The 72,089-nt window shown below is 36.1% G+C and overlaps 5 protein-coding genes and 4 pseudogenes across 5 annotated transcripts in view; 5 read left to right on the plus strand and 4 right to left on the minus strand.

The window, feature by feature from the left end:
- The first annotated feature begins 754 nt into the window (after positions 1-754).
- On the plus strand, positions 755-1,333 carry LOC139883506 (uncharacterized mitochondrial protein AtMg00810-like). The gene is made up of 2 exons (XM_071867677.1): positions 755-1,033; positions 1,133-1,333. The coding sequence occupies exons 1-2, from the start codon at positions 755-757 to the stop codon at positions 1,331-1,333; spliced, it is 480 nt and encodes a 159-aa protein (XP_071723778.1).
- Positions 1,334-10,219: 8,886 nt separating this feature from the next.
- LOC139883507 (ricin-like) lies at positions 10,220-11,874 on the plus strand (annotated as a pseudogene).
- A 256-nt stretch (positions 11,875-12,130) lies between these two features.
- LOC139883508 (G-type lectin S-receptor-like serine/threonine-protein kinase At1g67520) lies at positions 12,131-18,154 on the minus strand. The gene is made up of 14 exons (XM_071867678.1): positions 17,993-18,154; positions 17,700-17,910; positions 16,483-17,135; positions 15,907-16,336; positions 15,758-15,819; positions 15,520-15,657; positions 15,239-15,449; positions 14,905-15,142; positions 14,666-14,816; positions 14,519-14,567; positions 14,252-14,487; positions 12,611-12,757; positions 12,391-12,441; positions 12,131-12,271 (listed from the first exon to the last, which is right to left on the minus strand). Exons 1-14 carry the CDS (start codon positions 18,152-18,154, stop codon positions 12,131-12,133), a joined length of 2,880 nt encoding a protein of 959 aa, XP_071723779.1.
- Positions 18,155-18,644: 490 nt separating this feature from the next.
- Positions 18,645-19,584, minus strand: LOC139883509 (G-type lectin S-receptor-like serine/threonine-protein kinase CES101). The gene is made up of 2 exons (XM_071867679.1): positions 19,215-19,584; positions 18,645-19,168 (listed from the first exon to the last, which is right to left on the minus strand). The coding sequence occupies exons 1-2, from the start codon at positions 19,582-19,584 to the stop codon at positions 18,645-18,647; spliced, it is 894 nt and encodes a 297-aa protein (XP_071723780.1).
- An 11,449-nt stretch (positions 19,585-31,033) lies between these two features.
- Positions 31,034-32,552, plus strand: LOC139883511 (uncharacterized; annotated as a pseudogene).
- Positions 32,553-33,415: 863 nt separating this feature from the next.
- Positions 33,416-34,868, plus strand: LOC139883512 (deSI-like protein At4g17486; annotated as a pseudogene).
- A 1,051-nt stretch (positions 34,869-35,919) lies between these two features.
- LOC139883513 (uncharacterized) lies at positions 35,920-38,953 on the minus strand (annotated as a pseudogene).
- Positions 38,954-45,933: 6,980 nt separating this feature from the next.
- LOC139883514 (probable receptor-like protein kinase At5g20050) lies at positions 45,934-47,298 on the minus strand. The gene has a single exon (XM_071867680.1). It carries the CDS (start codon positions 47,296-47,298, stop codon positions 45,934-45,936), a length of 1,365 nt encoding a protein of 454 aa, XP_071723781.1.
- Positions 47,299-66,888: 19,590 nt separating this feature from the next.
- LOC139883515 (uncharacterized) overlaps positions 66,889-72,089 on the plus strand; it is a 7,791-nt gene continuing 2,590 nt past the window's right edge. Inside the window, exons 1-11 of the mRNA XM_071867681.1 lie at positions 66,889-66,980; positions 68,744-68,909; positions 69,016-69,223; positions 69,284-69,379; positions 69,463-69,559; positions 69,675-69,805; positions 69,908-69,962; positions 70,050-70,170; positions 70,272-70,396; positions 70,673-70,739; positions 70,877-71,020. Coding sequence (XP_071723782.1) covers positions 66,889-66,980; positions 68,744-68,909; positions 69,016-69,223; positions 69,284-69,379; positions 69,463-69,559; positions 69,675-69,805; positions 69,908-69,962; positions 70,050-70,170; positions 70,272-70,396; positions 70,673-70,739; positions 70,877-71,020 — 1,302 coding nt within the window. The remainder of the gene's footprint in view (positions 66,981-68,743; positions 68,910-69,015; positions 69,224-69,283; positions 69,380-69,462; positions 69,560-69,674; positions 69,806-69,907; positions 69,963-70,049; positions 70,171-70,271; positions 70,397-70,672; positions 70,740-70,876; positions 71,021-72,089) is intronic.

Below are 72,089 nucleotides of genomic sequence, written 5' to 3' on the forward strand. Positions count from 1 at the left end.
TACAATCAGTGTATGACAGGGCTCAGCCATCACCAGTTCCAGATTTGACAGAGTTTCTGGGAAATGCTGAAGAAGTCATGACAATAAGCATTGAACCTAGGACCTACAAGCAAGTTGAAAAGTCACTAGAATGGATTCAGGCAATGAAAGAAGAGTGGAAAGCAATCACAGACAATGAAACCTGGATTCTGATTGACAAGCCTGAAGATGTGAAGGTAATTGACACTAAATGGGTGTTTACAGTTAAACTAAATGCAGATGGTACTATCAACATGCATAAAGTAAGGCTGGTGGTGAGAGGATATAAGCAAGAATATGGAATTGACTATGAGGAGACATTTGCACCTGTAGCTAGATTGGATACAGTAAGAATATTGTTGGCATTGGCTGCAAACAATGGCTGGAGAGTCTATCAGATGGATGTCAAGTCTGTATTCTTAAATGGATACCTAGAGGAGGATGTTTATGTACAACAACCAGAGGGATTTATTGTGCTGGTGAAGAAAGAAAGGTGTATAAGCTAGTAAAGGCTCTATATGGGTTGAAACAGGCTCCTAGAACTTGGTATGCTAGGATCAATTCATATCTACTGCAGAACAGGTTTATGAAGAGTGAAAGTGAGCCAATACTCTACATCAGAAATCAAGGAGGAGCAAAGCTAATTCTGTCATTGTATGTTGATGATTTGTTGATTATTGGAACTGATACAGGTGTGGTAGACAGTTTCAAAGAGATGATGAAGGCAAAATTTTAAATGACAGACTTGGGAGAGATAAAATATTTCCTTAGTTTGGAGATTGAGCAAAGAAAAGCTGAGATTTTCATTCACCAAAGAAAGTATGCTGCAGATATGTTGAAGAAGTACAAAATGAAAGACTACAATGGAATTTCTACTCCCATGGAAAACCAACTGAAGCTGAAATCAACAAGGATTGGTGAAGAATTTGATTCATCACTCTACAGAAGCATGATTGGATCACTGATGTATCTCTGTGCTTCAAGACCAGACATTGTCTGCTCAGTCAACATAGTGGTAAGTTTTAGTGCCAATCCCTTCAAAACACATGTAGTGTACCTGAAAAGAATACTCAGGTATGTAAAATACAGTCTAAACTTTGGCATTTCGTTTAAGACTGGTGGAAATAGGGAATTGATTGTCTTTCGTAATGCTAGCTATGCAATGGGAGAAAACTGTAGAAGCAGAAGTGGGTATTGTTGTAGCTTTGGTAGTGGAATTTTCAGCTGGAACTCAAGAAATCAAGCTGTTGTTGCACAATCCATAGCAGAGGCAGAATTCATTTCAGTCAATCATGCAGCAAGACAGGCAGTTTGACTCAAGAAGATCTATTTGACATTGGAGATTTGCAATTGCCATGGCAGAAAATCCAGGTAACCACTCAAGGTCAAAGCATATCCTAGTGAAGTATAACTATGTCAGACAATTGGTGGAAAACAAAGAAGTGAAAATGGTATTTTATAGAACACAGTTTCAATTGGCAGACATTCTCACCAAGCCATTAAAGAAATGGAGGTTTGATGCTTTGACAGGATTGATTGGAATGACTCAAGCCCCTCTTGATGAAGGAGGAGCTGTTGGAATAGATCATCTCGAGGAGCTTGAGGTCATAGAAGCTCAACTAGCAGTTGAGAAGAAGGAAAAGAAGAAAATGAAGCTCACAGATAGCTTCTAGCAGAAGCAATGAAGCTTAAAGAAGAAGAAACCAATTGTAGACGAGTCTGTTTTTGACAATTCGATCGTGGAAGCATTCTACAAGATGTTAGTTGAGTTCTCGAAGAAGAATCAATCAAAACAGTGTCCTGGAAGGTCGAACAATTTTGAAGAGAAGAGTTTATGCAGAAAGGATGAAACTGCACAGCATCAAAAATTGGAGTACTAGGATGTACCTGTAGGAAAAGTTGAGGACTCAGTCAGCTTTTCAGAAAGTCTCTCGGCGGAACACAGTCCAGACGATCTGCGGAGCGGCCGGAGCATAGTCGGAAATCGAGCCATATACCAAAACACTCAGGAGGATGTCGTCTACAACACCTCTAAGAGCAATTAGCCTGCAAATCCCTAAATCAAAAAGCCCCAATTTGGTTACGTTTTTATCTTTAAATTTCAGTCTGAATCTTTTATTTCTGCATCATTCAATAAATTGATGATATGGGTAGCTTCGTTTAGATGATATGAAGTAGCTATTAAGCTCAATTTAGTCTGATATGGTCTGAGGCTCATAATGTATGTTTGAGTTGTTCACTGAAGAACGGAAATCAAGTATTGCTGATACAAGGCATGGTAGTTGAATTCATTGATTCAGAAATGATAAGAATACTCCATTGAAGGTGACTGAAGGTTTAGATTGAAGTTTTGAAGCTAAAACGAAATGGGTATGTAAGCTCAGTGTAGCTTGTTCGTCAGGTAAAATTCAAATTCTAATGTTGTTTTTTGCAAAGTTAAAGTTCAAAGAAGTTGTTAGTAGTATGTAGATGAAGTTAAGATGAAGTTGCAGTCTCGATCAAGCTCAAAACAAAAATCAAGCTAAAAGTCAACAAAAATGGCGTCTTTGTCGCGAGAAAGAAGATGAAGTTCAGTCAGTTATTTTTACCGTTTTATAGTGCTATCCTACTCGAATATACTCTATGATTGAGTCTAAAGTGAAAATATAGTTTGTAATTGAAAGGAAAAACGAAATCGTGTGTGAGAAAACCATTTTTAGTTTTGTTTTTTCCGTCTCTGGTTTTCTTGTTTTCCTTAAAATCCAAGTTGTAATTCAATTTAAAATTCCCAGTCAGCTAGGTCGAGTAAGTGAGCGACTATATAAACACTTATTTCTGTAATCTTTTCTTAGAGAATGGTAATGAATTACAAATTTGAAATCACCATTTTCGTCTTTATTTTCTCAGTTTAAAAGCTTGGTTGCATTGGTGAGTGAAATATTAGAATTCTGTTTACCCAAAATTAGATTTAGGTTCCAAACACCTTAGATACCAACGTTAAGCCATATAATAAGGATTAGAATCAAATCGATCATGAATGGATATGATTATAATTCTGTTTTATTGCATCAGTGTTTTTAATCCCTGTTTTCTGCAATTTCGATTTTATGTGTTTAGTTGTTGTGTTCTTCATTTCTGTTCTTCAAATTTTTGAGTTCGTCGACGATTGAGGGCTCAGGGATTATCCAATAGTGGCATCAAGAGCTTCGGGTGACGAGCTTGGACCTGCAAAATGAGTCAACTAGTAGTCGATCTCTCAAGTAACAATCTTGGGGTTTTTAAGTTTACAAGTGATGATTATGATGTATGGTCTGTGGTAGCTGGTGATGCTTTAGACAGAGCAGGGTGGACGGATGTAGTGATAAGAGGAATTGAAGACTTGCTAGTTGGGGTTAGAATGGAAGATTTAGGAGAAGATGATAGAAAGATTAGGATTCAACAGTTAGATAAGGATAAAAAACCAAAGGCATGGCTAATTAATTACACAGGGCTATACACAGGTTGAAGGAGTTGATTTCGAAGAAACTTTTGCTCCTGTAGCTAGGCTGGAATCAATCCGGCTATTGATTGTTATGGCTGCATACGGGAACATCACACTATATCAAATGGATGTCATGAGTGCCTTTCTTAATGGATACTTGAATGAAGAAGTGTATGTTGAGCAGCCAAAAGGGTTTACTGATCCAACCTATCCAGATCATGTGTACAAGCTGACTAAAGCACTGTATGGCCTGAAGCAAGCTCCACGGGCGTGGCATGAAAGGTTGTCGGTGTACCTGTGCCAACAGGGCTATAGAAGATTTGGAGTTGATAAAACTTTATTTCTCAAATCCACAGGGGGAGAATTAACCATAGTCCAGATTTATGTTGATGACATAATCTTTGGTTCAAGAAATGAGAAGGAAAGGAAGAAATTTGTTCACAGTATAGCCAGTGAATTCTAGATGAGCATGGTTGGTGAATTAAGCTATTTCTTGGGTTTCTAGATAAAGCAATGCAAGGATGGAACTTCAATCACTCAAGAAAAGTATGCCAAGAACCTGGTGAAGAAATTTGGGTTAGAATCTTCTAAACCCATGCGAACCCCGATGGGAACAAATGAGCATTTATCCAAAGATGTTGAAGGGGAAGATGCCGACCCTACAATATATAAAAGCATGATTGGAAGCTTATTGTATCTGTGTGCCAGCAGACCTAACTTGAGCTATAGTGTAGGAGTATGTGCTAGATACCAAGCAAACCCAAAACAGTCACATGTTAAGGCTGTGAAAAGAATCGTGCGCTATATTTCTGGAACCACAAGTTTAGGGCTTTGGTATACGAAAGACACAAATGGAGTGCTAGCTGGATATAGTGATGCTGACATGGCAGGCTGTGTCGATTATCGGAGGAGCACATCAGGGGGTTGTTTCTACCTTGGAAGCAATCTAGTATCGTGGTTTAACAAGAAGCAAAACTTAGTGTCATTATCTACCTCTGAAGCGGAGTACATTTCAGCCAGCAGTTGCTGTGCTCAGTTGCTCTGGATGAAACAAATGATAGAAGAATATGGCCTGGAGCAAGGTGTGTTGACCATCTACTGTGACAACACCAGTGCTATAAGCATATCGAAAAATCCTGTGCATCACTCTAAAACGAAGCACATCCAAGTTCGTCGCCACTTTATTAGAGAGCTTGTAGAAGAGAAGAAAGTGGCCTTGGAATATATCTCAACTGAAAAGCAAGTGGCGGATATCTTCACAAAAATTCTAGATGCAAGTCGCTTTGAGTTCTCGAGAGGAGCTCTCGGACTTTGCTCCATGACTTGAAAAATGAGATAAGTGCTTCTTGTGGCGCCTACCCTCCGACCCCTTGTCGAGACGGAAGACGTGGCCACTTGAGCATTAATCCTTTTAATAAAACATCCATTTTATTACAAATAAACACACCTTTTTAAGGTATTAGTTTTAGCGGAAACATAATTATACAATAATAGAAATAGAAATCACGCGATAGAGCCCTAATATGCCAAGATTTGCCAAGAGCCCGACCTTATTCTGAAAGCTGGAAAGCAGAAGGAAATAGCTGCCGAAGTAGACTTTGTACTAATAATCAACCTGGAGAAAATAATAGGTTTTGTAGAAATCCGTAAGCTATTTGCTTAGTGAGAGTTATTATAATCCATTACGTTTTCTTTAATAATAGAAATGAATCATTTTATAATACTTATCAATAGAGTATAGAACATGTTGTAAATGATTTGACTTATAGTAATTCTGAAAAACATCAGAAATTATTTATGAACCCTATCAGTGAAAAACGACAGATGAATTCCTACAGTAGTAGCTGGCTACCGTAGTGATCTACCTATCACGGTACGCAAACAAGTACCTAATTATGACGTACCATCTGCGCAGACTAAACACGGGCCATTCCTTCGAGGCCTAGTACTTACATACTGATCATTCCTTCGAGATCAGTTAAAACAGTGCATTTTGGGTTCTTATACATAAATACTTTACTTAATAACATTTCCTTATATATAAATTTAATGTATAATATTAGAATTTATATATAAAACCTTTATAAACATATTTATAATCATAAGTAAAAAATTTCTTCATTTGAAGGTCCCCAGGCCATCTACAGCTATTTAATTTTTAAAATAACTATGTCATACAAGAAAACGTAGAAATCATAAATCATGTATAAGTAATGAGTATGGCATAGTGGTCTTAAAGCAATCATCAAACATATACTTATAACATACTATAATGACATTATAATAAAACTCACAGTATACTTGTCGAATCGTCCTCGCCTCGATCCACGTAACTTATCAACCTATTGACATCGACAATACATTAACATACATTCTAAACTATTGACATCGAAATAAAATACTACAATTGAATTTCGTAAGTATCGCTCGATTAGATTTCTTATATGCGATTTAATCGATTAATTTGTTACTTAATGAGAAATGTTTATTTTAGCGAATAAATATTTTACTAAGATTTTACAGATTAACAAATCATAATTTAGTATTTAATAAATTTTCCAGAATCTAATTTTGTAAGTATTTGATTTATTCTCTAACGAAAACATTTATTAAATTCATTAATATTTATCTTTAAATCATTCTCTCAATTAAACTAAATACTTATATAACAGAAAAATATTTTTAAATTGTTACAGAATATTCCAAATAACAAATAATAATATTCTGTCATTTTGTAAAATTTTATTAATTAAAACGTAGCTTTAATTAATTTTAGAAACACTTAATTACATTTTTATTAATCTTATTAACACAAAAATGTAAATAAAATAAATCTGTTTCCCAAAAATTCCGAATTTTTGATATTTTGTTCAAAATAATATAATAAGCTTACTGTAAAAATTTCATAATTTTTTTGGATAAGTAAAAATGATTTTATTAGCTTCGGAAAATAAATATATTACTTTAATATATAAAATCAGGTTCGGATTAGTCAAATGACCAGAAAGGGCCTTTGACTTTATTTTGACGCGTTAGTAAATATGTAAATACTTTAAGAACAGAAGGTTATAACTGACATTTAACTAGGTTCGTCTATGCCCCTGGACTTTTTAGTTGACCGAATAGTCTGTTTGGTTATTTTGTAGATAGTTTGAACAGTTAAGGATATTATACTAATTTAGTCATGTTTAACATATATATACAGTTTTCTTCTTCTTACTTCATTCGATCGACGACGTCTTCCTCTCTCTCGTCCGGCTCCTCTATTCGTCGTCCGTCATGGACTATTCCGGCGGCGGCAGAGGTCGTGCCACCTACCAATCTCTTCGTCTCGATGCAAGGATCCGTTTCTCCGGTTAGTTTCCTCCAATTCCGTTTCGTTTGCTTTTAATTTCAATTTTTAAGTTTCGATGAAAAATCCTTAAAACATCGAATTAGCTTTCAATCTCTATATATGTTGTTCTATGATTGTTTGGGATGGTTTCTATGTTGATTTTGGACTTAAAAACGTACAGGAAAGTGAAGTTTCGTTACCTCACAGTGTTCTCCGGTGACTCGATTCACCGTGTCTCCTGCTAGGACAGGTTCGCCGGAGTCCCTGGGTGTCTCGGTATTCAATCCCGTTCAAAAGTTGCTCCACCAAATTTCAACTCAGTTGAAACTCGGTCCTGACTCGCCGTTCTCCGGTCATCCGATTGGTAAGCTCATTTAACGAAAAATGTTCCTCTCCGTCTCTAGTTTAACATAGTTCAATTTGAGAAAATTCTGGGTTGGTCGATATTTGGCAAAGTAATTAATTAGGAATTTTCTTCGTGTAATTATACTGTTAACTCCCGTAGCTTGTTACGGAGAGATTTTCATAGTGTTTAGAATTGGTTTCGTAATGAAATGGAACTGTAATATGGACTGTGTTTGAGGAAAAATTTGTTGGCTGTGTTGTTGTTGTGTTTGCTCTCTCTGTGTCTCTAATGAATGCCGAAGAGAATTATATATAGAATGTTAGTGATGGCGATGATCATTACTGTGAGTGTAGTGAGTAGAATGTAAATTTTTAGGGTGAAATAGCAGAAAATGCTAGGTTAGGCTCTCGTGTAAGTAACGATCGAGAGTGAAGGAAGGAAAAGTAAAGTCAAGAAAGAAGAAAAAATAAATAAAACAAAATAGACGTCGTAGTCGTCTCCCTAATTAAATACTTCCGTCTCTTTCACTTGTATAATACCAAACGTTTCGGGTATTATACCCGACATTCATCGTAGATAAAGTACCGAAAATTTTATTTATCGACATAAATTATTTAAACACTCATTACTCTCATTTACTTTTACGCGAAAATAAAATCAACGTCACTAATAGACGTTATTATTTATAAACAAAAGTCGATTTAGGTCGCGTACGTTACACTTCTTCCCTGTATATACCATTTTATGTCATTCTATTTATCAAAAATAACAAAAAAATACAAAAAGGAAAATACAAAAAGAGGTGTAAAGTGTAGAGTGTGGTTGGCTCTACAGGAAGAAGGAAACTTGGGCATGATGAGCTGAAGCCCAATATCTGCCGGATACAGCAAGCAGAAGATATGGGCTGTGTTGAAAAGAAGAAGATGGGCCGAGAAATTCTTGTGGCCCACTACAGTAACAGGCGGGCAAAGATTGATAAGAGATTTGGCAGAGTAATTTTGTTTGGCCCACTCGGTGGAGTATGATTGCTGAAGAGATATTGGGCCGAGCAAATCCATTTAGCCCACTACTATAAAGGCTGTGTATGTCAGATCCATTGAAGACAAAGCCTTGAATTTCGGCCCGTGATGTTTGGCGTGAAGCAAATAATCTTTCCTCGAAATTTCAAAATTAAAAAGGAAAGTTGCAGAGTTATTACAAAATCAGACCTCAAAACGGAATAATCCTTTTCTGCAAAACTTCCTCTCTCCGTGCTTCACTCTCAAACGACGCTACACTCCCAAACCCTAAGCAATTTTCTCAAAATTAGAAACTCTTCAATCCTCAATGGCGAGAACTAGAGGAGGAATTGTACGGCAACCCAGCGGCACTAGACGCTCATCAAGGTCAGTACGAAGATCATCGAGTGCTCACTCGAATCAGTCGGCACCTATCACGATTTCTTCGTCAAAATTATTGCCGTCACACAAACACTGTCAGCCAAAAGCTTGGACTTCTACTCTTCAAAGTCGGCACCAGAATTGGCTTTGACTTAGACGACATGGCCAATAATCGGACCGTCTTCTTTGCCGGGCAGCCCAGGAAGTATGGTAACTTTGTCTATCCTGTAGCCATTTTCACTCTTCTGATCAATCAGGGACTTATTGTTGAAGAAGATGAGGAGTTCACTCAGCCAGAGAGTTTTAGGCTGACTGCCAGGCTGACACAAGGGGATCGTGTCATGGATATCGCTGATGAAGAAGACGAAGAACGGGCAGTGGATCCTGTTTTAGCTGATCAAGGGGATGTTTACACTCCTGAAGCCTTGGCCGTCGCTAGAGAAACTGTGCAGTTTCTACGAAAATAAGAATACAGGCTGAGGAAGCAAAGGGTGCAGATGGAAGCTAAGATCGCTAGAAGCTGAATCTCAGGGGGAGTTGTTCTGGTTGATGGCTGGTTTATGAACAAAGTTTGTTATTTGTCAGATTATTCTGAATATTTCTTGGTCTGTAATAACTTTGAACTACTTTGTTTGACTTTGTCTATGATGATCTGACTTTTGCTGCTAGTTCGTTCTCTCCATTTGCTGCTTTGGCGATTTGTTGACAAAAAGGGGAAGATATGGCTAATCGTTCCAAAATTCTAGCGGTCAGATATGTGCAAATCAAACCTGTGTTATCTAGCGTCTGTGCACACAGTGTTTTCTCGAGTGTTACCTTGAATGTGTTAACACAGTTCAATGTTATTTGCACTTTACTAGTTTCCATTTGTTTCAATGGTGTAAAGACTTGTTGTTTCCGTTACTCTGTTGTCTATTGAAGATTTGAAGATTATCATGGAAGGTTTTGTCAAAAATGCTAAAGGGGGAATTGTTGAATCAAACTGTCTGTGACGCAAACCAGTGATACCGGATACAGTTTACACAATTCTGCGGCAGTTATATGTGAGTTGACTATTTTCGTCAAAACCATTAATACAGAGGAATTGATTCCTTCTTGCAATACAAGTCTTATGGAAACTAGTAACTGAAAAATCCTTGTATAATCCGAGTATGATTTCCGATTTGGTTTGGATTAAATATGGGTTTCCTATTCTAAAGAGAAGTCTTATTTAAATCCTATAAGGAAAGGATTATGAGAGCTGATGTGATTTCCGGTTTAACTGGATTTATTGTGGATTTCCTATTCTATGGAGGAGACTTAATGAAATCCTTAATGGAAGGGATTCCTATTAATTAAAGCATTCTTATGAGAATCAATTCCTATATGTTTGAAGGAGTATTATTTTTCACGGGTTGATTTCAATTCCTATTAATTAATTAATGAAGGAGTATTATTTTTCACGGGTTGATTTCAAGTATAAAAGGGAGAAGACACTACAACCCGAAGATAACCTTCTTTTCTACACCTTACAGTTCACTATCTGTTTGACCTGTGTGTCAGTGAACTTCTGAGAGGGTGTGCGAGATTACTGTGAGCACTTATCAAACTACTAAAGAGTTGTTCTTTAAAGTGCAAAGATTCTGTGGCACCTGTGATCTGTTTGGAGATTACAGGAAAGTCCTTGTCCGTTTGACAAGGCAATGGCGCTCGTGATCCGCGTGGTGGTTGCGAGAAAGTCCTTACCCGTCTTGGTGAGGCAACCGACACTTATAATCTGTGAGGAGATTGCAAGAAGTCCTTACCTGTTTGGTAAGGCAACTGTGTAAGTCCTAGTCCGTTTGATTAGGCAGTTAAGATAGAACGAAGAGTACACTTAGTGAAATAGGAAGTAGATTATATATGTGAATTGTAATCATTGTATTGTCCTATTGTTGCAAGAATAGTGGAATGCCGTTTACCACTGGGTGAGGCCCCGTAGAGTAGGGAAACCGAACTGTGTGAACATATCATGTGTTATTTATTTACTGCACTATTTTTTATTATACTGTGTTAACTTGCCACCGTTAGCACAACTGCACTAATCTATCAAATTAGGTCAGAATACACTTTCAATCACTCTTGGAATATAAGAACTTGATGTTGCTATCTATGTGCTCTATCATCACATCAATGTTTCTGACAAAAGGGGAATCGCCCGTGCTCTCATAGTTCTTTCCGGGATGATTCTAGAGGCAGCTCGCTTCAGACCGATAGAACAAATGGTCCGCAAAAGTATCAATGAAGACGGGACGTATACACAGTTTACTCCTAGTGTATACATGATCAGCCTTGAATTGGGTTGGAATGATCTCTCCGAAGCAGTCCAGGCTGCAACTAGCCAAATATTGAGTTTCGAACACTCATTGATATTACTGGACGATCATCATTCCATTATTCACGTGAATACCGTCCGTCAAATTCTTTTCACAATGGCAGTCATGAAATTCATTTGCATCCTTGCCCGACTTCAACAAGTAGCATCACTCGATTACAATATTCCTACAAGATCAATGATGGTGTTTAGAGAAGGCAACGAGACATGTCCGAGTACACCAGAGCGAGCAGTACGTATCCGTGGTTGGAATGGTCAATGTGTTGATGTGAGTAATGGACGGTACAAGGATGGAAACTCCATAATTATATAGCCATGTAAAAGTAATATTGGTTCAGTAAATCAATTGTGGACGTTTGGTGCTGATGGGACAATTCGATCCAAAGGCAAGTGCTTAACTACTAATGGTTATTCCCCAGGTCAATATGTAAATATTTATAATTGTAGCAATGTTGCTACTGATGCCACCAAGTGGGAACTCTTGAAAGATGGAACAATCATAAACCCCAACTCTGGATTAGTTTTGAGCACAACTTCTAGAAAGAATGGCACTAAGCTGACCGTCGAAACCAATGCTTACAGTTCCAGTCAAGGGTGGTTTGTCAGTCATGAGACGATGATGCTGAAATACCACCGGTAAGGTACATTGTCGGTTTGAATGATCTTTGTTTGCACACAGATGGAGGAGATGGAGCCTGGCTAACCAAGTGCAATAATATTACTACTAGCTTAGAACAAAGTCAGATCAGATGGGTTATATTTCCAGACAGTACAGTACGACCTCAACAAAACCTAGACAACTGCCTTGTGAGCCGTCAGAGTGCCGGGTTCTTAGTTCGAGTTGCCTCTTGCTCTGGATCGGACGAAGAACGTTGGATATTTAAAAATGATGGCACTATTAGGAATCTATACAATTGGAGCAGAGCTAGGTGGAGACATAATATAGGATCTGGCACCAAACTAGGACCAAAAGATCACACATAAATGGAGCAAATTGAGGCGACGAGAAGGCAGCAAGAACACCATTGCAGAATGCCAAATACCATGATCAAAGGAACAGTATAACCACTATCTATACTACTACATCTCCTCGGAACAATGATCTAAACAAAATCAAACCGAAAATACAAAGGAAACTATACTATAGCTATCTTTTTTATATTTTTAACAAGTATATATGATTTTGAATTTTTTTTTCTTGAAGTATAACCAAAACAGCTAATAGCAAAAAGGAAAACAATCAACTAGACCAATCCTCAGAAAGAGAGAGAGTTCCTGAAGCAGTACCATGATCATTGATGTGGCAAAAACTAACAATATGAACATTGGAAGAGGAAGCATCGGGCTGCTGCAACATGCTCATGGCACGATCATCCTGCTCCTAGCTCACGAAGAAACCAGAATCAGCAGTTGGGGAGGTAGTTGGATCAAAATCGGTATTGGGCATGACCTGAACCTGACTCACTATCTAATTTGGCGCGATGGAGGAAGAATTAGCACCTCTGGTTCTCCAACCAGGAGGATAGCCATACTTCTTATGGCATTTCTTGACTAAATATCCATACAAACCACAAAAGGAGCATTGAGACTTCTTATTCTTAGGATCGGGCTTCGATTTGGAAGAAGCGGCATGTGAAGGTTTAGCGGCAAAGGAAATCATGTTTGATTCGAGAGCAGGATTCTTCATGGAAGAGGATCGCTCGAGCTCCTAAGTAGATACTAGGCCAAAGATCTTCTTCACCGGTGGTAATGGACCAACGATGAGCAATTGAGAGCAAATAGCAGCGAAACTATCATTAATACCTTGGAGGAACTTGATCGTAAGATCATTCTCTCTGTAAGCACTGTGAACATGTGCTATATTCGACTATAGGCACATATGTTTCGGTTGTCACTTTTGACATATCATGTTGTATTTTTTAATAAAATCAAAGTCATGTAAGTTTTAAACAATAAGCCAACATGCGCTAAGACATTCATGCTTATCAAGCTTGAAGAAAGTCAAGGATGCAGTCGTGCGTATCAAACGTCAAGCCTCATCAAAACTCGGAGCAAGGAGAATTGTATAGTTATAGTGTTAGTCATTTGATCATAGAGGATACAAGTTACAACTATCTTGGTTCGTTTGTATTTCAATTCAACGATCACGATCGAATTATGAAAAGCTTTATCAAATGATCACAGTAGAAATATAAAGACTTAATCTAATGGTCACGATCGAATTATAAAGACTTAAATATTTACTGAATACTCCATTTGGATTTCCACGGTGTACTAAGCAATGGACGAGATCAAATTGTTGAAGTACATAGGATTGTCAAAGTGGTATAATCAATATTTGATTATTGGATTTAATTAAGGATCACGCAGAAGTCAAAGATCTGAAGGGGTTTCGAAGATCAGAGATGCAACACGAAAGGAACAAAACGCATAGCAGAAAAGGAAATAAAATCGGATCTTGTACCTTTTGGTGAAATTATTACACACTCGCAACTGAAAGGAATAACAAAATTGGATACTAAATATTCTGATAAGAAATGAAAACAATCAAGATCAAATCACCCAATGCAATTTACGCCTATAAATAGAGAAATCATCTCCGCCAATTTATTTCACACAAACCCCATTTTTCGAGAGAGAAAAATATAGAGAGAGAGATTCTCCACTCAAACCCCATTTGTTGTCGTAACTTCACCAAATTAAAAAAACTATAAGAGAGGTTTGAGAGCGTTAAGACTGAATAGAATAGGAGCCCTAGTATAGATAGTTCGATACTAGTACTAGTTTAGGATTGGGGATTTCTTAATTGCTATCTGTTTTGTTCAATTCGATGCTTTAAGATAATTAAAGCCCAATTTTGATGCTTTAAGATAATTAAAGCCCAATTTTGATGTCACTTATCCTACATTGTTTGTGATCTGGACATTGAAGTTGCCTCCAGCTAGGAAAATGGTACCTGGAATTTTGATTTCCAGTTATTTGATCGATTTTTCTGTTTCAGCGTCTCAAACATGTACATTATCGTTGTCTAAGCTTTCCTACCAGGATCCTTAGGATTTACCTATAGCTCTTCCTATTCTGATCAGTCTTCTTTCCAGCTTCATCGTCTTCTGATCTTCTCTGTGAAACTATTTAATCGGAGGCAGAAACTCGGGGAACCTATATATTTAACACAGTAATCACTGGCAAACTTGTGATAAAAGGAAAAAAAAAGGTGGGAATTACTTCCTTTTCTTTGATCATTCTCAATTATTTGTATTAATGTACGGTTGGTTTCATAAAAAATGATGTTTAAACTGGACAAGTTTAATTCCTATTAGTAGAGGATCGGAATTATAATAATGTACTGTACATCATTTACAAGCATGCACCGGGACTCAACATCTGAAATTGTTAATTGATTCTTAGTTGATGATCTCGGAAGGGTGTCATTTTTATCAGCATCATGACTGCCTGAAACATTGTAGAAAGCAGGCTGCTTTGGATTGGGCAAGGTCATCGACTCATTGCTGAGCATGGACGTGACATCCAACATTGTTGGTCTATCGGCTGCACTTTCTTGCACGCATAACAGACCAATTTGAATATATCGTAATGCTGCATCAGGTTTTGTCCATCTCATTCAAACCCGGATCAACAAAATTCAAGCCTTCATCTTCCTTCCATAACTCCCATGCCTATAATTTAACAGAAATGTTTTTTTTTTTTCCTATTTTCAGTCAGCAAGAGTTAAAAAAAGGACGATGACAGAATAAAAGGTGTAGGTTTTACTTACATATCCTAGTATGTTCACAAATTTATTAGAATGATAGAATCCAATGTTTTTCCTGCCGCTTAGAATTTCTAGTAACATGACTCCGTAGCTAAAAACGTCAGATTTCTCCGAGAATAGACCATCCATGGCATATTCTGGAGACATATATCCACTGTAGCAACCGTGCAAGAAAATTAGATTAAAAAACAGATGGTTTACCATCATTAGACGTAGATTACTGAAATTTGTACTTCACTTACTAAGTCCCAACGATTCTATTTGTGTTTGCTTCAAATTCATTCTCCCCGAAAATCCTTGCGGTGCCAAAATCAGAAATCTTGGGATTCATGTGGACATCCAACAGAACATTACTTGCTTTTAAATCTCTATGAATGATTTTCAACCTAGAGTATTTGTGGAGGTAAAGAAGGCCTTGAGCAATCCCTTCTATGATGCACAATCTTATATTCCAGTGTAATTGTGGTCTCTTTGTTTCATCTATCAAGAAAACATAGTTTGACAATACTAGTAGATTGTTAGTATGAAGTAAACTTTGATATAGGAAGAATGTTTTGGAAACCTATATAAACATACCGAAAAGGAAATCATCCAAACTTTTGTTCTGCAGGTACTCATAAATCAAAATCCTCTCTTCTCCATGAATGCAGCAACCCAAAAGTCGTACAAGATTTTTGTGTTGCAACTTGGAAATCAATATTACTTCATTCTTGAATTCTTTCAATCCTTGATTAGATTTTTGACTGAGTCTCTTTACCGCAAATGCAACCCCATTTTCAAATGTCCCCTGCGAAATTTACCCCTTACATCAAGTATGGGAACACTTATAAACAAAAAGAGTAGTTATTTGCCGTTACCTTATACACTGGCCCGAAACCACCTTGGCCAAGAAAATTCTCGTGGGAAAAATTTCCGGTTGCAGATATTATGCTAGAAAAGCTGAACAGGGGTAGCTCGTGATTCTTCTTTCTGCCTGATTCCAGTATGGGATTCATCTGTCGATGCAATGCCTAATTCAGAGATTAAAATCTCATCTGGAGAATCTCCAGTATTTTTACAGAAACATTTTCTCCACAGAAAGCAGCTTAAGCAAACAATCAAAAAGGCAATCGAACCCCCAACACCCAAGCCCAGCTGCATCATATTTTTTGAAGTTTCTGCTATCAGCATATTCTAAAATTGTCAGTCGAGGTATGCAAAATAGCTAGGTTTGACAGCTCTAGGAATACTGTTGAAGAAATTACCTTTCTTTTGTACTTGGAGAATGCTATTCCTGATATAACTTTCTGTTCCATTCAGCCGTCCTTCATTTATTTTTTGTTGAAGCATAGACGTTTCATTTTTACCAAGAAATTGGCAACCTGTCTCATCAATATCGTTGTAGTTTTTGTAGGCAACACATGAACAGTTTTTCCTACACATATCTTGGCAATCACTGAGGCCAATGCTAGCGGAGTATTTATAGTATGAGTCGCAGTTCCAATACTCATCGGAAATAATACCGACACGAGAAGTACTAAACTCTTCTCCACTCGTGCAATTAGATGGCTTAGATGGTACGCAGCCTTCTGAAATATTATCATCGTTGCTGTCGCATGGATGCAGATTGTCTATAAATGAAACGGAATGATCACTTTCTGCATGGTTCACACCAATCTCTCCAGTTGAGGTCAACTGAATACAAGAAGAACCCCCATAACTACCCCCATAATTGCTTTCGATGCCCAAGAAAGTGGAGTAGCTCTCGTTTTCATTGGAAGTGTAACTGAACTCGAGTTCTATAAAATCTTCCTGTCCAAAGTCCCACTACGCCAATAAACTTCATCTCTCCTCCAAATCACGAGCTTGTCCAGGTCATCTTGATCGATGCCAAGAGTGAATACTCCAGAAGACGCCGCCCCAGGGCATAACCATGAATTCAGAAACTTCTTATCTTGTTTCTTCGCCTTTAAGCCAAATGGGCCAACTTTCATGCCTCGTAGAAATGCATCAGTTGGTTGATCAAAGCTCTGCCACATGATCTGCTCTCCGGAACCTTTCAAGACCAAATTTCCATGATTGCTTCGTGTTAGACTTATATTTCCACTTTCTTCAGAGGATGGCTTTACTGTGTTTATGGTGATATTCAACCCACTGCTTTCACTAAGAATCATGTACCCTTCGTTTGTGAGATTGAATATTCCGGATGAGTCAGAGAAAGGATTCTCTCGGTTGGCTAGCCAAACAGACTTGGGCTTGAGATCTCTAGCGAATTGAATCCCAAAGTAGCGGACATTGGTGGATGAATAATCTGTGTAGAAGAAAGAGAGAGTATAGATCTTGTTCGGAGACATCAAGGAATCAAAGTCTCTCAGCTGTTGCCCTGCCTTAAGAATTTTGAAATCTGTGCTTCTGAACCTACACAAAAGAGGATGAGCCAAAAGAGAGCCAGCCATGAAATCCTCATCATCGTCATCATTAGCCAACGAATGAACTTTCATAAGAAAAGAGAAAAAAACGTGAAGAGTAATCAGTAATGAACAAAGGAATTTGTTCAAGAAATTAGTAAGGGTTAAAGTCAAATACCTATCGACTAAGCCAAAAAAATATATAAAATACAGTATTGTTTGATTTGTTCCTCAGTCAACGTGTGTTGAGACAGCAATACGATGCGTAGAGAGAAACTAAAAACTGCAATTTCCTCGGCCTTGCTTTAATTACGAAGGTCAAGAAATGAGATGATACAGCCAAACCGCCAACAACCATCGTTATTCAATTAACGAAAATATATTTGAACCCTGAATTCCTCAGTTATATGAATATATTCTATGAACAAATAATCTGAAAATGAAAAATCTAGCTAAACTTAGTTACATTACTTTCTGTATTCACTTTGCTTCTGACTCTGAATTCCGCATAATGTCAAACAATAGCTGGAAGGTTTATATTTTTACATCCTCTATTCTAAATGAGCCAAGCACGGAAATGACAACCTTGTATAAATATGCTTTGACTCATTCAATAATTACATACTTTTTTTTTATACTTTGACACATACCAAAAAGGAAATCATCCAAACTTTTGTTCTGCAAGTACTCGTAAATCAGAATCCTCTCTTCCCCATGAATGCAACAACCCAAAAGTCGTACAAGATTTTTGTGTTGCAACTTGGAAATCAATTTTACTTCATTCTTGAATTCCTTCAATCCTTGGCTAGAGTTTTGACTCTGTCTCTTCACCGCAACTGCAACCCCATTTTCAGATGTCCCCTGCAAAAAATTTATCCTTACCTCAAATATCCTTAGGGAGAAATATAAAACACAATCTCAAAGAATTGTTACATGGAGTTACCTTATACACTGGTCCGAAACCACCGTGGCCTAGAAAATTCTCATTGGAAAAGTTTGTTGTTGCAGATATTATTCTAGAAAAGATGAAGAGAGGCAGCTCGTGATTCTTCTTTCTGTCTGATTCCGGTAGACGTGAGTCATGGGATTCATCAGTTGATGCCATGCCTAATTCAGATAGTAGTATCTCATCTGGAGAATCTCCAGTATGTTCACGGAAACATTTTCTCCACAGAAAATAGCAGCTTAAGCAAACAATCAAAACTGCGATGATACCCCAATACCAAAGCCCAGCTGCACCATCTTTTTAGAATTTTTCTGCTTTCAGCATATATATTAAAATCGTTAGACGAGGTATGCAAAATTGCAAAGTTTTAGGCCCTTAGGATCATGGAACACGTTACCTTTCCGCAGGATGCTATTTCTGACATAAATCTCTGTTCTATTCAGCAGTCCTTCCTTTATTTTTTGTTGAAGCCAAGAAGTTAAATTTTCATAAAGAAATTGGCAACCTCTCCCAGAACTGAGGTAGGTTGTGTAGACAATGCATGAACAATTTTTTCAACACACATCTTGGCGATCACTGAGGCCAATGCTTGCAAGTATGAGAAGTTCCAATTTTTATCATCAATGGTATTGACACGACGAGTACTTAACTAGTCTCCGCCTGTGCATTTAGATGGCTGAGCCGGTATGCAGCCTTCTGAAATATTGTCATCCTCATCGTCGCAAAGCTGCAAATTGTCTATTAATTGATAGGAGTCGATTTCTGCATTGTTCACACAAATCTCCCCAGATGAGTTCAACTGAATAAAAGAAGAATTTCCATAATAGCTTTGGGAGTCGATGCCCAAGAAAGTGAAGTAGCTCTCGTTGTCATTTGAAGAGTATTTGAACTCGAGGTGAGGATATGGAAAAGATTGGAGATTCTTTAGATTCTTTCCGTCCAAACTCCCACTATGCCAATAAACTTCAACTCTCTTCCAAATCACGAGCTGATACAGGTCATCATCATCAATACCAAGGGCGAATGCTCCAGAAGACGCCACCTCAGGGCTTAACCATGAATTCAGAAACTTCTTACTTGGTTCCTTGGTCTTCAAGCCAAACAGGCCTACTTTCATGCCTCGTAGAAATGCATCAGTTGGTTCATCAAAACTCTGCCACACAATCTGCTCTCCTTTCAAAACCAAATTTCCGTGATTACAGTGTTTGACTTATATTACCACTTTGAGAGGATAGGGGCTTTACAGTGTTTAAGGTGATATTCAATCCACTACTATTGTCACTAAGAACCATGTCACCTTCGTCGGTGATATAAAATATTCCGGATGAGTCTGAGAAAGGATTCACTCGGTTGGCTATCCATACGGACTTGGTAAGTCTAGGTTTAGAAAATTGAATCCCAAAGTAGCGGGTGGTGGTGGAGGAATCTGGGTAGAAGAAAGAGAGAGTATAGATTTGGTTTGGAGACACCAAGGAATGGAAGTTTCTCAATTCTTGTCCTGCCTTGAGAACTTTGAATTCTGTCGCTTCAGAACTAAGACCAAATAGGAGAAGCAACCAAGAGAGAGTCAACCATGAAATCTTCATCATATATAAGCCAATCTTTCATTTGAATTAGAATCATACAGTAACAAGAGAGAAAGGGTAATGAAGATAGGAATTGGTTCAAAACTTATTGACAGCAAACATCTGACTGCAACATCAGTTTCCAAAGTCAACTACAGAAATGCCTTGGCCCAAAGAAAAAAAAAAAAGATAAGTATTCCTAGTTATGTATTTTATTGGAATCATTGAATTCAAACATTAGCTTAAGGTTTAAATATTAATATCATCAATTCTAAATTAGCCAAGCACACAATTACAACCTGGCATGCCTGACTTGTTCAATAACTACTAACACTTGTTATGTAGTGATTATAATTAAAACCTAGGTTCGCAAGTTTCTCTATTATGTTATGTGATCGGATTCTCTCAGGAATTTGACTAGAGTATTCAAAAGCCTACCGAATTCTTGAGGCAAATAACTTTTCGTGACATATATAGTTTTCCTTGAGTACATATTAAAATCAAAGTTGTGAGGAACTAACGAGACATATTCCAATGTCGAGCTTCTCCAGGCGCGGATTCACTCTAGGGCTGCCCCGAATGACTTTAAAAAAAAAAAAAAAGAACAACAAGTTTTAGTGAGGCCAACATAAATTAAAATTGCATCTATTGTTGCATTGTTTTGAATCCTTTACACCTAATTTTTTATAATACAAAAAAAGAAATAAACACTAAATAAGACGCGGTGAATCATTGACACAAGCCCATCAAACATCATTAATAAATAATTTATTTTTTTTAAGCTAAACAAACCAATTTCATTAAGAAGAGAGGTCATCATGGACCAAAACATGAATCTCTCTCGGAAGAGAGTTGTTGAGGCAAACTGCCAGATGTGTTAATCTGTGTTAACTAGATCAAGTTTTCACGACAGTTACTGTGAGTTGGCTATTTTCGTCAAAACTAGTTATACAGAAGATTTGATTCTTTCTTGCAATACAAGTCTTATTTGAAAAATTAGTAATTGAAGAATCCTTACTGTGATCTGATTTGATTTGGTTTAGTTATGGATTTCCTATTTTTTAAAGGAGTCTTAATTAAATCCTAAAAAGAAAAGGTATTGTTTTAATTAAAGGATTCTTATGGAGATACTATTCCTACACCAAAAAGGGATTAGTTTTCCTATTCTGTGAAGAAGTCTTATTCTCCAAGATTCAAGAGTTTCAAGTATAAAAGGATGAAGACACTACAACCCTAAGTAGACGTCGAGTTGAGCATATACTGGTTATCAATTCTGTCGACTTGTTTGGAGAAGAAGACGTTTCTTTTTCTACACCATACTGTTCACGATCTATTTGACCTTAGTTGTCCGTGAACTTTTAGAGGGTGATTGATCTTATTCGAGCACTAATCCAACTGCATCAGAGTTTGTCAGTACAGTGCAAAGAACCTGTGGCACTTGTAATCTGTTTGGAGATTGCAAGGAAGTCCTTGTCCGTTTGACAAGGCATTAGCACTCGTAATCTGTGTGGAGGTTGCGAGAAAACCCTTACCCGTTTGGTAAGGCAACCGACGCTTGTAATCTGTGAGGAGGTTACAAGAAAGTCCTTACCCGTTTGGTAAGGCTGTTGTGTAAGTCCTAGTCCGTTTGATTAGACTGTTAGTATAAACGAAGGATCCGCTTAGTGAAATAGGAAGTAGATTATATATTTGCGAATTGTAATCCGTGTACTGTCATATTGTTGCAAGAATAGTGGAATGTCGTTTATCACTGGGCTAGGACCCGCAGAGTAGGTGTATCCGAACTGCGTAAACATATCCTGTGTTATTTACTTTCTGCACTATGTTTTTATTATTCTGTGTTAACTTGCCACCGTTAGCACAGCTGCGATAATCCGCCAATTTAGTCAAAATACACTTTCAAGTGGTATCAGAGCGGACTTAAGAAATCTTCTTGAGAAAAGATCTTGCGTATTCTGACCATGGAAGACAGGATCGAAGAAGGCGGTTCAACCACTCATCCTCCTTTACTTATAGAATCCAATTATGATTATTGGAAGAATAGAATGAAGTGGTACCTGAAAAGCCAGGATGAAGCTATCTGACATGCTACACAGGTCCTGTAGACACCTCCTATTGCCACTGTTGATGGTGTTGAAGCAGTCAAGAGTGAAGACCAATGGACAGCATTTGAATCAACTACCTGTGCAGCAAACAGCAAAGCTGTCAGCATCATTCAATGTGCCGTACGTCCCAGTATTTTCAAGATCATCCAAAATTTCGAGACTGCCAAGGAATCGTGGGATGTTCTTCAACTCACGTATGAAGGAACAAAATCAGTTAGACAATCAAAGCTACACCTCATCTCCATCAGGTTTGAAGCTTTAACCATGAAAGATGATGAAACTATTACTGATTTTGAAAAGAATCTTCGTTACATTGCTAATAAATCTGCTGCTCTTGGCGAGGTAATTCCGGAATCCAAACTGGTGAGGAAAGTGATGATATCGCTACCAGATAAATTTAGCTCAAATATGGATGCTATCAGTGAATCTACTAATTTTGAGACCCTGTAGTTTGACGATCTTATGGGAAAGCTTAGAACTCATGAGATGACCTTGGCTATGAGAAATAGAGAAGTCTCAATCTAAATCTGTTGCTGGAGTGGAAGATATATCTACAAGCACAGGTGAACAACTCTCATTCCATGAGTAGCTGGCACTATTGACAAAGAATATGGAAAAGATGTACAAAAAGTTCAACAGGGCAAAGTTCGTCGATTACTCTTCAACCAATCCTCAGAAGAGTAATCGAAATTCCCAAAAAAAGCATGCGTTAGGAGGAGGTAGTCAAAGATTTAAAAAAGGAGAATCCAGTGAAGGAAGGACCAGGTTTAAGAAAGAAATGATACAATGCCATGAATGTCAAGGTTTTGGTCACATTGCTGCCAAGTGTGCCAACACTCTCGAAAAACGGAAGAAATATTTCATATCCACATGGAGTGATGAGGAGACATCCGAAGATAAGTCTGAATTCAGTGATAGTGGAAGTGAGATTGAGTTTCCTGGTTATAATGCATTTACTACTCGTGTATCTGTGCACACAGGAACTACTAGCACGGGTAAAACAGAGGATGACTCAAGTTCTGATGAAAGCTCAGATAGTGATATTGAAGGCATACACCTTGCTTTCAAATATCTAGCTGGAAAAATGGCTGAATCTCTCAGAATCAACCCATACTTTCTGATGAAGTAAAACAACTGTCAGCCGAAAGGAAGGATTTCGACAAGGTGATTGAAAAATACGAAACAGAGATTGCGTAGTTGAAGTCTGAATTATCAAAGTCTGAGAAGAAGCTAGAGCAAGCTAACCGTGCAATTGAGAAATTCAACAAAGGAAAGGGAAATCTTGATGAGATCCTAAATAAAATATCTCCGAAGAATAATCTATTTGGGGTTGGCCACAAACCATCAAGAACAGAAAGAGGAAGCAGTTCAAGGTACAAAAACAGAGTGACTAGAAACAGAATTATATGTCACTATTCTGGACATATAAGACCTAGGTGTTTTGTACGACAAGACGATATTCGAAGACTTATTACTTATCTTTCAAGAAAGCATCCAAAGAAGAAGGTTGATAGTGTCAATCACTCCCAACGACAGATTTAGGTGAAGAAGAGAGAATTGAAGGGCCTTATGTGCAAACATTCATCCAAAAGAGTAGCCGGTTGGTATTTCGATAGTGGTTGCTCTCAGCACATGACTGGAGAAAAAAGAATTTTGAAGAATATTGTCTACAAGAAACAGGGGTCTGTGACATATGATGATGGTAATTCTAATGCTATAGTTGGAGAAGGAAGCCTACCAGTTTCTTCAGACTTGAAGATAAAGCATGTCCTAATGAAGATTGTGAAATCAGGTTCAACAAGCATGGGTGCAAGGTGTTCAATATTGAAGGGGCAGTTGTCATGACTGGAACGAGACAAGTTGACAACACTTATACACTGGATGGAGACATAAAGTCTTTGTAGACCACACACAAAGGAAACTCCTTATGAAATATGGAGAAAGAAGAAGCCATCAGTGGGATACTTTCATGAATTCGGTAGCCCCTGCTACATGTTAAGGACAGAGAACCTAGAAAAAACTCGACTCCAAAAGTAAAAGGGGAGTATTTGTTGGCTATTCAGTTAATAGTAGAGGTTATAGAATTTTTATTGAGAAATCAAATACTATCATTGAATCAATCAATGTTGTGTTTGATGACATGCAGGTTGAAATGGGAAAATCAAGAGGATGGTGAGTCTGGATTCGGTCAACTTCTGTCTAATGATAACACACCTAGTGTGGGGGCATTAGGGTCGGAAGATGTTAACAGGAATGAAAACACACCTAGTGTGGAGCATCGGCCTCTTAGCACATATACCAGGAACACTCAGGAACCCATACCTGCTGTCACAAACCAGAATGTGTACCCATCAATACGAGTTCAAAAGAATCATTCAACTAAAAACATAATTGGAGACATCACTGAAAGAAGAACAAGAGGAGTTCCAAAAAAGAACTATAGAGATGTGATGAATTATGTTGCATATACTTCGAAATTGAACCAAAGAAAAGTTGACGAGGCTTTGACAGATGAACACTGGATACTTGCTATGCAAGAGGAACTAGATCAATTCAAAAAGAACAAAGTGTGGGAGTTGGTTCCTAGAGCTAAGCATTGCAATATCATTGGTACAAAGTGGATATTCAAGAATAAAACCGATGAGCAGGGAAATATCACAAGAAATAAGGCAAGACTGGTTGCACATGGATATACACAGGTTGAAGGAGTTGATTTCGATGAGACTTTTGCTCCTGTTGCTAGGCTTGAATCAATCAGGCTATTGATTGATGTGGCTGCATATGGGAACATCACTCTATATCAAATGGATGTCAAGAGTGCCTTTCTTAATGGGTACTTAAATGAAGAAGTGTATGTTGAGCAGCCTAAAGGTTTTATTGATCTAGCTCATCCGGATCATGTGTACAAGTTGACAAAAACCCTATATGGTCTTAAGCAAGCTCCACGGACTTGGTATGAAAGGCTATCGATGTACCTGTGTCAATAGGACTATAGAAGAGGTGGAGTTGATAAAACCTGTTTCTCAAATCCACATGGAGAGAATTAACTATAGCCCAGATTTATATTGATGATATTATCTTTGGTTCAACAAGCGAAAAGGAGAGAAAGAAGTTTGTTCACAGCATGGCCAGCGAATTTGAAATGAGTATGGTAGGTGAATGAAGCTATTTCTTAGGCTTTCAGATCAAGCAGTGCAAGGATGGAACGTCTATCACTCAGAAAAAAGTATGCCAAGAATCTGATAAAGAAGTTTGGGTTAGAATCTGCCAAACCTATGAGAACTCCGAAGGGAACAAATGAGCATTTGTCCAAAGACATTGACGGGGAAGATGCTAATCCTACACTTTATAGAAGTATGATTGGAAGCTTATTATACTTATGTGCTAGCAGACCTGATTTAAGCTACAGTATAGGAGTATGTGCAAGATACCAAGCATATCCAAAACAGTCACATGTTAAGGCTGTGAAAAGAATCGTGCGTTACGTTTGTGGAATAACAGGTTTAGGATTGTGGTATACAAAAGACACAAATAGAGTGCTAGCTGGATATAGTGATGCTGACATGGTAGGCTGTGTAGATAACCGGAGAAGTACATCAAGAGGTTGTTTCTATCTTGGGAGCAATCTAGTGTCTTTGTTTAGCAAGAAGCAAAATTCAGTGTCATTATCCACTACTGAAGGCAGAATATATTTCAGCCAGCATTTGTTGTGCTCAGTTGCTTTGGATGAAACAAATGATGGAAGAATATGGCCTGGAGCAAGGTGTGTTGACAATCTACTGTGACAATACCAGTGGGATAAGCATATTGAAAAATCCTGTGCAGCACTCCAAAACGAAGCACATCCAAGTTCGTCACCACTTTATTAGAGAGCTTGTAGAAGAGAAGAAGGTGGCCTTAGAATATATCTCAACTGAAAAACAATTGGCAGACATCTTTACAAAGAGTCTAGATGCAAGTCGCTTGAGTTCTTAAGAGGAGCTCTTGGACTTTGCTCCATTACGTGAAACATGAGATAAGTGCTTCCATCCCCTGTAAATACCATTTTTATTATTGTGTCTATTCTATTTAACAAAGAAAATATAAAAATACAAAAAGAAGAGTAGAGTGTGGTTTTGCTCTACATGAAGAAGAAGACTTAAGCTTAATGAGCTGAAGCCCAAAGACAGCCGGATGCAGTAAAAAGAAAAAATGCGATGAGTTGTGCAAGAGCCCAAAGTCAGCCAGATGAAGTAAAGTTGAGAAGGTGGGTCGGGCAAATTTAGTTGGCCCACTGCAACACAGAAGTGTATGTTTGACCCATTGGAAACGAGGCCTTGTTATTGGCCCGTGATTTTAGGCGTAAAGCAGATGATCTTCCCACAAAATTTTAAAAACTAAAAAGGAAAGTTGCAGAGCTGAAGCAAAAAGCAAACTCATTAACTGTATTGTTTCTACATTTTTCTTCTATGATACTTGAATCCTCAAACCCTAAGCGTCGACATTCTTCAAACCCTAACCTGAAATCTCTCAATCTGCTAAAATGGCGAGAACCAGAGGAGGTGGTTAAAGGAGACCCACTGGAACAAAGCGTTCCACAAAGATTGTGCCGAGATCATCAAGTACTCGCTCAACCCCGTCATCGCCGATTACAATTTCGTCTCCCGAATCCTCGCCGTCACCACCAAGGAGGGTTTTCTCACAACAGATTGCTGAAGATATCTTAAAGTACTATTCTAACGACGAAAGAGAAGAAGATATGGTGGTTGAAAATCCAGAAACAGCTATGGTGGTCTATCGACTTATTCCAGTAAGTAATTTTACTTCTCCTAATACTGAGTCAGATTCGCTTAGAATGGGTAGGAGGAGTATGAATGCTGGTAATTTTGAGGATATGACTAAAATCTGGGATCTGAGAAGTCGGTTAGCCGTGAAAGGATTGCGAGTCTGTTGAAGAAGATTCTATTGAGAAAGAAGGCACTGGTGTGCCTACAGTTGCTGAAGATCCCACTTCCACAGAGGATTAGGAAAATGTTAATGTTGATGTCTGTGGTAACCCTCAAGTTAAGGGGGAGACTCCAGCCGAGGGGATGCTCGGACTGAGGGAGAGTCTGATGGTGCTAATGCAACAGTTGAGGGGGAGCAACAAAGTATCTCCCAATCTGAGCAGGTGAACGCTGAAAGGCCAGATGAAGAAACTATTGCTGAGGAACCTGTGAACACTAGGGGAAGGAAGAATTTGAAGAGGAAGAGGACTGCTTTAAAATCCTCAAAATCTGCTCCAGCTTCCACGTCACAAACCTAGAAAGAGCAGCCAATTGTGGTAGGCACCTTTGTTAATGCAGCTGCTAGGAATTTTTGGCCATATGCCTCAGAAAAGAAGATCATAGCTAAGAAAGTACTAGAAAGAGATCAGGCTGACGAGTTCAACCTGAAAGAGCTTCTGATTGAAGAGAATTTATGGATCAGCTCTACTAGGAACATCCAGTACGTTGAAAAGGTTGTCAGAGAATTCTATTGCAACATGCCTACTGATGTTGATCAATTCGACTCTTCGAATTATCAAAGAGTGTATGTCCGAGGCAAATTCTACGAAAACTCTCCCATACTGTTGTCCGAAGTCTTTGAGTGTTGGAACCCAGAAGAGAGATGCGAAGAAGATTACGATGTAATAGCCTCTGAACTAACTGGTGGCCGAAAGCAAACCTGGTATGGTGGTAGGTCTGCTTTAAAACCTACTGAACTGACAGCTTTCTATTCAACTCTTCACAAGGTAGATGTGGCCAACTGGATGCCCTGTAGACACACCAACACAGTAAACCAGAAGCTGGATTTATTGCTATTCAAAGTCGGAACCAAGATTGGCTTCGCTCTAGGTGACTTGGCCTATGACAGGATAGTATCTTTTGCTGGATAGTCAAGGAAATATGGCAACTATACTTATCCAGCCGCTATCTTCACTCTGCTAGTCAACCAGGACCTGATAATTGAAGAAACTGAGGAATTCACCCAGCTAGAGACTTTTAAGCTCACCGCCAGACTCACGCACGGGGAGCATGTAATGGACATCAACGATGATGAGGATGAAGCAAGAGCAGTTGATCCTGCTGCAGATGAAGATGATGTTCTGACCCCCGAAGCTTTGGTCCTGGACAAGAGAAATGGTGCAGTTTCTGAAGAAGCAGGAGTATAGGCTGAGGAGAAAGAGGCTGGTTTTGGAAGCTCAAATTGCTCGAAGCTAATTCACAAGGAGCTTTCATTTTGCTGAAAGTTTTTTTTTTTTTTAAAGTTTGACAATTTGAAACTTTCGTTCTATTGGCAGTATGTGTTGTAACTCTTTGAAATCTAGCGGTCAGTTGTGTGAAAATCGAACCTGTGTTACTTGGAGTCTGTTAACACAGTCTTGGAAATGTTTGCACTTTACTAGTTTTCGTTATATCACTGGGCTAGGACCCGCAAAGTAGGTGTATCCGAACTGCGTAAACATATTCTGTGTTATTTACTTTCTGCACTGTGTTTTTATTATTTCGTGTTAACTTGTCACCGTTAGCATAGCTGCGATAATCCGCCAATTTAGTCAGAATACACTTTCAAGAGTTACAAGAGTACGAAGTAGAATCAACATTTAAAAGACAAATGCGCCAAACAATCGACTACTTTATTTCCTGAATGTTTAACAAAATTAAAACGCACAAATGACAAAATTTCTTGCAACTGCTTTGATGTCTTTGATTAGCAAACCACAACTAATATACTTCAGATCAGGTTTCTGCAATTCACGTACAAGGAGTTGACGATCTCCTTCAATTACAAACTTGTGGTCAGTCAGCCTTCTCGCCAAGTTCAAAGCTTTGCTTACAGCGCACTTTTCCGCATGGTAAGCATCATCAACCTCTCAGCTCACTTTTTGAGGTGGTTGATTTGGTCCATTCAGACATTTTAAATGAATGAAGCTCTGTTGATTATAAAAAAAAATGTATTGGATAAAAAAAAATTATGCTGTCAGTTGTGACCATAGTTTAAAAAATTTATTAGACGGTCCTAATAATTAGATCCCAGATCCATCCATGACTATGTCCCAATGATCAAATTTGCTAGCAATTTCTGGCACTGCCACTAAGCTTCTCTCTCAATATAATTTTCTATTTCCAGTCTCTCCTTCTTTTTCATTATATAATCAAAGAAAGTCATAAGGGAAGTCCATTTCAGCTTAAGTTAGAAGGAATGAGCGCATGATTCTGGCAGGAGATTAAAAATCAGAACATTTTTCAGCAAGTGCCTAGCTATGCTGATATAGTTATTAAAAGAGTGAAAGAAGCAATTTTGTATTCACTACGTACTTAGTAGACAAATATATATATAGTGCTTCAAGTAGTCTGTATATGTACTTCGTAGATATATATTTAGAATTTACTCTTTCCGTCTCAAATTAGGTGCTAATTTAAGGGATTTTACACAAATCAATAAAACATGTTTTTTAGTTCATTTTCCAACATAATTGTGATTGTATAGACTAAAATACCCTCATGTGGGATATGTAGGTGAAGTTGGTGAAGTTGGTGAAGGAGAGTACATTGAGGACATGAGGGTGAAGGTGGTGGAGGTGGTGAGGGTATAATCGAAAAAACATAATTAATGTTCGTTAAACTTGTCAAAATTTACATATAATTTGAATAAAAATTTATGTTTATATTAACATATAATTTGAAATGAAGAGAGTAGAATAGTTGAGATAGGCAAGTTCTTGTTTGTGCAAGTCCAAATGTGAAGGTTGTTGGCACTAAACTGTTTTCGTTTGGTCCATCAGCGAAATGGTTCATGGTGGGAGAGATAGAGGTTCCCCGTCCCACAACCATCGCGTATAATAGTAGTAGTTATTTGTTACAAATTAATCAATAGATATAACTGAAAATATGTGTTCTTTGTATTAACAACCGCCACGTCATCACGGTGAATGAATATAACGAAGTTATATATATATATATACGAATTTCATCTCATATGAATCGAATCATGACCTCACATAAAAGAAAATACATTAATTATTGAGCCATGACTTAACACTTTACGTCACAACCCGCATATCATATATTCTTAACGGTGGTTGTAACGTGTATTAGGGACGTTAAGTTCAAGTAGTGAAACGTAAGAAATGAAAGTTCAGGTAAAAAGTGAAATTTTGGAAAGGTTTAGTAGCAGTTTTGTAATAATCCCATAGTATAATCAGTGTTTCGCGGTGAAGAGCGCGTAGTGCAACACAGAGCGTACCCGCAAAAATCACAAACGGCGCCGACCGTAGAGAAAATCAATTTAAATTTTAAAAAAATTATTTCGAAATGATACATGCCACGTCATCAACCGACTCATATAAATGTTAACGCTGCCATTTCTATCTCCTCTCTCTCTCTAGACGGCTCTAATTTTTCTCTTTTGTTTCATTTCTTCGATTCAAGAAATCTCTCTTCCGAGATCAGTTAGGGTTCGATTGGATTTTAATTTAAAATCGAAACCGAGGACTCGCACCTTTGTACTCTTCCTCTCCCCCAGTAGGAGCCCAAGTCATAATATTGGGTAATAATCCGATCCGAAACCCTAACATTTACCCCTACTCTCACGTCTGCGTTTTTCCATTGTGATCGGGTTGTTCATGTGTGTATAATATTAATCTCTTGTTAATTTTATGTGGTCGTTGTTATTTTGGGTGATTTGTTTTCAAAAAGGAGGATTCTTTGAAGTGAGAAATTCGGGAAGCTTTCTTGAGCTGTCGTTATTTAGTTCTGTTGTTGTGTTAGCGCGTTTGGAAAAAAAAAATTATGCTTTTTGATTTTGTTCATGTTCTGGAAATTGAATATATATTTGTGTTATGGTATCTCTTTTGTTTGACTTCATTACCAGTTGATAGTCTGCACTGAGCATTTTCTGATGATTCAACTTTTTGTCCCAAATGTAGTATAATGTTTCTTATCGAATTACGCTCGCTGTTTAGAATGTTGAAGCTTATAGATTTCTAGCCTCCCTAATTGCCATAGATCAGGGACAATATATCCTTTACCCATTGTCAGTTGACTGAATGGCTGTTCATCTGGATTCTTCCATCTCATAATTTTCAGCTATCGTATCTCATTCGTGTTCTTCTTTAATGTTCTGTCAATTCTTATAGTTTACTTTGCACTTTAATATTTGTCAAGCATTAACCTAGAGCTTGTGTGAAAGGTGATGCAGTTGAGAATCTTAGATGGTTTTTTATGAGATTGTCTAATAAGTGATGCAAATTAAATTTTGTCGCAAAGGACTTGCACAAGGCAAGTTATGATAGCTTCACATTTCTGTGGCACGATTCTACCAAAGTTGGCACGATATAGTCCATTAATGGTTGCCTTTGGATATCAATGACGGTTATTGAGGAAATCATTAATGGACAGTATCGTGTCAACTTTGGTAGAATTGTGCAGTGGAAATGTGATGCAATCATTACTTGTCTGGGCCAAGTCCTTTCCGACACAATGTAGTGTGCATATATTGGACAACTCGTGTTCTTGTTTGTCGTTTACGTCACTTCTAAACTATCTCCTAAGTGAGAGTTGTGCCTCTTCTTCTGCCTTGTGGAAAAGCTATCAAAATAGACCTTTTGGAACTACTTCCACGCGACTCTTTTCGATGTGAAGTCTTATGTTGTTATTAGTTCTTATTGAATGCATCTTTTCTATGGATGTTTACATAAATTGTACCGCCTTTCATTTTATTTCTTGTGTTTGCCGTTACACCTTATTCAACTTTTTACTTTTAATAAATGTTGGTTGTTGAATAATTTCCTGCTCTGTTGTAGGAACATAGACTTTATATTTGACATGCCGAAGGAAAGAAGAGATAAATCTGTGTCCTTTGGTAGGTGCAAGGCATCTCCTTACTCATGCAGTTCTAGTCGTGTAACGAGATCCTCTTCAAAGATCCCTTTAGAAACAGATGATAACATTAAGGAATGGGAAGATTCTAGGTGTCCAGTCTGCATGGAGCATCCTCACAATGCTGTTCTCCTCATATGTTCTTCACATGATAAGGGTTGTCGCCCTTATTATGTGCGATACTAGCCATCGCCACTCCAACTGCCTGGATCAGTTCTGCAAATCATTTGTAGAACCTCGAAAACAGAAACAACACCTGAAGAAGGAGGAGCTGATCAGGTACCCATCTCGGAGACTTTAACATTAGACAATTCAGAATCTGGAGTTAATGATATGATGCAAGAAGATGACAGAAGTGAGGAAGACCCTGCTACTCCACGAACCAGCTTTTGTGAAAATCAGGAGAAGGCAAAGATGTTGTGTCCACTGTGTCGTGGGGATATTGTGAAATGGACTGTGGTGGATTCTGCTCGTCATTTTATGAACGCAAAGCAAGGAACTGTTCTTGTGAGACATGTAATTTCAGTGGTACATATAAAGATCTGAGAAGGCATGCAAGGATTGAGCACCCAACCGTACGTCCGTCGGATACCGATCCGGAGAGAGCACGAAACTGGAATAGATGGAGCGTCAGAGGGATCTCGGCGACTTGTTGAGCACGCTTGAATCTTCGTTTGGAGGAGAAGAAAGGGGAGCAGCAGCTGTAGAGAATGTATTGCCCATGAGTAATGGTAGCTGGCTTACTGTACTCCTCTTCATAAGAGTCGGTCCGCCTACTCGCTCTTCTAGTGGTAGTGGTGGTAGTAGTAATCCTGCGAGGAGAACCAGGGCACCGACACGTATCAGACGGAGATCGCCCAGACTTTGGGGGGAGAGCCATGATGTAGAAACAGCTGAAACTTCTGTCAGGGAAGATGATGGAAATAACGAGTCCTCTGATGATGATGAGCCACTTTCAGTTATTAGACGCCGAACCTACCGACCATCAACTCCAGATGAAGATTAGCCATGAATGGAATGATGATTTTGGTTTGTTTCTGGCAGTGGCGGAGAAGGACCTCACTCGCACCTTATTTTCTAGTAGATCAATGGATCGGCAATACAAAACTTTATTTAATGCATATGCTCTTGTTAATGAATGAATGGCAAAGTTATTTATCCGACTTCATAAAAAAAATATTTAACAGTTGAAAATTTTTCAATTTTAAATTTATGGTGCATGTTAAATTATTAATGCTTGTTTCATTATTTTTAAATTATTGTTATCGTGTTTGTATTTCATTTCTTAAGATTAAATTTTGAAATTTTTTTTTTTTAAATGTTACCACGAGATTCGGAACTTTCAATTTACGGGTCATATTAGATTATTAATGCTTATTTCATTATTTTCAAATTATTGTTATCTGCTAGTGTATTTCATTACTTAAGATTAAATTTTTTGAAAATTTTTAGGTGATGATGTTGTTTTGATTAATTTTTATATAAACAAATTAATACGATAAATTTCAGTTAGGACTTGGGAGTTAGGACTCTTTTTAGATAGTCAGAGTTGGACTTGAAGACGCTACCTATAATTAACTTATCATCCTTTCTCTAAATAATTTAAAAAAAAAAAAAAGGTCCATAAATAAATTGAATAAGAAATAAATCAATCATGTTTCATATTCAAATTAAAATCCATCTTCGCCTGACCACCTGCCTTGTCTTTCTTTCCCATGTTACATGCTTGCTGCCTCTCACCTCTCTTTCTTTCTCGCCGGAGATGGATCTGTAGAACCCAAGATCTCAATCCCCACTAATAGGTTCATTAGAATAAACGTACGAGAAAATTATATATATATTTTTTTTGAAAAGAGAGGAAGAAATCAAATGGGTCCAGCCGAAGCTAGCTCAAGTTCAAGCTTTGCCAGAGATGGAGACGAGAGCTTCGAAACCCAGGTCACTTTGCATGTATACGATCTCACTCCCATTAATGGCTATACAATTTGGTTCGGTGTTGGCATTTTTCACTCGGGTATTGAAGGTATAATAATCTCTAAGTTTATGTTATAAAGTTTGCTCTTTCCGATTTTGGAGCTAAAGTTCTTAACTTGATTATTATTCTATAATTTTTTATTGGAACTTTGGAAGGTATGCCTGTGAATATCATATTCTGTATTAGATTTAGGTGTGTAGGAAACTATAACCATCAAAGTGAAGAGTTTGAGATGTGAATTATTGTCTAATTGAATATATTTCAAACAGTTCATGGTAAAGAGTATGGATTGGAGCTCATGACTTCCCAGTTAGTGGAGTATTTGAAGTCGATCCAAGGACTTGCCCTGGTTTCGTTTACAGACGTTCTCTCCCTTTGGGCCGTATAAGAATGCCTCCATCAGAATTCCAAAATTTCATCGAGAATTTAGCTGCTGAGTACCATGGAGATACCTACCACCTTATCAACAAGAATTGCAACCATTTACAGATGATGTCTCATGGAGATTAACGGGCAAACGTATCCCCGGTTGGGTGAATCGCCTTGCACATCTAGGTACTCTATTCTGGACTATTCACAAGATTTAATCTGTTTCCTCTATATTTCTAGCTTGTTTTCTCCATTGGTAGATGCCATTGAAGTGTCCTGTGCTGTAAAAGAGTGATTTGAGTTCATTAGCTTGCCAGTATTGAAAAGGGATTACCTTTCTTATGTTCACAGTTGACTTTCATGTACACTTGAGAGTTCGGACTGTTAATTCTTGCACACAAAAATCAACCTTTTTTTCTCATTAGTGTTATTATAGTCATCTCTGTGCTTCGGCGAATCACACTTGTCCTAATGTACATATTTTTAAGTTGTGGAGAAGGAATTTTTATCACAAAAATGAAATTTTCCATCTCCTGTTTATCATTTAAAGCTGAGTTCGATTTCACAGATTCCGAATGCCAAGAGTGAATGTAAAAACTAAAATTTCCATCTTGTGTTCAGGTTCTGTTTGCAGTTGTCTGCTCCCGGAAAGCCTACAAGTAACTACCGTTAAGCAGCTTCCCGAATACCATGAATGTGTTGGTAGGGATCCCTTTTTTTTATTCCCTAGTTGATTCTGTGCGTCTGAAAAGGCCACACTCATCCAATGTTTTGTTAATGGAATTTTGGGTATGCAGAAGATGGAAGTGAGTCGGTTTCAAGCGCAACTCCTCGTGAGTCTACTTCAATATCAGACACTGATCAAGAGAGGCACTTACTGTCTTCCCAGCTGAAAATGGAGATGTGTCTTTTGTGAAAGAAATACAAAAGGAGAGTGAATTTTTTTCAGTGTCATTCGTAAATCGCGAGCTTGTTTGAGAATGTTTGTCCGACGAAGCACTTGTCCCCAGTGGCTGGTAACGAAAAGTTTCAAGCACGAATCATGGGTACATGTCTTCCATTTCATGTTGCAATTTTATTCAAAATGTTCGATTTTTCGACATTTTGTTTCTTTTTTCAGTTTTGATTTCATACCCCATTGTTTCATTGTTTGCGCTGAGAAGAATATAAGTAGGCTTTTGTGCTTTTGCTCACATTGGTTTATACTTTTTGTGGGATGATGTTAACCAGGTCCCCTCTTTCACTTCAAGAATTCGGTGAATTAGAAACAGGAGTTGAAACGAGTTAATTCTGTTTCTAATTAGAAATGGAATAGACACAAAACTGAAAGGAAAAATGTTGAGGTAGATTGAAAGAAACAAGAAACTGAATAGAACCGAAAATTGGAAAGGGAAGGAACTAAAATAGTCATCATATTCACTAATTGGATATGTGTATATTTTTAAAATTTTGCTCAATCATTAAAAAGGAGGATTTTTACATACACGCTTGACGATAGATGATTCGTGTAACTAAAGTTTCAACCCAAGAATTTTTCCAGAGACATGAAACAGAAACTAATAAATCCTTTTCGAATTTGAGACCGATAATCTATTTCTTTTAATGACCTCATGTAGGAGGTAATCCCTCAACCTTTGAGCCGAGCTCTAATCGGCAATAATTTATTTGTGTGGAACATTTTGAAACGGTTTTGATCTTGTGCTGAAACAGGAATTTCCGTTTGCTATATGTATTTTTCTCGAAGTGTTAGTTACCTTAACATGCACCATTCGAGTTTATAACTCTAGATTAGCAGATTAAATGCAGCAACAAAAACCAGCAAATTATGAGGATAATCATCTGTTTCTACCGGAAAATGAGTATTATTTGATGTAACATCCACACCACCTATGTTCGGTCCAAGGTTATTCACCAATAGGCAAATACAATAAATTCAAATACTTAATTATAGCGTATTCACCAACCAATGCATGTATATTTCAGCTACTTAAATTTTGTTCATCACTTTACTACTGAGAGAAACTAAAAGCTATTGGGAAGAGCTGCTGCCGTCGAGCCCCAACTTTGAAGTTAGCCAAGCACAGACCTCATCCATCTCTTCAGGGTTCGTGTAATGCCCAAGCCTACATTTTCAGAAAAGCATTATTCGTACTTAGTTTATAAAGTCTCGGAGTAAAAACTAATCATCCAAAAAGCATTAGTAAATTTCATGAAAATAATAGCTACTTTGGAGTTTCCATTTACATACCCATTATAGGATTTGAATGTGACATCCTGAAATCCATTTGCACTCAACTTCTGCGAAGATTTCTCGCCCCATTTATAAGGAACTACGTCATCAACTGCCACCAACAAGATTACCAAAAATCACTTCACGATAACCACTAACCACATTTTAAAACACTGGATAAGTGGATATTAAAGATATCGATACCTTTGCCGTGGCATAGCAAAACGGGTAAGTTTCCAGCACGGGATGTACTTTCATTTCCGATTTGCAAGGTTCTGCAAAAGAATATAATGTTTACCAAACAAAGGGCAAGAAATAACGGCATGTAGAAGAAGTAGAAATGATAACCACTAACTTGGAGCATGGGAGCCAGCCACTAAGTCCAACAACTGCAGCTAAATTGGTTGAGTAATTATTGTTATTCCCAAATTTTCCTTGAGCAAAGCAGATTGCTGAATATAAGGAGGTTGCTGCCCCCATACTGAAGCCTCCGACACCAAGTTTAACTGCAAACAGAAAATTATTAAATGGAAATATTACTCAAAAGCATATCTGATAGAGTTTGCAAGAATGGATATGAGGAAACTTACTTTCAGAAGGTTCGCTTGACATTAAATTGGCAACATTTCGCTTGACATTAAATTGGCAACATGTGTCGCGGCAGCGTCCAGACCTTCAATATCATCAGCAGCATCTTCGGAAAAGTTCTCCACATCAAACCCTGAATTAAATTGCCTTCATAAGTCAGATATTACAACATAAGCATCTCAACAGTCCATTACACTGATTATTGTCAAATGATTATAACGTGATAATCAGATAAGATTCGGTAAGACAACACTCACAAGCAGTGGAAGGAAAGCCACCAAACACAGTTATTGGTTGAGTGGGGGCAGTGGGGCAGATCCATTTAATCTACATTCAAAAAAATTAGAGACATTTAACAAATCACAAAATAAATGACGGAAAATTTAACTCTTGGACACAGTATTGCAACAGAAGCAAGTGGGGGAATTCAAAGTTCCTTACATTAGGAAGAGGGAGGGTCTCCAAGAGCTGGGACCAGCTGAAAGCACGAAGAAAGCATAAACAACATTAACTCAACCGTGCATTCTAATTAAATTTCAATATAAGGAAAGGAGTGGATAAATAAAGTTATTACCTCGAGCCATTGTCTCCAAGACCATGAAGCCAAACGACAGTGGCTAGGTGTTTACCTTTGGGCCTGACCACATGGGTCCTTCCAAACTCCAATGTTCTTCTAGCAGCTGCACCAGAAGAATATAATCAAGAGAAAGCGTATATCAATAAAGAATATGAGAGGCAGCGGAAGACATGATTAGAAATTATCATAGAATAAGAAGAAAAAGAAGAAGAAAAAGAAGAAAAGGCATGAACTTTGCAACGGAATCAATAGCCTTGATTCAATTAAATAAAATTCGGCAGATAAAGAAGGATGGAGAAAAGGAGATGTACCAACCCGAAGACATTAAAAGATGAGCAGGTGAAAAAAGAGGTCCTGAAAAGATGAAAGGACTATAATTTTAGTGTCTTCACTTGAGTTAACTATGAGAAAACGAACAATACTGAGTTCAACAGATATGAAAAGACAATTTCTTTCAGAAACTACATAGAAATATAATCGGGGAATCGCAACCACAACACTAAAAAGTCAAGAATTGATGGCTCTGTTGATAATTTGGTAACACAAGTTGAGATTTTTATATCTTAATAATGGTCTTTAGAAACTCGTAATATTGTTTTCTGGGTTCGATTGCAAAAGCCACAATTAAACATTGGAGCTTGATCAAGATCATAGCAGTTCAATGTCGAGTGTAAGAAACCATTTGGGAAATTAGAAGCAACCAACCATACATATTGCAACTACACCAATACTGAAAAGGGTAAATCAGGCTAACCTGGATGCGGAGAACCGGAGGAGGTCAACTAAACTTGACGATCTGACTCTCAAACACCAGCAGCCAGCGACGTTCTTTTTTGTATGTTGGGGGTTTTTGTCGTTTTTTTTTTTTCAGGCGGAAGGCATTGCATACTACGGTATTTTGTCGGGAAGTTCTGTTGTTAAAATCAAAATGTTTAAAGGCCGTCGATATTTTGTTTCGGACACGTGAAGCGTTGACACGTGTCAAGATAAGATGTGGCCATTATTATGTTCCAATCGGAGACCAGGTAAGCAGTACAGTAGGCTTAAGAGAACTTTAACATCATTTTTTATCATCTACCTAACTAGCATAGAGCCAAATATCATAAGATAAAAGGCCTCTTTAGTAACGAGTATTCTCGTTTTCTTTACGTTTTTTTAAAAATTATTGTTCTTTTTAATTTCTATTTTATTTTTTAATTTGTGTAAAATTTGTTGAGTGTACAAATTTTTCTTTTTTTAAAAGTTAAAATCCCTAATTTTGAAAGTCAAAATTGGATCTTCCATACCGGTCGTCGTCATCCTCGTCATTCTGGCTGTCGTCGTCGTCACTCTGATTGCCATCATCATCACTCTGGCCGTCGTCATCCTCGACTTCTTCTCCATCGTCTTCCTCCTCTTATCGTCGCTTGATTCTTCCAAATCGGCCGAAATCCAACGCAAAACGAGAAGAATAATGATGGCTAAGCCATTCGCATCGGAGGAGGAGCCGAACCACCACCCTTCGCCGCCGTAAAACCAAAGACCCGTAGAGCCAGCCAAGAACTGACCAAGTTCCAGCGAACCCAAAACCGAATGAAACAAACAACCAACGAGAAGAGAGGAGAAGGACGACTGACTTACAGTCGCTTGACCATTGCCGCTGCGAAGTAGATTTCCTGCAAAACCCATAGGCGTGAACCGAACGCTGCCGAACGAGAGCCAAGGAGAGAGACAAGCAGATCTGCAAATTTTTTTTTATTACACTTTGTCCCCTGACGTTTTCATTTCTTTCATTCCAGTCCCTTGAATATTTTGAAAATTTCAAATTTGACTCTCTCATTTTTCAAAAAAATTTGTGAAAATTCTCAAAGAAAACGAAAACAAAAATCGTCAACCGAATGAATTTCAAGAAAAAATGAGAATTTTGTGAAAAATGAAAAATTTTCAAAAATAATTCAAAAAATTGGCTCAACTGAACAGGCCCTAAGTTATTTCGCTAAGGTCCTGTTTGTTTTTACTTTTAGGGTTTTTAATTAAATTGAAAAACATGTCTGGCAAAAAAAAAACAACTCCTTTCGTAAAAAGCCCATCAAGGAAAAGTGGATTTTTAAAAGTTATTGTTATTTCTCAAATTTCATCGAAAGCTCACTTCTCAACGGGCGCGGTTTCATTCATAGAATATATTAAACGGACATTAATACCCTCATTCTTAAAGTATTTGGGTCATCTCTACCCTTTAACATTAAAATAATTACATGTCACTCTTTCAAAATACAAAACAAACTTCTTTTTGTTTCTCTCTGACATCACGATAACTTCTCATTTCAAAACCGATTGGGTACTTTTAGAAGACAATTTGAAACCACAATTCGATTTTGAGATATGCTAAATTAGTCTCTGCTTTTCTCGTTTTTGCTATTTGAAGTTGTTATTACATAATTAAAAGTAATGAAAATTAGGAATTTTGTGGTATTTTATCTCAATGTTTTGAATTTATTTGCCTAACGTGAAGGAATATTAATATATATGCATTGGGCATATGAATTGTTAGATTACAGCTGTTTTTTAGACTAGTTTCTCTTTGTCCGTTTTGTCCGGTGTTGAAGAGCTAATGATTTGGTTGAACATTCATGCTGCTATTTGTAACCTCGTGATTTTTTAGAGTTTTTAGTGTTAAGGATATATTACCTTGATTTTCTTTGATTGTAATCAGATACCTCCTCCAATTCTTTGTGTTAAATGGAATGTTTATAATAGAATTCTCAATAGGCGCTTTAGCTAAATTGAATGGAACTTTCAATGGTCTTGATTGTTCATAGTTTTGCTTTGGTTATCGATGGGTATTGTGCAAGAAAAAACATATGGGGTTTGTGTTGTCACGAAGGTTCTAGTAGTTGAATGTGATACGTGTTTGAAAGAATTTCTGGCATTTAAAATTGCATGCAAAATACGGCAAGTTCACAATCCTCTATCGGCACAGGTGATTGGAATCGATCTGCTATCCCAGTCGTTATTACCAGCAATTATAGAGCTTGCAAAGGATAACCACCAATTCAATCATTTTGAAAATATTTGTCATTGTCACTGCTTCCAAAGATAAGTAAAGTAACTCAACTACTTATTTGCCTTCTTGCTAACCAAACCATGATATTCCCTCGTCATATTCTTGAATGTTTTTTAGGGTACCGATATCAAGTTCAAGGTGGCCAAATTTTTGTAGCCACTTATTCCCATTGTTTACTAGTCTGTAAGTACTAAAATTTCTAGCTTTTTAAAAGAAAATGACTGTTTCGAATTATTCCGTTTTTAGTACTATTAGAAGTTGATACACTCTCAAATTCTCTTCACAAAATATTGCCTTGTTTACCATACTGCCATACTGGTAACATCAAGTAGATGAATAGTTTGAAACATTTTTATTTAAGTATTAATCTGTGTAAGGTATGTGGAATGATGCAGGTGGTGGAAAAAAGGATCCAACCATGTCTAGTGAGCTGAGTGAGGAACCTGATGTTGATGTGTGATTTTTCACCACCCAAGCACTTCATTCAAATGATCAAGCCATGATGTCTAGCTAGATTTGGTCATCCATGTAGAATCAATAAAATCTGTCCAAACTTTATGCGTTTCAATTTTTATCTTTTATTTTAACCTTCCAATGAGACATAATCAAGGATAGTTAGTATCATAATTTTGAGTGTAGCCTCATAATTTTAAGAGTTGCTAGTGTTGTAAGAATATAGTATTATCTTGATTTTTTGTTGTAATCTGATGTCCTCCAACAATTCTTGATGTAGCTAGGCATGATTATTTGTACAAAAATTGTCGAAGACAACTTCTTGTTTCTTCTTGATGGAGGATTTGATAGTAATACAAGGGCAGTATTAGAATTTATATTATTTTATAAGTTTTATACAATGTTTAAAAATTAATTTATCAAACGAAAAATCATATAAAAGTACTTTGATAAAATAGTTTACCAAACGCTATAACTAATATTTCATTCAAAATTAATTTTAACATTCTTTTAATGGAAGCTATTTTTTATTTTTCCAAAAGTACCAAAAGCAAAAGTGATTCTAAACTCACCCTAAAAATTCTCTTACAATATATATTAATATATTAATTAATGATGGATACAAAATAGAGAATATTTTATCATAAAAAAATAGAGAATATTTATATAATTGACATGTGGCATATTCACTATCTAGATAATAAGATCATTTTCAATATAAATTTTTTATGTGACATAGAAGTCAACAAAAAATTCTATTATGTATTGGAGTGAAATGATAAAAAAATTTATGTGACACATTAGTCAACAAAAAATTTTATTGTGCATTGAAGTGAAATGATAGAGTTTTTTATTTTGAAGAAAATTTCTTATATAAGAAACTCACATCTCTCCTCTTTCATTGGTCTCTACATTCTCTCCTATTATTATTTATTTATTTTTTATTTTTTTAAGGTTGACACATTTAATTTGTTATATAAAAATTACTCCCTCCATTCCACAATAAGTGTCCAAGAATCACATTTTACACAAATCAAGAAAATTATTGATCTTATGTTATTTGACTAAATTACCCTATATTTTTATAATTCCAAAGCAATTAAGACTTTTAATAAAATTTTATTACATCATTCAAAATTGTAAAGTATAGGGGCAGTTTGGTAAACAATTGGTTAACTTTCTCAAATGGACACTTATTTAGAAATATTTCAAAATTAAAATTTGGACACTTATTGTGGAATGGAGGGAGTGCATAAAAAACTCTATTGAGTTTTCATACATTGGAGCATTTGGGTTTCTTAATTAATAGATTTCTCAATTCTTTATCTTTTCGTTTAGTTGTTGTCAATATGGTGGAGAGAGAATCGTTAAGAAACTCTATTAAAAAACTTGCATCGATGGTGCTCTAAATATCTTGTATAATGCACGGGTCCCTAAAAAAACTAGTATATATAATGTATTTTTTTTATGGTTAAGGCAATTTATTTTTTTCATTTTTTGGTATATCAAATTGTATTAATTCGAATCGAAAAGTGTTACAATATATAGATGAATGGGAATGTCTTACCAAATAAGTACTTTTAAATTTATAGTACCATGAGCTAAGCAGCAAGGGATGAGGATAGGGATGGCTCAAGACGAGGATTGGAACGTCGAAACGAAAACTAAAAAATCATATCTGAATGGGGATGATTATTATTATTATTATTATTTTAAATTATTTTTAAATAAAATTATAATTTTTTTTGACAATTACTTAAATAATAAAGAAAATTACTCATACTTATTAAAATACTATTAATTAAATTAGAAGTGGACTAAAATCATTCAAAATATGGAAAGACATGTTTATCTCCAAAAAAATCTTACTCCACACCCGGAGAAAATTGGGCATTATAAATAGAATATTATTCGGGACGTTTCGCGATTTTCGAGACTTCATCGAAAAAATCGCAAACGAATTTTCCTTAAATTTCCATCATCGAGATGGGACGGAAAACATTCTACAAAATCCCGATACTTCATAGACTAAAGGTAAGTTTGTTCTCCTCTCTTCTAACAAAAAAAAATTACATTCTTTAAAAGTGCTTACTAGCCTTCTAATTTCTTTTATCACTTCTTTATCTTTATATAATGAAGTTATAAAACCTAATTAGAAATCGTAGTTGGACGTTAGTATCACTCGAGCTCAAATAAATTTTAAATTTTTGATTTCATGACGAAGATGTGACAAATCTTACTTCATATATAATTTAATGAAATTGGGAAAACTCAAATAAAAGAGTTTGTAGTTGGGAATAATAACGTGTGAGATGCCCATTTACAGTAAAAACTCTTTAAATTAATATTCGGTAAATAATAAACTCTCTAAAATAATAAATTTGTACAGTCCCGACTTGGGCTATATAAAAAATTGAAAAACTCGATAAAATAATAAGATAATAATTTTTCGGAAATTCCTTTATAATTTTTGGTCCCAAAAAAATCATAAATTAATAATTCATAGAAATTGAAAAAAATATATTCCACTCTATTGAAATATGATTCAATAGTTGTCGGTTTTCTTTAAAGTTCAAAGTCTATTTGGAGCCATTGCCACCAAATAAAAACACAGTACAACTATTGAGTCCCAAAATTCGCTGTAACCTAATTTGTCTTTTTGTTTGATATATATAATATAATTACTTAATTTATACGAAAATATAAATTACGTTGAATCGATTAAAAACTCTTTAAATTAATAACTCTCTCAAAATTAATAAATTTTTTCGATTCTAATATTATTAATTTATGGAATTTTATCTGCAGAAAAATCTTTAACCCGAAACTATCAATCGGTTGTATTATAATGATGCACGTATCTAACCCAAATTTTGTCGGGTATTGGATATCTGATGGGTATAAGTCTACTATTTTCAAAATCATCATGATGAATATCGGCAATCATCAAAGGATGTCCTGATATGGTTTATATTGTCTCCTGCTTTTTTTTTTCCTCCCTGTTTCGATTAATTATATACTAAGACAAAGGAAATTAATTAAGAATCATTTAAACTTTTCATTTTTTTCTCTATTAGTTTGTAGAATATTTTGTTTCCGCTTTTAGTTTTATAGAATATATGATCAATTTTTTTTCTTATTTTTATTATTAAGCACAAAAATATGTAAAAATTAAAATTGTAGGAAAATTTCTTCCATTAGAAATAAAAAAAAAAATTATTAACGAAGTTAGTTAACTAAATACATATGACAAAATTTCTTCAAATAAGGCTTTTTTTATAAACTTCCTAACACGTCATCACTTAGGCGTACATATTATTAATTGACATGTATGTATTTTTTAAAATTTATTTTATCAATTAAAGAAATAATTTTGACCATACATAACAAAATATAATTCGTATGTCTAAAATAGAAAATTTCCACACAAAAATTTTCGTATAAATAGATAGATAGATTGCATCACACCAAGAAAGGAAACAGATAGATAGATTGCATTATACCAAGAAAGGAACAAAAAGAGTGACTATTGACGGTTAACATTAGATGCAACGTAGACATCGTCACGGGCCAGTTCGTTTTAGATTAGGGTCGGACCCGGTCTGGTCCAATTCGAAAAAATTTAAACAGGTTTTTGCCCGATTTTTTTTGAATCCAGCGGGTTGGTCAGCGAACAGGTCCTGACCTGATCAACGGATACACGTGTCATTGGTTTGCCATGTGGCACTCCACGATTGGTCCACGTGTTATCTAGTCAGGTACACGTCATCAATTTTTACCAAGTGTCGTCCATGTCATGTCCACATAATCTTTTGTGCCACGTGTCAGTCGACTATTGGTCCACGTCATTGTGTTTGCAACGTAGGATAGGTCTGAGTCGAAAATTTTGAACCGATCCTGAACCGATTATTGAAGGGTCCGAGTTGATTTTTGGTCGGTTCGGGTTTGACCGGGTCCGGTTCAACCCTGAACCGTGACCATATCTAGATGCAGCAGATCTATACAAAAACGTTTAAATTTCCAAAAAAGAAGCCAACTCCAATCCTGCAAGAATAACTAGAGCTTCATTACCTTGAATATCCCCCTTTATAAATTGCTCTGGAACATAGAACTGTTGATCTTTGAATGCGACTCCAAATGTCCATCAAATTTCCAAAAAAGAAGCCAACTCCAATCCTACAAGAATACTAGAGCTTCATTACCTTGAATATCCCCCTTTATATAAATTGCTCTGGAACATAGAACTGTTGATCTTTGAGTGTGACTCCAATGTCCATCATTCCATCCTAGAAGAGTGCACCCTCTACATTCACCTTGATTGCGTTTGGTTTTTCATTGGTAGAATTTTGACTACATCTATTGAAAATTACAAAATAACGATAGAATTATTAGCATAAGATTTTTGCTCGATAACCTATAACAAAGAGTACAAATGTTGAGAAAGTCAATTATCTACGATTATAGGGCAATCGAGAAGCTTCCATGGTTTATCAACCATAAACTTTCATGATATTCCAATCATTATTGCAACGTCTATTTTGGTACTAATAATGCTAAAACTCAAATAATATACCACCAAATTCTTCTTACTTCTTCCTCAAATCCATACTATTGCTCGATATTAATTAGAGTCTATTTATGAATGATGCTACTGTCCAATGAAGAAGTGACTATCAACTTTAGGTCACATCAAATAGCATGAGACTAGTAAAATTTGATAAAACTTATCTTGATAACGCCAATCAGCAATACATAGTATCTTAGGACTTTCGATTAGTATCCGAGATACACTAACTAAACTAAGTACGTAAACATTTAAACTACTATCCCCACTACCCAATACATCAAACCACATCCCATAATATACCCAAACCTTTAACCATTTGAACTATTTTGTTGGTATTTTTTCATCATTTTCCTTTCGCTAATTCTTCTATTTGATTGTCTTAAAACACAAAGTTGCTACTTCCTAGTATCAGTTATTCTTTTCATTCATTTTCATATAAATTAAATCAAATTTATCGAATGACCAAACTGAAAAATCAAGTAGAATAGATAATTTTTACCATTAATGTTTTTTTTTTTTTGCTGTGGATGAGTAACTAACAAGTAAAAACATATAATTTCAAATTTCTCTCCCTGGTCTAAAATACTACCTTGGGGAAACAATTGACATAGTGTATGAACATATGGACGGAATAACATTTTCTCTCCGCGCTTGTGTAGCCCCCAATCCAACAATCCTATTCCTGTTCCGATTCAGATTCAGATTCAATCCTTCTGATGCACCATCATCATCAATCGACAAAAGATCTAGTACAATCATCTGTGTCTCTGGTGGCTGATCTACATTCACTCTTCCTTCAAGCATTTCAACGACAAGTGACATACTAGGCCTTAATCTCGCCTTCTCTTGTATACACCATAAAGCCACATAAGCCAATCTCTTTAGCTCCCTCTCATCGACAACAAGTCTCTTGTCGACTATCTCTATTAGCTTCCCTTCTCTCATCTTCTCGCTCACAATCTTCGGAAAATAGACCCATTTCTTCTTAGACTTGTCGTTGTCCCCGTTATCGACTAGCGTCACATTTCTCTGACCCCCAATTATTTCCATTAACATCATTCCGTAGCTATAAATATCGGATTTCTCCGAAACCCCTTGCTCTAACAGCCATTCCGGAGCTAAATACCCTTTTGTCCCCCTAATTGTGGTGATAATTCGACTCTCCTCTTTTCCCATGAGCTTCGACAAACCAAAATCTGCTACGACAGCACGATAATCCTCGTTGAGTAATATATTTTCCGGTTTCACATCTAAATGCAAAATCCTTGATCTACAATCATGGTGAAGATAAGAAAGACCCTTAGCTACATCTATCGCTACTCTATACCTTGCATCCCAAGAAAGACAGCCTCCGATTGGATTTGTCCCTTTCTTTCTTGGGAAAATCCAATTATCCAATGACCCTTTTGGGATAAATTCATAGACAAGGTACCTTGGACCAGAAGGAACAGAACAGTAACCGAGTAGACGCACAAGATTAGTATGCTGAACACTGGCAATCGCCGAAACTTCCGATCTGAATTCCTTATCTCCACGTTCTTCTCTGCTAATCATCTTCTTAACGGCGATCGAAGTTCCATCCGTTAGGATCCCTTTATAGACAGTAGCCGACGAGCCTTCTCCTAGTAAATATTTGAAATTCTCAGTAGCTTCTTCGATCTCCTTGCAAGTATATCTTGTAGGAAGTCCTGCAACTTTACGGAGAAAACTGTACTCTATACGCAATTCTTGGCCTTCCCTCGCGTACTTTGACTCCAAAACTTTGGTTCTGAGATTGTACCGTCTCCTAATGAACAGAAAGGCGAAAATCGCTAAGATTACGGTAATGTCTATGGCTAGAATGAGAAAGAATGGGGTTGAAAGCTTGAGCGTGACTCGAGCAACTATTAAGACTAAAATCAGGATTATGACTATTGAACCCGAAATTATGTTTGCCTTCTTGTCCTCCATTGTTACTAATATCTTCATTTTCTTTCGATCTCTCCGAATTTACAGATAAGATCTATGTGACTGTATAGACCTACTTTGAAAATGGAGGAGGCGAAGTATGAAATGGTCAAGTCAATGGGTTGACTTATAATTTATGTTGAATAAAAACTAGCAACTGGCGAGAAGCTCACCTAACAGTTCCAAAAATTATCTTCCAAAAAAAAACAGTTCCAAAAAATTATACTCATTATTAATTTGTTGGTTCAGACTTCAGAGTTTGGTCTGACTCGCTTTTGAGATGATTTTGTATTCTCTTTGAGTCGATTTTGATTGTGGTTCAAAATTACTGGGTTGTGCTCATTATAAGTACCATAATCACATGAATAATTAACGTACATATTATATATATGACTATATGAATGAATTAATAAAACATGTGGTAGATAAATTATTTCAAAATAACAAAACATTGTGAATGTATAGTATAGTAGTTAATTAAGATAAGAAATAGTCATAATTAAACACGCTAATAACTCCCCAACTAACCCTTTGAGAATTGAGACCACTCCCAAGACTTGTACGTATTGAACTTTTCTCCCCAATTGCTTTTGCTCATAAATGAGTTATCAATGCTTTGAACAAGCTGTGGGTCAATTTCATTTTGGAGAGGTATTAATGTTGATAGTATTCATTATTAATGAACCGACTAGCTAGGAAGAGGGACTGAGCTAAAACCCAAGTTGCACTATTGTATTGCAGCGAAAACCAACTTGGTAGGGTATCAAAGCCAGCTTTTCCAGCCTAACACAGACTGAAACAGAAATTAAGTTGAAAAGGCACGAAGGAGAGGATGACTAAAAGTCTACAAATGGAATGTCACTCTGGACCCGTGACATCATAATCCCTCTTTGCAGGTGTCTTCATATCCCAATCAAACCTTCTAACAGCTGATGCATCCAGCCCATCTCCAGGTGCAGCCCATTAGCTCTACTTAACACCAAATCATATCACTTGTAAATCATATAATCTTGTTGACATACTTAGCAGATATTCAGTTACATGTGGGAATCAAATCCCTAATAGTTAGGAACTGTAATACAACACTCTCATGTATATAATGCAATACAGAATATCAGTAAATTCATTCGATTCAAACTTAATCATTATATGGTACCAGAGCCATTAGACTAACGTCGAACAACTTCTGGTATTTTTTTCGTCGATCATGTTAAGCGCTCAGGCTTCCTCCAACTCCAATGAGTCCACACTCATTGCGCTCAATGCTGCGGCTCAGGCCCCATTAAAGCTCAACTCGACCAACTACATGTGTTGGAAACTTCAGTTTCAAAGCTTGTTCAATGCCTATAATCTCATGGGATACGTTGATGGTACCCGTCCGAGTCCTCCTACAACCATTACTACTGGTGACTCCAGCACTCCGAATCCAGCCTATGTTGCCTGGATGCGTCAGGACCAACTGATTTTGAACACTATTATTGGTGCACTTACACAATCTATCATACCATTCATTGCTACCGATACAACCTCCCAAGAAGCTTGGTCTACTCTTGCCAAAATTTATGCCAAACCTAGTCGTGCCGCGATAAAACAGGTGAAAGCTCAGTTGAAGAGAATTGTCAAGGGCCAAAATTCGATCACAGAGTATATGTAGCAGATTAAAGCAAAAACTGATCAACTCATCTCTCTAAACTCTCTTATGGATATTGAAGATATCATTGATAGAGTTTTTGAAGGACTTGATGATACTTACGATGAGGTGAAACGTCAAGTCAATGCCCGAGATGATCCTATTGCATTTGATGATCTTGTGGAAAGGCTCATCAATGCTGAAGCTGATGTTATTCTCAAGTCTACTGCTGCCTCCTTTCCTGCCACTGCGCATTACGCTGCTCGTCCTCAGGGTAGTCGCAACAACTACACCAATCAGCAACATGGTCAGTGGCGCCCGTACGGGAATCAATTCAGCAATCGTCCTCCCACTTCTCCTGCAGGTCAAAATCAGTCTTATCAGCATCATTCATTTGGCCAAAACATGCCCAACAACTGGCACAATCCTACTTCTACTTACCAGCCTCGCCCTTACTTAGGCAAGTGCCAAATCTGTCATGTTCAAGGACACTCTGCTAAAAGGTGTCCCAATTTTCGTATTGTTCCTACAACAGTATCTCAAGCACCATCACCTGCCTCTTACCAGCCTCGAGCCAATGTTGCCAATACCTCCACCAGTCAAGCTCCCTGAATTTTTGATTCTGGTGCGTCCCATCATATCACAAGTGATCTTAATAACTTGGCTCTTCACAGCCCTTATATAGGACCTGATGATGTCGTCATTAGAGATGGCTCAGGTTTGAATATCAGCCACACAGGTACAAGTATTCTGAAAGCACATGATAGGGATCTTACATTGGATAATGTTCTTTATGTTCCTCAAATAAAGAAAGATTTAATCTCAGTCTACCAGTTCTGTATTTCTAATGATGTCGTTGTTGAGTTCTCACCTTATTATTTCAGTGTGAAGGAATTGATGACAGGGAAGGAAATCTTGCGAGGCAAGCCTGAGGGTGGTGTTTATGAGTGGCCAGTAAAACCAGTCTCCAGCTTAGCTCTCTCCATGTCCACTGCTCCTACCGACTGGCACTCTAGATTAGGACATCCTGCTCAACCAATTGTCAAACACATTCTGTCACAATTAGGTTCCTTTTCAGCTCAATCTCAAACTCATTGTATTGCTTGTTTATCAAATAAAAGTCATAAACTCCCCTTTTCTCGTTTTACATTGATGTCTACAAAACCTTTGGATGTTGTATTTTCTGATGTCTGGACCTCACCTGTTCACTCCATTGACAATTATAAATATTATGTCCTCTTTGTCGATCACTTTACCCGGTACACCTGGCTATATCCATTAAAGAAAAAATCAGAAGTTAGAGACACATTCGTCAAATTTAAGGGTGTTGTCGAAAATTTCTTTGACACAAAAATCAAAATGTTGTATATATATAATGGTGGCGAATTCATAGCCCTTACTGAATTTTTATCTCACCATGGCATTTCTTTTCGGACAACCCCACCCCATACTCCTGAGCACAATGGCCTCTCAGAACGAAAACACCTCCACATAGTAGAAACCAGCCTCGCTCTTCTCACTCATGCCTCCGTTCCACTCACATATTGGCCATATGCATTCTGCACAGCGGTCTATCTCATAAATTGTATGCCAACTCCAACGCTAAACATGGACAGCCCCTACCATAGACTTTTCCAATTACAACCTAACTATGGAAAATTATGCATCTTCAGCTGTCTATGCTATCCATGGTTACGACCATACAATAATCACAAGCTTCAGTCAAATTCTAGAGCATGCATCTTTTTAGGATATTCTCTAAGTCAAAGTGCATACCTGTGTCTTGACTTACCTCATAATAGAATCAATGTCTCTCGTCATGTGCGCTTTGTGGAATCTGAATTCCCTTTTGCCGCTGCCCAATCTGCAGTAGATCACTCTGATAGCTAGACCAACAGCCTACGGGTCTTGGATTGGATGCCACCGACACGACCAGCTCCGTCTACTCCCACTGATCAGCCACTTACATCGACACCCTCTGTCTCTACCTCTGTTGAATTGCCTGCTCCTCGAGTCAGTCCTGACACATTTGCATTGCCTCAACCTGTGCAACAGTCAGCTTCTCATCCTATGATCACAAGGGGCAAGAACAACATTAGAAAACCACTTCAAAAATTGAGTCTTACTGCTCAAGTGACAGCATCTGATTCATATGAGCCTCACACCATAACTCAAGCATTGAAAGATCCCAATTGGAGAATGGCATGTTCTGCCGAGTTTAATGCACTAGTTCTGAATGGTACCTGGGAGCTGGTTCCTCCTTGTGACGCTCAGAATCTTGTTGGCTGTAAGTGGATCTTCCGGATTAAGAGAAACTCGGATGGCACCATTGACAAGTACAAGGCTCGGCTGGTTGCCAAGGGGTTCCACCAACGGCCTGGCATCGACTTTGCTGAAACTTTCAGTCCTGTTGTCAAAGCCACAACAATCCGAATTGTGTTAAGTCTTGCAATCACACATGGTTGGGAAATGCAACAGTTAGACGTTAATAATGCCTTTTTGTAAGGGCCACTCATTGAAAATGTGTTCATGGCACAACCACGGGGTTTTATCGACCAAGACAGACCCACATATGTATGCAAACTTCGGAAAGCAATCTATGGGTTAAAGCAGGCGCCGAGAGCATGGTACCAAGCTCTTCGGCATTTTCTAATCACCACAGGTTTCAAAAACTCATATTCTGATGCATCCTTGTTTCTTAAGCAGTCTAACACTGATACAACCATTATCATTGTCTATGTCTATGTCGATGATATAATTGTCACAGGGAGCAACTCACAGCTTATTGATGACTACGTTAAAGCACTAGCAAGGCAATTTTCTGTTAAAGATTTGGGACATCTAACGTATTTTTTAGGCATTGAGGTGATACAGAACACTGATGGCATACTACTTTCGCAAAAGAATTATGTTCTCGATCTTCTACATCAAAACAAATGCAAGATGCGAAACCCACAACAACTCATATGGTTACTACTCAGACCCTCACATTGAACTCAGGCACACACTATATTGATGCAAAGACATATCGCAAAGTCATTAAAAGTTTACAGTACCTGCTCCTTACTCGCCCAGACATTGCTTTTGCCGTGAACAAATTATCGCAATTCAGTCATCAGCCTTCGAATGAGCATTGGATGGCGGTGAAACATCTTCTTCGATATCTCGCAGGCACCATCAATGATGGAATTCAACTTCATCGACCCTCAGAGTCGTCTCTTCACGCTTTCGCTGACAAAAGCTCCCTCATGGATCTTCGAGCCTATTCTGATGCAGACTGGGCCGGCGACAAAGACCAGTACCATTCGACAGGCGGCTTCGTCGTTTTCCTTGGCAGAAATCCGATCTCTTGGAGCTCTAAAAAGCAGAGATCCGTCGCGAGATCAACCACTAAGGCGGAGTACAAAGCTGTCGCGAATACAGCAGCCGAATTGAATTGGATTCGTACCCTCCTCTCTAAGCTCGGCGTCGGACTTTCGCAAACTCCAGTCATCTTTTACGACAACGTTGGGGCGACCCAACTCAGCTCTAACCCTATTTTCCATTCGCGGATGAAGCATGTGACGATTGATTTCCATTTCATTCGAGATCAGGTCCAGACAGGCATCCTCCGCGTCGCACATATCGCCGCCGCTAACCAGAGGGCAGACACGTTGACGAAACCATTGTCGCGACCTTAGTATCTCCACCACAAGTTCAAGCTTGGGCTTCGTACTCGTGGCCCAACTTGAGGGGGCGTAACAGCTGATGCATCCGGCCCATCTCCAGGTGCAGCCCATGCACAGCCCATTAGCTCTACTTAACACCAAATCGTATCACTTGTAAATCATATAATCTTGTTGACATACTTAGCAGATATTCAATTACATGTGGGAATCAAATCCCTAATAGTTAGGAACTGTAATACAACACTCTCATGTATATAATGCAATACAGAATATCAGTAAATTCATTCGATTCAAACTTAATCATTATACCTTCTTCGTCTCATGTTCAGCAAATTGTATTAAAAGATACTTAGAAGATAAGATAAAATCAATCTGATGGAAGTTTTTCTATAAATGCAGGGAACTAGGAATTGGCATAGTTACATATATAAAGCTCTCTAGAGTCTAGGTCGCGATTTCTTTGGTGACAAGGCTTGTTTGAGGAAAATATTTCTTCAAATAGTTTTCTGGTAGCATATGATGATTTATGAAATTATGCATTAAGTTTTAACGGGCTGGTGTTTTTTTTTTTGGAAGCAATCACAATATCCAAGATTTCAAGGGGACAACTTTGAGGAGAACTCTGGTATTCAAAAGCATGGATGCTCTCTCATGGGTGCTTCATCAAGGGAGGGTGTTATAAGAAATTTTTAATCCTCCTTGTTTACTTCTTGCGAACAACAAGACCAAAAATCAGCTTACATGAAGCTGGCGAAAGCGGACATTGCATAGTTACCTATAATGAGGTGGCCGGAGGTAGAATAGAACAGCTGATATATTTGTGAGATATGCACCTGGAAGTTCGCTCATACGCCTACAAGAGTTAGCAAGATTACCTCTTAGGAAAAAGAATGAATTATTAGGAATCTGATGGGATCTTGTTTCGATTCATAATAACGAAAAAAGAATACAGAGAATATATGTATCTCAGCAAAACTAAAGAAATCTATGTGGGAAACCTATCATGTGATATTTTTCTTGTAACGTGCATTATCATGAAGAATTTTTTTTTTCTACACGAGTAGTAACTCGGAAAGAAGATTTTTTTTTTTTTTTTTTTTTTTTTTTCTCTACCCGATTTGTAACTTTGCTGGGAAAGAAGATTTCCTTTGTTCTACCCGATTGTAACTTTGTTGGGAAATATAAGAGTTATCCCGTGTTGTAGCTTTGTTGGGAAAGAGGAACCCGACTTGTAACGTTTTTGGGAAAGAGGATTCATCTGGTTCTACCCGACTTGTAACTTTGTTGGGAAAGAAGATTCATTTTGTTCTACCCGACTTTTAAGTTTGTTGGGAAAGAAGAATTTTCTTTTTTTACCCAACTTGTGACTTTGCTAGGAAAGAAGTTTCCTTTGTTCTACCGGATAATCTTGGCATGATCAACAAGTAGACCAATGATGGAATGTCATGTTAGTCCAGATAATGAAGAAAGACTTATTGAGATGTGGAGATCATTCAACAAGTAAACAAGAAACCACACTAGATTCTTCTGCGCGCATTCATTTCTTCTTGATTTTATCACGACACTTCATAAGTGTTTACAATTCACATGGCAAGATAATTAATCCGAAATTCATTTTCTTAATTATATTTCTATCTAATCTGCTCTCTTGGGAGGTGTTTCGGCAAATTTCCAAGTGTATTTCTTTTACGAGTCAGGCATTCTGCCTCCAGCCACCTCATCGATTGCTATCACTTCTGATGACTCTCAACATCCTCATTCCTCAGCTTCACATTAATGGATCCGATATTGCATTCAAGATTTTTGGTCTTTGTCGTTCCTTGGGAACCAAACAACCTGCAAAGATCATGAGTCCAGAGTGACCATTCCATTTGAACAGCGGTAATGGGATGAATGGCATGTGCTCTTCTAATGGTGCCGAGACTCTAGCTTCAGATAATCCAATGTACTTAATTTTTCTCTCTTAATTATCCAATTTTTTAAGTTCATCCATCTACTAAAGATACCAAATTTCATATCTAAGTCTCAATTTTATGAGCGGCTAAAAAATCGAAAACACTTAATTAATTACCGTGTTCTCTATAGGATCTGATGTGTCAATAAGATTCACATAATAGAGACCAATGTAGTCTACACCAAGACAGTCCAAGCTACCCTCACAGAAAGACCGGGCATTTTCAGGATTGTTGGAATAGATCATCTCAAGGAGCTTGAGGTCATAGAAGCTCAGTTAGCAGCAGAAAGGAAGGAGAAGAAGAAATTGAAACTTACAGATAGCTTCCAACAGAAACAATCAAGCTTGAAGAAGAAGAAGCCAATTGTACACGAGCCTGCTTTTGACAATTCGATTGTGAAAACCTTCTATAAGATGTTAGTTGAGTTTTCGAAGAAGAAGCAAGCAAAACATTGTTCTGAAAGGTCAAACAGTTTTGAAAAGAAGAAGTTCTGCAGAAAGGACGAAACTGCACATCGTGAAAAACTGGAGGACTGGGTTGTACCTGCTGGAGAAGTCGAGGACTCAGTCGGTTTTTCAGAAAGTCTCTCGGCGGAAATCAGTCTAGACGATCTGTGGACCGGTCGGAGCATAGTCGGAGCTCGAGCCATATACCAAAATGCTCAGGAGGATGTCGTCTACAACACCTCTAAGAGCTATTAGCCCGCAATTCTTTGAATCGAAAAGCCCCAATTTGGTTAGGGTTCTATCTTTAATTTCCAATCTAAGTCTTTAATTTCTGCAACAATCAATAAATTGGTGTTATGGGTAGTTTCGTCTAGATGTTATGAAGTAGTCAGTATGCTCAATTTAGTCTGATATGGTCTGAGACTCATAATGTATGTTCGAGTTGTTCACTGAAGAACGGAAATCAAGTACTGTTGATCTAAGGCATAGTTGTTGAATTCATTGACTGAAAAACGATGAGAATACTTCATTGAAGGTGACTGAAGGTTTAGTTTGAAGTTTTGAAGCATTTGTGAAATGGGTCTGTAGCTCAGTGATAGCTTGCTCGTCAAGTCAAAGGTGAAATTCAAATTTTAATGTTGTTTTCTGTAAAGTCAAAGTTCGAAGAAGTTGTTAGTAGTATGAAGATGAAGTCTAGATGAAGTTACAGTCTCGATCAAGCTCAGAACAAAAGTCAAGCCGAAAGTCAACGAAAATGGTGTTTTATCGCGAGGAAGAAGATGAAGTTCAGAATCGTCATTTTTACTGTTTTATAGTGCTATCCTACTCGAATATCTAGACTTAAAATACCGTTGTAATTGGAAAAGAAAAACAAAATCGTGTGGGAGAAAACCATTTTTAGTTTTGCTTTTACCGTTTATGATTTTCTGGTTTTCCTTATAATCCAAGCTGTAATTTCATTTAAATTCAATTAGCCAAATCGAGTATGTGATCGATTATATATAGGAGCTATCTGTAAACATTTTCTCTCATGAATGGTAATAAAAAGCAAAATTGAAATCGCCATTTTCATCTTCTTTTTACAGTTTCAAAAGCTTGGTTGTATTGGTGGGAGAAACCTTAGAATTCCGTTTACCCAAACTTGATTTAGGACCCAAACGTTCTAGATACCAGCATTAAGCCATAGAATTAGGATTAGAATCAAATCGATCATGAATGGATATGATTATAATTTTGCTCTAGTGTATCAGTTTCCTTGATCTCTGTTTTCTTCAATTTCTTTTCTGTGATCAGTTGCTGTGTTCTTCGTCTTTGTTCTTCAATTATTGAGTTCCTCGACGATCGAGGGCTCAGTGATTATCCAACAAGGATTCCCTTTAACTACCGCGAGTATTGTAGCTATCTGGAGTATAAAATTATGAAGTAGAGTCTGACGTTCTTGTTCTTGTGGTCCAGGTACAAAACAGTAGTTCATCCAAATCATACCTAGGCAACCAGAATTTCATAGTAATCTCATAATTCATATTATTGATCAAGACTTTAGACGTTGTTTTTGTTGCCATGATCGATCATTCATATTAATTATAGGGTCTGTGAGAAGATACCAATTAATTGTTTTGTGTGGGAACAAATTAGTTGATGCGAGGAGCAGGCAGGTTAGGCCTATGCAAGTTACATTCCGATCCATCGGAAAAAGGATCAGCACTGATTTTAGTTGTTAGTTAGACTTTGTTCAGATATCAGTAATATGATGAACATATCATTTACGAATGTTGGGTTTCAATCTCCCGTAAAAGGCAAACGTCTTAATCATTAGGCCACGTCTTGGTTGGCCATTCGATTTCTTAATACTATCCATCCTTTCCTTATTAATAATAAGCCTGTGAAACAAAAAGTTTCGGGCTCGAAAAGCATTTTGTTGGGCTGAAAGCCTAACTTTTACAATTATTGGGATTGGGAAGCATCCTACACACAAAGTAAGAGCAAATAATCCAATATTCTGTTTCTGCATGCATTTCCTGATTGAGTTCGTTTTATAAAGAGGGATTATATTTATAATCGGCTTGATCATTCCATTGCTCAACTCAAATCCAAGTTATGTCCTTAAATTAATGACTTGGTAAATAAAATTAAGATAATTCACACAGACAAAGCCATCTGCTCATCTGTGGCTTTTTCTTCACTCTTCCGAAATTTCGACGAATCAGTACGAAGACAGATAAACCTACCACGCATGCACGGCCTTGTTTGTAGGTAGAAACCGCATAATTATTTAAGTAGACCTACAAATGATCAAAACCTGGGACTACAAATCTTTAACATTCATCATCGTATTCCCATCTAGTAAAGTTCCACTCAGATTCTCTTAAGTTAATTTATAGCTAGCTAGCCCATGATCATTGTATATAAAACATGTGAAAATACACATGGAACTTATAAAGTACAGTCGCCATTTGCCTATGTCTCAGGAGCCCTGAACCCAAAACGCGGCAATGACCACGATGCCTAATCGATATACATAGCATAGCAGCATCTATCGAATTGGGGTGCGCCACTTTTATACATGTAACTGTTGGTGTCTTCCTGTGCTAACAGACTCTGATAGCACAGTGAAATAGGCTCTGAGACCGTGACCACAAGACTTAAGACTCTGCCAATCACAGCTCAGTACTACAAAACACTGAAGATAAACCTGTGCTCACAGGATGAAAATCACAGCAACAGAAACAAACACAACCCAGAAAACGAGATGAAGAAGATGAAGATTAAGAAAAACTTAAACTAAAACAGAATTGTAATCATATCCATTTTGTGAATGATTTGACGCTAAAACTTAAATCTAAGGCTTAATGTAGGTATCTAAATTGTTTGGATCCTAGAAAACTAATTTTGGTTTTGGGTAATCTAAGGTGTTCACTCACCAATACAACCAAGCTTTTGAAAAACTGTAAAAAGATAAAAATGGCGATTTCTGAATTTTTTTCTTCTGAATTTCTCAAATTCATCGCTAATTGTAAATGACAGAGAGTTCTCTATATATAGTTGAACATGCTCGACATTCTAATTGAAAGGAAAGCAAATTACAGCCTGGATTTTTGGAAAACCAGAAACCATAAACAGAAAAATGAAAACTAAAAGTGGTATTCTCCTTGCACGATTTCGTTTCTCTCTTCCCAATACAACTGAATATTAACCTCTTGACTTGATCATAAAGCATATTCGAGTAAATCCCACATTGTAAAACAGTAAAAACAGGCAGACTGCACTTCGTCTTCTTCCTTGCGAAAAACGCCATTTTTGTTGACTTTCGGGTTGACTATTGTTCTGAGCTCAATCACGGCTGAATCTTCTTCTTAACTTCATCTTCCTACTTCTAACAACTTCATTGAACTTTAACTTGAATGAAAACTACACTAAAATTTGAATTTCGCCGTTTACTTGACGGCCAAGCTTTCTCCTAGCTACAGGCCCATTTTGCGATCGCCTTAGAACTTCAGTTTGAGCCTTTAGTCTCCTTCAATGGAGTGTTCTCGACATTTTTCCGTCAACAAACACAGCTGCCGTGCCTTAAACTGACAATGCTTGATTTCCGTTCTTCACAGAACAACTCTAACACACATTACGACTTCCAGGCCATCCCAGATAAAATTGAGCATACCAACTTCTTCGTTTCAACAAGACGAAGCTACCCACTTAACTAATTTATTGAAAACTGCAGAAATTAACGACTTGGACTAAAATTTAAAGATAGAACCCTAATCGATTTGGGGCTTTTCGATTTAGGGAATTGCTGGACAATTGCTCTTAGAAGCGTTGTAGGCGACACCTTCCTGAGTGTTTTGACATAAGCCACGACCTCCGACTTTGCTCTGGCCGGTCCGCAGATCGTTTACAGAGAATTCCGTCGACAGCTTTTCTGAAACTCCACCCGAGTCCCCACGTTTTCCAGCAGGTACTGCCAAGTCCTTCTGTTCTAGACGGTGTGCAGTTTCATCCTTTCTGCAGAAACATTTCTCTTTAACACTGCTCGACCTTCCAGTGCACTGTTTTGCTTCCATCCTCTTCGAAAACTCCACTAACATCTTGTAGAAGCTTTCTACAATCGGATTGTCGAAAACAGGCTCTTCTGTAGTCGACTGCTTCTTCTTCAAGTTTGGTTTCTTTTGCTGGAAGTTATCTCTAGCTTTCAGTTTTTCTTTTTCTTTTTCTTTCTTCCCAGCTGCAGCCTGTGCTTCAGTGATCTCGAGCCCCTTGAGATGACCTACTCCAACAGTAACCCTAAGTAGTGGACATGAAAAATCGGTCCCGAAAATACCATTTTCGGGAATGTTAATTGCAATTAATTAAAAAAAAAGTGTATTCCCAGAAATCCTATTTTCGGGTCTTCTTAATTAAGCACAAAAATACACTATGTGAATAGTATTTCCGGAAATGCTATTTTCGGGTCTTACTTAAATATGACTAATCGTGTAATTAAATTAATTATCTTGAGAATGTCATTTTCGAAACATGTATATATGTTTATCTCGGCCAAAATCTTTTATTTCATGGCGAGCTTTTAGGGTTTACGTGCATCTTTATAATTTCCTGCTACCGAATTTTATTTATGGATGTCGGTACAAACCACTCTAGATATATATATGTGGGATTCATTTTGATTCTTAAAGGCACAAAATAGTTTCATTATTAGGTACGTACTCTTTGTCTAAGTATATATAAGGGGCCTGTGGTCCACGTCATTTTCCTCAACTAGCTTGAGCAGCTTGGTTGTGGTGTGGGGTAGTTGAAAGCCTGGGACTTGGCCATTGCCAGCATGTTTGCAAAATGTAGGGTTCCTCTTAAAACGACACTGTCCATATTTTTAGAGCTTAAATCTAATTGTATTACACTCTACACAACGACCCATGATTAAATTTACAGGGCACAATGGGATTCAAATGGATTGTCTTTTCAGCGTCGTTTGAATGAATGAAGCTTCCTCCAAGCTTAAAGCTTGTTCTTGGACATTCAGTCAATATTGATGCTTACTTCTGTATAAACCCAAAATATGGGATATAATTTATACTATTAAACAATATTGATCATCATGTGTGAACAATATCAAATCGTCAATCAGACGAGACCTATGATTATGGCACCATCTTATTTTTCGAGAGGAAATTTATTAGAAACCTTAAAAACCACAAAATCTCAATAAAGGAGAATAATGAATTTTAAGTAAAATTTTCAAAATTATGAAAATAAAGTTCATGTCTAAAATTCTGTAAAGTTGCATTTTCGTCATTTCTCCAAGAAGATTCAAATTTTGAATATGAAAAACGATTTTGAATTTGAAGAGCATGAAAAAAGAGGGCTTTAGGATGATGATGAACTTCTCATGAATTGTTCTTTATTTTTAAGATTTTGATTCATAAGTAATACTATATTAATCTATATTTATTCAAGCTAAAGGATAAATTAAAGAAAGAAAAAAATATTACACTTGAAATCTACATATTTATTAATTTGAAAGTTCCAATTTTTATTATTAAAACCAAAAATGATCTATTAAAAAAAAACACAAAAGATTAAATAGACAAAAAATCTCAATCCTCACTTTTTTAAATGATCAATAGCAATAGAGATGTATTTGTAACCATAAGATCCTTGGAGATCACTCTCACCATTTTAACCATCCAAATCAAAATACAAAAAACTTTTTGCAGAACATTCACATTGGTCCCTACAAAATTATAATTTTATAATTTGGTCTTTCTACTTTCTTTTTTTTTAAAACAATCCTCCTTTCTTCATTAATCACAAAATTAAATTCCAACAGAAATTCCCGATCACGAGACAATCGAATTAACCTCTGACAGTTAGTAATAGTTATAGCCGATATGTAGCGTACATGCTAATTTAAGAATTGACATGTACTAACACATGGTACTCCTAATAAATAGGGTAAGACTAATTGGTTTGATTTGGTAGTTTGTTTGTGAGATTTTGGTTGTGTACATGTACCCTATATATTATCATCATGGCTATGGAGGTGGGCTATATATTAAGGACAGTGTCCAAATATTCAGGGGCTGGTTACCCTAATTAACAAAGGGCCCATCCAGTCGGTGATGGAAATTAGGAAAGTAGACTTATGGAAACTATGTGGGCATTCCTTGTCGGTGGATGGTCGGTTGTCTTCTTGGCCCAAATGTTTTTATGATTTGGTCCATCCATAGCCTAAAAACCTTTATACATTTTACCTTTTATTTTTATTTTTATTTTTATTTTGCAATTTACATGCATTGATTCTTCCATCTTTCTCTTTCTGCAAAATTGAGTCTAAAGAGGGAGAAAGATTTTTACAATAGAATTTATTCGCACTCATTATGAACAAAATAATGTATTGATTAATTAAGATAATGCAATTATATAATTTGAAGAAACTAAATATAATTATTTTCAACGTCTTGAGAGACAAGTTATAAATAGTTAGATGATGTGATGCATCTCTTGTGTCGAATGGCAATTCCTGTTTTGCTATAATAACATGGTAGGCTGTCTTGGTTGCTGTTGCTGAATTGGCAATTCTTTTATGATAACAAACAACACTTTTTTTGTACGCCGATCTTGTTTTCGTGTCTCGTAATTTTGTTACTCAATTGTGTAAAGAAATTAATCTTGTAGACATGTATAGGCCCCCTTTCATTGACACGAATATGACCCACCTCCAAGTTTCAATAGATGTAAAAGGGGTCGACATCCTTTTAGCTTCGCATATTCATTTTCTACAATTAATTAGCATATGTATGATCATCACTCGATTGACCTAAAAATGTTTTCGTAATTCTTTTCCATCCATTTGGTATTATTAAATTTCTAGGTATTTATATTCGACTCTCTTATTTGCCATGATTCACGACTACTAACTACTCAATGTCGAGTTTATATTATAAATATATCTATGTATGTATGTAGACAATAGATTTTTGATGTGAAATTATACGAACTGGGAGGGTGGAGCACTTATTGTAGATGGAGACTAATCGTGAGAAGGCCCATCATGTGAATGTACGAAAAAACTTTTGTATGAATTATACTATACAATGAAAGAAAAAAAAAAAAACACACTAAAATATACTGTATTGATTTCATCGAGTTTGAAACAAAGGGAAGGATGTAAACATGGAACAGGACATGTTCTGTAATAGTAGCATGTGCTTAAGCATAAACAAGCAAAGCATATATTGGTGAGGATAGGAAGCAACTGTCATTGTCTACTCCCATTTTGTTCCCATTTTTTTTTTCTTTTTCCAATTCAATTTTAAATAAATAAATTAGGTACTGATTAGGATATCTCTCTAGAGCTAGCATATGCAAAGACAATAGGGAAACCTGAATTTATTGCTTTGTTAAAGTCATGAGACTTGTCAGTACTCTTAGAACTCGGTTGGTTCGTCTGATTAGCACGGATTAAGAATTAGTTTGGCTTTCGTCAATCCAAATTTATACACTTATATAAACCCAAATTTCCTAATAATTTCTCATTTCACTCACACTTCACACTCGACATTCTCTCTCGTTCTCGACTATCGATCCTCAACGATGCCTCTTCCCGATGCTCATCCGACGACGATGACTACAACTACTCTGGCGACGGACCTTAGTTCTTCTCCTCCATCGACTTCTGCTACTCCACCGAGATCTGCTCCTCTCCCGACCTCTGCTCCGACAAACCCTAATTTTGTTCCTCTGCCGACGAATCCTAATTCTGCTCCTAATTCAGCTACTCCATCGAGTTCTGCTCCTTTGCCGACCTCTGCTCCGTCGAACCCTAATATTGCTCCTCCGCCGACGAACCCTAGTTCTACTCGTCCATCGAATTCCGATCCTCTGTTCTCGGTAAGTACAATGAAGGTTAATTAATTTTTTGAATTTCAAATCTTATTATGTCCAATTGAAAGTGTTGTTGATCTGATTGTTGTAGATTAGGTTTGTAAATTGGAGTTTTTGAAATTTAAGTCAGTTTGTGGGTTCATAGATTGTCGCTGGATTAACAAATTTAGCTATCATCATATTTAAATTGCAGTTGAACGAGACAGATGCTGATATGGCAGAAACAATTATGTAGTTGTAGGTGCTTCTTCAGACTGTTAAGGCAATCAAACGGTTCTTGGATGGCTCTACAAGAGATTCATGGCAATTTGTTCTCGGTGATGAATCACCGTGAAGGTTGGTGGGTGGTTGTTATTTAGTATAGTGGCTAGATGGTTAGTCTAACTTAGTAGAAGGTCGATCACTTCTTGAAGCGTTTTATATTTTGGTTAGCCGACCTCTCTTAAATGTCAAGTATATGGCTACGTTATAAACTGATTCTCAAGCTTAAGAAAGGAGTGATCATCTTTTGGATGTCAAGCATGTTAATTATATTTGAATGGCTTTTTATAGTTTAATGAGATGGTATTTGTTCATTAAAGAGATGATGCTCTATAAAAGTGTAATGTTAATATTGCTCAAAGTTTTGGGATTTTGATTGTTGTTCATAAAGCTATTTGTTGTGTTAGAGGAATAATTAGGAATATTTGATATTAATTATAACCAATCAACTTGTTAATTTGCATTTTTTGTGTTTAATTTACTCAATTAGCATGCTCATGTAAGAAAATAAAGTTAATTATTAACTATTTATGCATGTATAATCATCAAAATTACTCATATATAGGCTACTTATGTTAATATCCTTCAAATAAATGAAACAGTTTCAAACAATACTTAGAAAAATCTTCATTTTGTTGTAAAAAGGATATTTATGTAAAAGATAGCTTCAATCCATATTTTAAGTCAATATATCCAAACACTGCATATGATAATCAGATGTTGTATCATGTTTTATCCAAACAGATAATTCTAAAACTATATATTAATATATCAAATTATAACTGATGAATTTAAATTACTCATCATGTGAACCAAACGAGACCTTAACTCTTTCAAAACCCTTTTCTCTCTTGCACCTTCATACTTCATAGTATAATCTATATTTATATTAGAGTTGCATTATAGACACAAATTTTAGTTTTTAATATTAGAGACGGACGGTCATGCTTTAGGTTGTTACGATGTACGTACTTCGACCTAATTCGTTACAAAATTCTAGTTTCATCTTTTTTTATTCACACGTCATCTATATTGGACAAAAGGGAGTATATATACATATATATTAAATTTGAAGTCACTTCATATGCTTTGTGTCAAAAATATTTTAATCGAGAGTGATATAACTTAAAATATCAACCAGCTAAAATTATTAATGTGCAAGATTAAGGACTCGGAACAAGGTCGAATGGATCCATCATATAAAGCGCACATGTGAACATGGTGTCTAGTCGATCAAAACAACCAAAAAAAGCCCCAACATTATATACGTTATATCCCGTTGCAAAATATTAACTTTCCGATCGCGCCTAACATTTACTCCTACAACGACTACATCTATGACAGTCATAGAAAATCTCACTATGACAGTCATAGAAAATCTCACTGGAACACTTGTACATCATTATTATCTTGTAATCTTCATCTTCCAACTATCAATAAAACCTTTTTAATTTTTTCTTGATTATCAAGAGCAACTTACCTAATTTTGTAGTTTATGTCAAAATATTGATTTTTTGTAAAACTTACTCTTATTATATAGTACTTTTGGACTAATATCTACGTATCTATCTATCTTATATAGATAATAAGGGTAATTTCTTAATTTATTTTAGTTATAAATTTTATTATCGAATCAAAATTCGACACGTGAATTTTTATTAACGAATTGAAATTTAACACATGAATTTTTTTTCTATATATTATTTAAAAGGTTATTCCTAATCAAATTACAATACACTATATTTTTTCTAACTTCCTTACTAAACTCTTATTCCTAATCAAATATTCTATTTTATTATTCTCATCATTCCTAATTAAAACGGACATATATATATTTATAAATTCATCACATGCTATTTTAGATAAATTTTATAGTTAAAATTTTTTATATTTTTATTAGTGTGACTTATATTTTGCTTAACGTGATTTTTTTATAAAAAAATTCTAACTCATATGTTTAAATATATATAATAAGATAATTACATAGAGCACCTATTCTTTTTTTAAAAAATATCTATTTAAATAAAATTTTAAAAAGTATACACTCACGTACAGATATATGTTTTAAGTCAATATAAATATTAATTGAGTTCTTTAAATTGAAGATTTTATTATCGAATAGAAATTCGACACGCAACTTTTTATTGGCGAATTGAAATTTGACACATAGATTTTATTTTCTTATTTATCATTTAAAAAGTTATTTCTAATTAAATTATAATACATTATTTTTTCCAACTTTCTAATTAGACTCTTCATTTCTAATCAAATTCCACTTCAACTTCTTTTTTTCTTTTCTTTCTTCCTAATCGTATAGATAGTATAAATAACAAAATTAAGATGTTTCAATGGCAAATTTTATTAACGAATTTTATGAGACGATCATATTTTTGTTATATTTATTTTAATATCTATAAATAAAGTTTTAGTTTTTACGTTGAATTATAATTTCAATCAATAGAATAGTATCCCGACTTAAATATAATACATATATATTGACTTTTATTTATCACAACTTATTTATATATATAATCACATATTGTTAAGTATAATTAATTCGTTCAACGGACGGGTTCAATGACTAGTTTATTAGAATTGTTGCTATTCAAAATTTAATGCAGTACAATCTAGATTTGAAATAATTTTATTTTTACGATTCAGATTAACTTTGTGTATCTTAATTTTCCATTAAACTGAAGAAAGGCATAATTTCTGATGCTAAATGATGTTGTCATATCTTAGAAGTAAATTTATACTGTTGACTTTAACATTGTTTCCCTGAGAAATCTGAACGAAACGAAATCATAACGGATTGTTTACCCCAAAAAGGGAATTTGTCAATGATGGCCACATCGAACTTCTATATATATGCTCCCATCTATGGATTTGAGTGGGAGTATGAGCATGTGTGGAAAGAGATTTTATTTATACGGTTTTATTTTTTGAAGAATACACGCCGTTTGTTGTTTGTTCAGGAGCTTAAAATTAACTCCATAAAAATTAAAGAAGGTAAAAGCTTCAAAATTACAAGTTCTAAAGTTGTGTTGTGGATTTTTTTTTTTTTTAATAAAGTCGAGACTGAATTTTATTAAAATTTTAAAATGACCGAGGTAATTTACATCCGCCATTTAATAATTGCATAATGCAATTTCTACTCTTCCAAATTAGATAAAAGATTTAGATTGCCTTCATTCACAAATTAATTATCGGGACGGATTATAGAAGAACCTTTTGAAAGCAATGGCACTAAAAGTAACAAGTGCTAGCATTTGTAAATAATACATCATGAAGTACAATCATGTGAAATGCAGGGAAAACAGCATTATTTGGAAACAATTCTAACTATCAAAATCAAACTTCTAATGAGAGAGTACTAAATCCATCATAGCACAACGTTACCGATCTGATGGAAAAGACAACAACGCCTAACAAAGCTAGGAAAAGGAGAAATTTTGCTTTAATACACGCTCCGGTCCTAAAACAAACTAGAATCAATTAGAACTAGATCAAAATGTGTCACGTCTTCGCTTGTTGGACCAAAACATAATGCCTAAAGCAGAGACTAGAAGTTCTATCGCATAGTAACGAAAACGAGAATTGGCTACTTTGTATCAACAAACAGCTCTCTGCATGATAATCAACCACATATAAACCAACTTAGGAGTCGCTCCTTTGCATATAATCAAGTTTCTTTCTCTCCATATTGACCACGAAATTATCGCAAATAAAATCATCATAAAGTTGGCTTGTTCTATAGAATGACAGTGAGACTTGCTATTCTATATGGAAGTGAATGTAAGCCGGTAAAGAGACAACAAGAGAATAAGATTAAGGTTGCAGAGATCCGCATGTTGAGATAGTCGAGTGGACTTACATTAAAATATAAGGTCTGAAACGAGACTATTAAGAGCGACCTTAAAGTTGCACCTATAAATGAGAAGATAAGAAATGGTAGACTTATAGATGCTCTAGTTAGGAAGTGTGACATAGATACAGGAACGGAAAGGAGAGGGAGAGGGAGACCTAGACTCATATGGAAAAGGGTAATTAAGAAGGAATTAGAGTTATTAGATATTTCAAAAAACTTAGTAGAGGATAGAGAGGAGTGGAGTGTAGTATACATGTAGCAGATTCTTTATAGATAGTTTAATTTTGAATGATAGATTTATATCTAGGTTTATTTGTAGGGTATATATTTTAGTTATAGGTTAATATGAATTTATATATGCCTTTGTGAAACTGAAAATGATATCCTATATATATCATAGTATATATGTTTCTGGATATGGCATGTGAGTTACACATAGCCAATAACGAAGCTATGTTATAGCATGCGTGTTCAGATGCACACTCAAAGATTTGGTAGAAAAACTATACATAGAATACATATATAATTTAATTATTAGAGAAAAAATTAATGAAATTTCTAATTTTTATATGAATTTAATTAAAAAGAAAGCAGCACATAAAAATTAATTTTGTGTTCATTTATACTTAAAAAATTAAACACCCAAACAAAAGTTTTTACCTTCGTCCCTGCACATAGTCCTTGTGCATAAAAATTGAAGATTCATAGTTCTTGTGCTTAAAAATTGAGGATGCATATAGTCAACTCACATGGTGGAATTGAGACTTGTCGTTGTAGAATCATCATAAAGTCACGATCTGGTTGACCTACGACCTTACTCTGTCGTTATATCATGAAATATGTGGAGGAGATCCCATAGAACACCTAAAACCACACCAAATCTTATAGACAATAGAGAGACTTTTTTCAATTTGTTCAATTTATTTCAATTGCAATTCAATTGCAAATTTTATTGTCAAATCAATATCCGACACATGGCGTTTTAATTAGGAATCAAGTTTGTGTTGAATTAGTATTTAAAAACACAATAAAATAATTAAACAAACTATTATGAATAGAAGACAAATCCAATTCCTAATTAATCTCCCTATCAAATCCAATTCCTAAGGATTTCAAAAATACAATAAAATAATTAAATAATGGGATTTTATTTCTAATAGAAGACAAATGCAATTCCTAATTAATCTCCCTACCAAATCCGATTCCTAACTATATTAGGATTTTAAAAACACAATAAAATAATTAAACAAACTAATTTTTCTTTGGGATATTAGACATAATTAATTAACAAATATAATGAATTCACGCCATCTACTATATATAGTATATATACTGTAATCTGTTTTACATTGTTGTCATACATTCACAAATACTAGTCTCTCTATTCTACAACACAAAAACCTTTTTTTTATATATTTTTGTTTTAAGATAAAAGTTTTATCCAATTCCTAATTATTATATATATATTGAATTAGTATTCCTAATCATATGAGATTCTTATTTTTTGTTCATTTTGTTTTAAGAGTATACATATAGCTATATGCAACATACTAAATTCACATGCGTACGAACAAAAAATTTCGGTACGATTTTCTTTTGCTAAGCTAGCTTTGTTTTATTTCAAAAAGAAGTTTCGGGTAAGGGTTTTTTTTGCTCATCAATACAACTATCAATATAACATTCTATTGTTGTGTAATCAACGAAATTATATTGAAATAATTATCTTTTCAATCTTTTGATTATAGATCGTTTTATTGTAGGATGGCGTCAAAATATTCTCAAATCGATGATGTTTGTCCCGGACGTATTGATTGGAAGATTAAGGATCGCGTCTTAAATCTTTGGACAATACCAAAATTCCATAGCCGTATAGGAGATGGAAGTATAGAGATGATTTTTCTTGATGATAAGGTTTTTTTATCCTTAGAATATTTATGATGTTGAATTTTTAGAATTTTTTATTTTTTAATGTATCTAATAAATTTGTCTTTTATAAAATATATTTTATTGTGTGTAGCATGGTCATATTCAAGCAACAATAAAAAAAAATCTTCTTGCAGCATATAGACAACAAATAAGTGAAGGAGAAGTATATAGCTTTCAAAAAAATTTCGTCTCTGAACCTATCAACAAACTTAAAACTACTAAAAATCAATACAAATTTGCTTTTAATTTTGTGAACTTTGATTCAATTTTAAATAAGGAGAATGAATCGTTTATGTTTGGTAAGTTTACTTTTAACTTTTATATTTAATTTTCTTTATTTTTCTTGAAAAATATCATAGTCGAAAAGATTTCGGATGAAGGGATTTCAAAATTTGCTTTTAATTTTGTGAACTTTGATTCAATTTTAAATAAGAAGAATGAATCGTTTATGTTTGGTAAGTTTACTTTTAACTTTTATATTTAATTTTCTTTGTTTTTTTTTGTTTGTTATAATTATATAGATCTCTTAAAAATACAGATGTTATTGGGCATGTCGTGGAGAATGAAAAAATAAGGGAAATAGTCAAGCCAGATAAGACTATGAAATTCTTTATCTTTGTTCTAGAGTATTTGGAGTAAGTTTTTCTTTTATCATTATTTATGATATAAATTTAATTATGTCATTGATCTAATTTTGTTTTATTTATTATGATTTTTTATTTAAATGCTTATTTTTCTCCTATGCTCAAGGAAAAGGAGGATTAATTGCACTTTGTGGGATGCTTTTGCCGAGAAATTAAATGAAGCTATATTGGATGCTACAACTTTAAAGAAATCAATAGTTGTTATTTTACGATCGGCTATTACGGATACTTTTAATAGTAAGTTCATCAATTTCCTATATTAATTTTTTTTTTTAAATCTCATAATATAATGTATACCATAATAAATTTTAAATAATTTTAAATTGCATAATTTTCAAGGAACAAAGATCTTCGTTAACCCGAATGTACCTGAAGATGTCAAATATAGCCAAAAGTAATTATTTTATACCATAGATTGATTTTAATTTACACTAGATATTTTTTTTACGATTTTACTTACTGATTTTATGGTGTATTGTAGACTTAATGATATAGGTTCCTACTCACAAATTATAACTCAACTACCGGGACCAATTTCGATGTCGGATGAATTCCTCCTTACGAACAGAATCACAATTAAAGAACTTTCTATATCTCTAGAGGTAATAATAATTTCGTAGTCTTAATTAGTAGTTATTTATTTGGAGAATTTATTATAATCAAACCTATCAAGAAAAGTAAAATATTCAAAATTCTATTGCAGGTGGGACTTTTTACAATGCTTGCACGAATAATCGAACTCGAGTCCATCGAAAACTGGTATTATGAAGGATGTACCATGTGCAATAAAAAAGTTGAAAAGAATGTGCCAAAATGGTGGTGTCCAAAGTGTCAAGACCTGGTGACCGCTGAGCCAAAATAAGATATAGAAAATCCATATTCGTAAATTCATCCGTTTATGATAATAGTAATGTTATTTTTTTAGTCTTATATTTTTTTTAATTAATTGGTTATATTGTTGACTCTGAGCCATATCACCAAAGTTAAGGGCAAAACGATATAAATTTAACAGCATTCTACATGGGCTTTAAATAAATTGCCAACTCCGACCCGCTAATGCATATTCCAACACAAGTAAATTATTTATCATGATTTTTTTTTCAGATTTAAGATGCAAGTGAGAGTCCGTGATCGTACTGGAGCAACATCATTAATACTATTTGATCGGATGGTGAAATTGTTGATCGGCAAATCTGCAAGGGACCTTATAAATCCATCAAACAAGATTGAAAATAAATTGAGCTTATGTTTATATTTCTATTTAAACGTGTTTGTAAACCACCTTATCTATTTTCTGATCATCATTAGGAAAAATCAAATAAAAACCTCTTAGCTGAATTTGAAGAAATTGCCGACAAGGAGGTGTTATTCAAATTTGGAATTACCGAGGAGGATCTATTCTCGGATTGGGATGTAACTTATACCATTAAGCGAGTGACATCAGACGAGGAGGTGCTATCTGGCCATTACTGCTTCTCTTGTCCCGATTTATGTAAAACTTATCCATGTTTCTATCATCCTTGGGGTTAATATTATCCTGATTTTGAATAATTTAAGCAACAATAGCTCCCGTAATTTATGCCTTATCCGAATTAAAACCTTTTCCCACCATAATTAATTTGAGATTATGTTGATTTTTTGTGAAGATAAAATCCCATTAATTTCACCTTGTCTTTAACCATTTCCTGTTTGAATTTGAATTCCAGGTGACAATTGTTGTTGCGAAAGAAACTTACTAGAATTAGGATTCTTCTCAATTTGAATTATGATGTCATCTTCCTGGGTCTCCAGTACTACTGAAATCTGACTAATACCTCCGACCATCATCTCGAAATTACCAGGCTCTTCACGATTTCTTATGGATTTGCACAAATGATTGGACCAACATAAACATGCTCCTCCTTAATCGCTTTAATATCGTAAACCTTATTATCGATAGCAAATGGACAACAATAAGGTATATCACAATGATTATTCAACCGAATTTGAAAATGACAACAGTCTAACCTTCTCCTGAACAAAGTATCATCCTCCATCTTAATTAGATCGCCTCAGTCGCTACGTAATGTGTTGAAAAACCTTCTGTCATTGTTTGAAGAGGAATATCTTCTACTCAAATTCATAGAAATTTCTCGTTACATACCAAATTCGATGACCAAGCCTCAGTATTTTTGAAAGCTCCTAACAACAAAATTGTACCATTATTCATAACACACTCCATGTCCTCTATTGTCTCAAACGTAATGAGCATCATGGATGTGATCATCATTGTTAAAAACCATATTAAACGACACCTCCTTTGAAATTCTCTCCATGACATCAATTGCCGATAGAGGAGGTCGTGGATGACCTACAAGTCTCGATAGAGGAGGTCGCAGATAACCTAAACCACTCTCTATCCTTATCCTATATTTTTAAACTAACAAATGGCCTCTTCTTCCTGAGAGACTCTAGGCAATGTTCGACGGGTCTCCTGTCTAGAGGTGAATGATACATTTTTCTGTCTAGGATACCTTTGACG

Source organism: Rutidosis leptorrhynchoides, unplaced genomic scaffold (genome assembly GCF_046630445.1).
Source record: "Rutidosis leptorrhynchoides isolate AG116_Rl617_1_P2 unplaced genomic scaffold, CSIRO_AGI_Rlap_v1 contig41, whole genome shotgun sequence".
NCBI lineage: Eukaryota > Viridiplantae > Streptophyta > Magnoliopsida > Asterales > Asteraceae > Rutidosis > Rutidosis leptorrhynchoides.

Bases quoted from the DNA above. Each gene is read 5' to 3' on its own strand.
- LOC139883508 (XM_071867678.1), bottom strand. From the start codon at position 18,154: ATGGCATCAACTGATGAATCCCATGACTCACGTCTACCGGAATCAGAC. The intron at 14,568-14,665 runs GTAAGTAAAACC...GTTAAATTATAG, and splicing joins TTGTGAACATACTAGGATAT to GCATGGGAGTTATGGAAGGA. The intron at 12,442-12,610 runs GTATCTACTTAG...ATGGATATTTAG, and splicing joins TGAAGAAGATCTTTGGCCTA to TCAAGAAATGCCATAAGAAG.
- LOC139883514 (XM_071867680.1), bottom strand. From the start codon at position 47,298: ATGGAGGACAAGAAGGCAAACATAATTTCGGGTTCAATAGTCATAATC.
- LOC139883506 (XM_071867677.1), top strand. From the start codon at position 755: ATGACAGACTTGGGAGAGATAAAATATTTCCTTAGTTTGGAGATTGAG. The intron at 1,034-1,132 runs GTAAGTTTTAGT...ATTTCGTTTAAG, and splicing joins TCTGCTCAGTCAACATAGTG to ACTGGTGGAAATAGGGAATT.
- LOC139883509 (XM_071867679.1), bottom strand. From the start codon at position 19,584: ATGATGAAGATTTCATGGTTGACTCTCTCTTGGTTGCTTCTCCTATTT. The intron at 19,169-19,214 runs GTAATATAAGTC...TGGTTTTGAAAG, and splicing joins GCCCCTATCCTCTCAAAGTG to GAGAGCAGATTGTGTGGCAG.